This window comes from Antechinus flavipes, chromosome 5 (assembly GCF_016432865.1).
Source record: "Antechinus flavipes isolate AdamAnt ecotype Samford, QLD, Australia chromosome 5, AdamAnt_v2, whole genome shotgun sequence".
Taxonomy (NCBI): domain Eukaryota; kingdom Metazoa; phylum Chordata; class Mammalia; order Dasyuromorphia; family Dasyuridae; genus Antechinus; species Antechinus flavipes.
This window is the reverse complement of record NC_067402.1, coordinates 292,161,706-292,232,735: the sequence shown is the minus strand read 5'-3', so window position 1 is coordinate 292,232,735 and position 71,030 is coordinate 292,161,706. Positions and strand designations below refer to the sequence as shown.

General features: G+C 43.7%; 2 protein-coding genes and 1 long non-coding RNA gene across 3 annotated transcripts; 2 read left to right on the top strand and 1 right to left on the bottom strand.

The window, feature by feature from the left end:
- The first annotated feature begins 17,833 nt into the window (after window positions 1-17,833).
- On the top strand, window positions 17,834-34,841 carry MAPK8IP2 (mitogen-activated protein kinase 8 interacting protein 2). The gene is made up of 12 exons (XM_051962547.1): window positions 17,834-18,000; window positions 22,125-22,230; window positions 23,572-23,817; window positions 24,051-24,144; window positions 24,729-26,549; window positions 26,973-27,048; window positions 27,319-27,491; window positions 27,576-27,685; window positions 28,424-28,531; window positions 28,825-28,895; window positions 33,358-33,456; window positions 33,668-34,841. Exons 1-12 carry the CDS (start codon window positions 17,936-17,938, stop codon window positions 33,738-33,740), a joined length of 3,042 nt encoding a protein of 1,013 aa, XP_051818507.1. The 5' UTR covers window positions 17,834-17,935; the 3' UTR covers window positions 33,741-34,841.
- A 12,653-nt stretch (window positions 34,842-47,494) lies between these two features.
- On the top strand, window positions 47,495-53,783 carry LOC127537990 (uncharacterized). Its single transcript, XR_007947658.1, has 4 exons — window positions 47,495-47,557; window positions 47,691-47,728; window positions 51,979-52,149; window positions 53,312-53,783. It is a non-coding gene; the product is annotated as an uncharacterized LOC127537990 (long non-coding RNA).
- Window positions 53,784-56,245: 2,462 nt separating this feature from the next.
- On the bottom strand, window positions 56,246-60,992 carry ARSA (arylsulfatase A). The gene is made up of 9 exons (XM_051962546.1): window positions 60,895-60,992; window positions 60,112-60,367; window positions 59,534-59,774; window positions 59,094-59,312; window positions 58,740-58,909; window positions 58,505-58,629; window positions 57,647-57,774; window positions 57,456-57,558; window positions 56,246-57,165 (listed from the first exon to the last, which is right to left on the bottom strand). The coding sequence occupies exons 2-9, from the start codon at window positions 60,327-60,329 to the stop codon at window positions 56,846-56,848; spliced, it is 1,524 nt and encodes a 507-aa protein (XP_051818506.1). The 5' UTR covers window positions 60,330-60,367; window positions 60,895-60,992; the 3' UTR covers window positions 56,246-56,845.
- Window positions 60,993-71,030: the final 10,038 nt, after the last annotated feature.

The window sequence follows — 71,030 nt, the reverse complement described above, 5'->3', positions numbered from 1 at the left end:
TGTGATCAGTAATGGTCTCTAGTTCATCTTTGGTCACAAATTTCTTTCTCCTCCACAAGTCTGAGAGATAAACTATTCTATGTTCCTCTAATTTTTTTATAATCTCGTTCTTTATGCCTAGGTCATGGACCCATTTTGATCTTATCTTGGTATATGGTGTTAAGTGTGGGTCCATGCCTAATTTCAGACTCATTTCTTAACTCTTTCTCAGACTCGGAATTGGAGCGTATTGGATTTCTTTTTGGCTAGGCTTTGGTCAGGATAACCTGACCTGATATGTCAAGATAAAAAAGTAGAATAGTTTTAAGGAACTGGAGAATCCTTTCAATAACTGCCGGGTTCTCCCTCACACTAACACTTAAAATTTTTTTTTTTTTTTTTGAGAGGTGCTGTGTTATTATGGATGGAGAATAAGCCTTGGAGCTAGGAAAAATTGGGTTTATCTCTGGCTCTGTGCCCTGGTCAAGTGTTTAGGACCCAAAGTTTATGGAGCATGTGTTGAATGTGTTTTATTGGGAGAAGCAGTTGACTCAGCTGAGATATCAAGGAAATCCAGTTCCTATTCCCATCTTATTCTTATGGTTACTTACATGCAACACATACCAAAAAAAAAAAAAAAAAAAGAATAAAAAAGAGGAAAACAGTATAGAAAGTCAAGCCAATATTTGACATCACATGCAATATATTTTTAAAAACACTTTTTTTCCCCCTGAGGCAATAGTTTTTAAGTGACTTGCCCAGGGTCACCCAGCTAGGATGTGTTAAGTGTCTGAGGTCATATTTGAATTCAGTTCCTCCTAACTCAGGGCTGGAGTTCTATCCACTGCACCATCTAGCTGCCCCAAATGTGATCTCTTTTTTACACCAGTACCGTCTCCATGCCGCCATGCGAATTTGAACCATGGATCCCCAAAGTTTTCCAAACTTTTCCAATGGCCTTAAGGACATTAGAGAGAGACATGGTGGCTTGAGCTAGGGTTAGCCTTTTTCCGGCTCTCAGTAAGTGGTATGGAAGATGTCAACCAGGCTGTATTCAAGCAGAGAAGGAGGTGAGTGCAGCCTATGATGCATCATGGGACTAGAGTGAGGGTAGCTGCTGGATGGCCCATGCTGCCCATCCTGGTGCCCTAATGGAGTGGGGAGAGGGGGCTGTGGAGAGGCTTTCGATGCCTCCATGAAATCCCTAAAGAGGTGGGGCCACAGGCAAACACCAATCATGAGTTGTCTTGGAACCATTGGTAGGAGGATCCAGCCCAGGTAGAGCACAGAGCCACAAGTTTTTCCCCTTGCAGTCACTCTGCATTTCCAAAATAGGTTGCAAAGGATCCCAATGCTTTCACAGTTACTGAAGTGACCACATAACCTGGTCACGGAGCAGGGCAGGGACCTGAGAGAGGAGAAAACTGGGGCTCAGAGAGGTGGAGGGCACCCAGAAAGCCCAGCTTTGACCAGGTTCTTTATTGTAAGCTGGATGAAAAGTGGCTAAATAGAGAGTTGGAATCAAGAAATTCCTAGGTTCCAATTCTACTTCAGCTGAGTGATCCTATGCGAGTCACTTAATTTCATGTAACGAGATCATAACATTTGTACCTTCTCCCCTAGTGTGATGATCAAGTGAGTTAACATTTTACAAAATTTCAAATGCTAAAGAAATTCAGTAGACATTATTATCCCAATTCCTACTTGTGTGACCACAGGCAAATCTCTTTGTTTCTCTGAGCCTCAATGTTCTTATCTGTCAAATGGAATGGCAATACTGGGAGGGATGACTTTGTAGGCTGGTGGAAGGTCACGTGTATGTGGGAGGTATTGGTGGATCTTGCCCAAGGTCACACAAGTAATAAGTGTAGGAAGTGGCAATTGACTGCACATCCCTAGCTTTTCCCACTGAACCACACAGATAAATTTCTCCAAATAAATAACACTAACTAATGTTCGGGGAACACTTCAAGGCTTGCAAAGTAGTTGATACATACTATCTCATTTGATCTTCCCAACAAGCCTAGAAGGGAGCTGAGGGAAACGAGGTTGAGAGAACCAAAGATCATACAATTAGTGTTTGAAGCAGAATTTGAACTCAGTACTTATGATTCCAAGTACAGAACTGGGTTCATGATACCACCTACCTGCCTGATCTTCCTCCCTCCCTCCCTCCCTCCCTTCCTTCCTTCTTTCCTTCCTTCCTCCTTCCTTCCTTCCTTCCTTCCTTCTTTTCTTCCTTTCTTCCTTCCTTCTTTCCTTCCTTCCTTCTTTCCTTCCTTCCTTCTTTCCTTCCTTCCTTCTTTTCTTCCTTTCTTCCCTATTTTTCAGCCAGTTCTGATCCATCTGGTCCTTCACTATCCTGGTGGAATGCTTGTGTGGTCTCCTGCCTTCTGAATGTCCTTTATAACAGCTCTGGAATATCTCTACTTTTCTCCTTTGACTCTGCCATCTCCTGATGAAGACCCTCATCATCTCACACCCAGACTGTTACAGTAGCTGTGGGTGCTTCTGCCTTCCTCAAGATAAATCTGGTCCATCCTCCATCCACCCAGGAAAGGGATTTTCCTACACTGCAGGTCTAATCATGTCCCCCTCCCCCTCATTCCTACTCAACAAATTCTGGTGGCTCTCTGTCATCTCCAGGATTCAACATACATACTCCATTTGGCATTCAGGGCCCTTCCTAACCTATTCCTTATCTACCTTTTTGTTTTGCTTACTGCTTACTTTCCAAACATGTATTTACTCTCCAACAATCCTCTACGCATTTTTACAAGTCATTCTCCCATGCTGCCATGAGATCTCTCCACCCTCTGGCTTTCTTAAAGCCCCAGAATTTTCCCTTTTTCCTTCCTTCCTTCCTTCTTCCTTCCTTCTTCCTTCTTCCTTCCTTCCTTCCTTCCTTCCTTCCTTCCTTCCTTCCTTCCTTCCTTCCTTCCTTCCTTCCTTCCTTCCTTCCTCCCTCCCTCCTTCCCTCCCTTCCTTCCTTCCTTCTTTTCTTCCTTTCTTCCTCATTTTTCAGCCAGTTCTGATCCATCTGGTCCTTCACTATCCTGGTGGAATGCTTGTGTGGTCTCCTGCCTTCTGAATGTCCTTTATAACAGCTCTGGAATATCTCTACTTTTCTCCTTTGACTCTGCCATCTCCTGAAGAAGACCCTCATCATCTCACACCCAGACTGTTACAGTAGCTGTGGGTGCTTCTGCCTTCCTCAAGATAAATCTGGTCCATCCTCCATCCACCCAGGAAAGGGATTTTCCTACACTGCAGGTCTAATCATGTCCCCCTCCCCCTCATTCCTACTCAACAAATTCTGGTGGCTCTCTGTCATCTCCAGGATTCAACATACATACTCCATTTGGCATTCAGGGCCCTTCCTAACCTCCTAACCTATTCCTTATCTACTTTTTTGTTTTGCTTACTGCTTACTTTCCAAACATGTATTTACTCTCCAACAATCCTCTACGCATTTTTACAAGTCATTCTCCCATGCTGCCATGAGATCTCTCCACCCTCTGGCTTTCTTAAAGCCCCAGAATTTTCCCTTTTTCCTTCCTTCCTTCCTTCCTTCCTTCCTTCCTTCCTTCCTTCCTTCCTTCCTTCCTTCCTTCCTTCCTTCCTTCCTTCCTTCCTTCCTTCCTTCCTTCCTTCCTTCCTTCCTCCCTCCCTCCTTCCCTCCCTTCCTTCCTTCTTTCTTTCTTTCTTCCTTTCTTCCTCATTTTTCAGCCAATTCTGATCCATCTGGTCCTTCACTATCCTGGTGGAATGCTTGTGTGGTCTCCTGCCTTCTGAATGTCCTTTATAACAGCTCTGGAATATCTCTACTTTTCTCCTTTGACTCTGCCATCTCCTGATGAAGACCCTCATCATCTCACACCCGGACTGTTACAGTAGCTGTGGGTGCTTCTGCCTTCCTCAAGATAAATCTGGTCTATCCTCCATCCACCCAGGAAAGGGATTTTCCTACACTGCAGGTCTAATCATGTCCCCCTCCCCCTCAGTCCTACTCAACAAATTCTGGTGGCTCTCTGTCATCTCCAGGATTCAACATACACACTCCATTTGGCATTCAGGGCCCTTCCTAACCTCCTAACCTATTCCTTATCTACTTTTTTGTTTTGCTTACTGCTTACTTTCCAAACATGTATTTACTCTCCAACAATCCTCTACGCATTTTTACAAGTCATTCTCCCATGCTGCCATGAGATCTCTCCACCCTCTGGCTTTCTTAAAGCCCCAGAATTTTCCCTTTTTCTTCCTTCCTTCCTTCCTTCCTTCTTCCTTCCTTCCTTCCTTCCTTCCTTCCTTCCTTCTTCCTTCCTTCCTTCCTTCCTTCCTTCCTTCCTTCCTTCCTTCCTTCCTTCCTTCCTTCCTTCTTTCTTTCTTTCTTTCTTTCTTTCTTTCTTTCTTTCTTTCTTTCTTTTTTCTTTCTTTCTTCTTTCTTTCTTTCTTTCTTTCTTTTTTTCTTTCTTTCTTCCCTGAGGCAATTGGGGTTAAGTGATTTGCCCAGGATCATCACACAGCTAGGAGAGACCAATTTAAACTCAGGTTTTCTTGACTTCAGGGCTGGTGCTCTATCCACTGTATCACCTAGCTGCCCCTCCTTTTTCTTTCTAATGATAAGTTCAATTTTGGACATTATGTGTTTGAGGCACTGTGGAACATTATACCAAGAAGTCCTGTAGACTGGTGTCAATATTAGAAGGGAAGTAATAGGGGCAGCTAGTTTTTTTTATTTTAAGAAATAGCCACAGCACTCCAACCATCCACAACCACCATTCTGCTCAGTCAGCAACCATCAACATTGAGGCAAGACTCTTCACTAGCATTTTAAAGAAATAAAGCATTTTATTTTCAAAATATATGCATAGATTTCAACATTCACCCTTGCAAACCTTGTTCCATTTTTTTCTCCCTCCTTCCCTCCCTTAGACAGCAAATAATGCAATATATGTTAAACATATGCAATTCTTTTATAGATATTTGCACAATTTTTATCCACAAGAAAAATCAGATCAAAAAGGAAAAAAGGAGAAAGAAAACAAAAAGCAAGCAAACAGCAACAAAAAAGGTCAAAGCACTATGTTGTGATCCACATTTAGTCCCTATAGTTCTCTCTCTGGATGCAAATGGCTCTCTCTATCCCAAGACCATTGGAATTGGTCTGAATCATCTCATTGTTGAAAAGAACCACATCCATCAAAATTGATCGTCATATAATCTTGTTGTTGTCATGTACAATGATCTCCTGGTTCTGCTCACTTCACTTAGAATCAGTCTCTCCAGGCCTCTCTGAAATTATCCTGCTGATCATTTCTTAGAGAACAATAATATCCCATCACATTCATATACCATAGCTTGTTCGGCCATTCCCAACTGATGGGCATCCACTCAGTTTTCAGTTCCTTACCACTACAAAAAGGGCTGCCACAAACTAATAAAATCTTTTAAAAATTAAGGTATATACATTGTTCTTTGGACAAATAACTATGGCATATTTAATAGACTATAGCATAGTGTAAGCATAACATATATGTGTGTGTGTGTGTGTGTGTGTGTGTGTATTACCATTCCTGTCAGTCTCCATCACCCACCTATTCAATCCCTTGTCAAAGTGTACTGATTCTACCTCTACAAAACTTTTCAGATCCAACCTCTTCCCTCCATTCTGCTGGCCATCACTGATGATCACCAGCCTACTTCAGGCCTTCATCATTTCTAATCTAGACTAATTCAGTAGCCATCTAATTGGTCTCTCCCTTCAGTTGCCAAAGTGAATTTCCTGAAGTGAAGTTTAGACTGTGTCACTCCCCTTCTTTCCTTATCCCTTTGTGATGGCTCCTTCTTACCTCCAGGATGAAATATGAAGTTCTCCCATGGCATTTAAGGCTCTTTGTGACCTGGTTCTTCCTATTTTTTCAATTTTTTTCACCCTTTACTTCCTCTCACATAGTCAGAGATCCAGCAATATTGGCTTCCTTTCTGTTCCTATGCCTCTACCTCCCCTTTTGGTACCCTTGCACTAGCTCTCCTCCATGTTTGGGATGTTTCCCTTCTTCCCTCTACCTCAGGACATCCCTGGTTTCCTTTAAGACTCAGCTAGACTGCCATTTTCCATCCCTTTCCCAGTCCCTCGACCTACTTGAGCCTCCCTCTTCCTCCTATGTATGTTATACCTATCTATGTAACTAGTTACTTATATGTTGCCTCTTTCCATATAAGCTCCTTGAAGCCAAGAACTGTCTGTGGTTTCTTTGTATCCCCAGGCTGGAACATGGTAAACACTTAATAAATATTTGTTAATTGATTGATCGTGACATTTCCTTGGTCTTCACACTCCCACCCCTCTAAACCATTCTTCTCTGTCTCTCTCTCTGTCTCTCTGTCTCTCTCTTTGTTCTCTCTCTCTCTCTCTCTCTCTTTCTCCCCCCTCTCCTGTTATGGATGTTGTCTTTCCCATTTACACTATACACATTTGTAATAGATATTCTCCCTTACCTGTATTTGTGTCCCTGACACTTAGCACAACTTGGCATATAGTAAGTGCTTAATAATTGGTTATTAATCGATTAGTTGATTCAGGAGGAATGAATAAGACAGTTAGAAGCTTCCAACTAGCAGAGGCAGAGGAGGATTGTGGTAGGAGTGGTCACCCACAAAGTAGCCCTGATAGCTGAAGTAGCAGTTGTTGCTCTAGGCTCCCATCTGTTGCTATGGTTGAGTTGAAGAATTGAGCCAAGAGAAGATGCTATACTACCTTGGCTGGATGGTTGAAGGTGGAGTTTCAAGGTGGTTTGAATTTTCCTTTCTCTGCTTTTCAAGGAAATTTATTCATTTTGCTAGCCCATTATCAGCCCTGAATTCCTGGGGTGGGGAAGGGATTATTACTTGGAGATTATTTGCCATTGTTGCTTTTTCTTCTGTGAGTTTTTTGTCCCTATCATTGGCTCTTGAAAAGAACATCATCTTAAGACTATTCTTCAATACTTTGGAACATGAATGAGATAATCCCCATGGGGATATTGACATGGGGATTCTCCTCACTGATGCAGGTAGCCACCCATCCATGTGTAAATTCTATCCAAGTGCTCCTGTAACTCCTAATCTGGAGGTTTCCCCAAATGGGCTGCAATGGGGACCAATCTCTAGGTCCTTTCATCTTGTGTAGATACTCCTGAAACCCACTGGCTTCCTTTTTTATATTTATCTTTCTCACTAACATGCTTTACTTCTAGGTCCTGATTAGTTACTTCTCGTACTTACAATTATATAAAATATGGTTATTAGTTCTAGCCTAGTGGAAATATTAAGAGTGAATCTGAACAATTTGATTACTTCATGGGATTCATTATTCACATCAAGAAGGACCTAGCTAGAAACCCTTTCCTGTGGGTTAGGTGGTACAGCTGAATCCTTCCTTGCTTTGAAGACTTAACAGAGGAGTTTGCTGCAAATTCCAATTATTCTTCCCCACTCTTCCTTTGTTACTTTTTATATTATTTTGTTATGTTGTCTTTTGCTGGACAGAAATGAACAAATGTACATATTAAATTATCTTCTATTTTTCTCACCAGTCATTTCTCCAATTCATTTCACAGCAGACAATATCCTTCTTGATCCTTTATGCCTCGGATACCTACATTATTCCTTTTGCTTCTTGCTGCTTTATGTTCTAAAAATCTTTCATTCACAGATCAAATGATAACTTAATGGTGTAAAGTTTAGAACCATTTCACCCCTCCTGCTTTTCGATATTTCCAAGAAGCCCTTCCCTTAGGATTCAAAATCCTTAGATTTGGCAAACACTAATATTTGTATAATCTGTTTCTGGAATCTCTAGTCTGTTTTGTTGACACTCCTTTTTATTTTTTGCTGATACAGTTAGGGTCACACAGCTAAGAAGTGTTAAATGTCTGAGATCAGATTTGAACTCAGGTCCTTCTGACTTCAGGTCTGGTGCTCTATTCACTGCTCCACTTAGCTGCCCCAATACTCCTTTTTCCTCCTAGAAGACCTCATACTCTGAAGTCTCCAGTTAGCAGTTTGCCCAGATTGATTGGGGCAGGGGCCAGTACCTCAGACCACAGCAGGCCTTTCCCTGACAAGCTGAGCTAGGGATTCCTTGATAAACCCCAAGAGGTTGGAGCCAACAGAATAAGAAGCAACAGATTCTCCCATCAATCCTCAGGAGAATCGAGCAGTCTTTTAGAGACCAGAATCCTCATACTATTTCTTCACTGAAGAAGCTGCCAACAAATTTCTGGCAAATAGGGAGCCCCTGGGGGAAAACAGCCCCCCTCATTTCTAATCCCCCAAATCACAGGAAAACAGAGAAGGATATGTGTGTGTGTGTGTATGGAATGGGGTGAAATGTAGGATGGAGAAAGAAGGTCATAGCTAGAGCTTGAGAGGACCAAAGAGTTCACTCTCTTTTGCCTCCTTTTGTATCCCTAGCACTTTAGTATGGTACCTGGCACACAGTAAGTGCTTAATAAATGTTGATTGATGGATCTAATCTAACCTCCTCATATTCACATATGGAACCTAAGGCCACTCCAAGGTGTATTTCCCACAGTGACACACTACCTTTAGAACGTAATGACGGGTGAAAGAGGCAGGAGGTGTGTTTGCTTTTGTCCAATGTACCACAAGTCGGTTCCCAAGCAATTATTGAGCCGTTCTTTAACAATGGAGCCAAGCTCTGGGCTGAATGCTGAGAACACAGAGGGAAAGCTTTGGAAACATTTGTAAAACAGTCTCTGCTCTCAAGGAGGCGGGGAGACATTTCAATGGGGGAGACAACAAGTACATAATAAGATACATGCAAGACACATTCTGAGTACGTGAAAGGCAAACGGAGATAGACAGCTTCTAGCAGTGGAGAGGGCCAGGAGAGGCTTCTCGCAGAAGGTGGAAGGAGACTTGAAGGAAGTCAGGGAGGCCAGACAGTGGAAGTGAGAAGGAAGGGTATCCCCTGGTAGGAGGTACAGCCACTGCAAAGGCCTGGAAGCAGGAAAGTGTGCCAAGAGCAGAAAATAGACCAAGGAAGAATAAGTCTAAGTAACTGAGTCATATAGAGAGGTGGGGAACAAAGTGCAAGTGTGGAAAAGTAGGAAGGAGGGTAGGGAGGGGCTCTAAATGCTCCACTAGGTACTAAGGTAGACCAAAGGTTGGGAGGCCAGTTGGGTGAGTCACAGGTGAATCAGAAACAGCCAAATATGAAAGGTCCAGGAAGGCAGAAGGTCTCAATTTACTCTGATTCAAAAGGAACTTATTAAAAACACTCTGCCACTGAGTCCTGTGCCCTAGAACAGGGGGGATCCTTGGATGAGTCAGACCGTACCCTCAAGGAGCTCATGAATGAAGCTCATGATAACCATTAGAAGTTATCTTCTAATAACAGAAGATAACCATTAGGCTACACAGTATTCCGTGATATATGCATTAGAAAGGGGCAGTCTGGGTACTTCCTGACCTCTAGCGAGGAAGAAGGGATTGACCTGCCAATCAGCAATCAGAAAAGGCTCTAGAGGAACAAGAATTGGAATTAGGCTTTAAGGAATTAATAGGAATTAAACAGAGGCTCTGGGAAGCACTACGGCTCATGGGTCCCCAACGAGGATGGGGACTCACACTGTTTCTTGAAGTGTGCTGCACAGGAAAACCTCTTGATTCCAACATCTATCCTTCTTTGCATCGCTGCCAGAAGCATCTTTCACAGGCTTGCCTCTGTCTTGCAGTAAATGCTCAGTAAATAAAATAAAGGCTTCTTGAGTTGAATGTAATGGAATCGAATGTCTTTTCTTCAGTTATGTGTAATAACATTGATGTTTCTGGGTAAACATTATCTGGGTAACTTATTATTGTTTACCCAGAAACATTCAAACACCTTGGTTTGGCAATCAAGACCCTCCACAAACTGGTATCACTTCCTTTTCAAGTCTTTTCTTCTATTATTCCCTTCCATGCAGTCTTATTTGCCAGGCAAACTGGATGGCTCTCCGTGCTCCCACCCTGGATTCTACCATGCTACAAATGTTCTGTGACAGACACAGTATCTCCCCAGTGTTTAGAACAATCTTCTGCATGTTGTAGGCACTTAATAATGTTTGTTGAATGAATTATGCTAGAGAAATAGACTGAGGATCAGATCATGGAAGACCTTGAGTGCCAGGTTAAAGGAAGTAAATTGTTGCTTACTCGATATAATAGATCTGCTGGGACTAATGATCTGAGATCACGATATTAGAGGTCAGGTAAAGAAACATGCTATTCATATATCATAACTTATTCAGCCATTCCCCAATTGATGGGCAGGTGATCATGTTTTCCCAAAATCTCTGGATCAAAGGGAATACACACTCTGGTCATTTTCTTCCCATAATTTCAATTTGCTTTCCTGAATGTTTGGACTCATTCACGTTCTTCCAGGATTGTACCGCTGTGCCTATCTTTCCCAGTCCTTCCAACATTGACTATTTCCATCTATTGTCACCTTTGATAATTTTTTCTTCTGTTCTCCATTTCACTTATTAGTGACTTGTATCAACTTTTCTTTTAGTTGTTCATGATTTACAATTCTTTTGAGAGCTGTTCATATTCTATGACTTTTGAGAATTGCATATTCTACGACCATTTACATACTGAATGAGCCTCAAGTTTTTATATCATTAACATTTTTACAAGTTAAAAAAAATCTTTGGCATTAAAAGCCTTTCATATCTAGCTCCCTCTTACCTTTCTAGGGTTTTTATACTTTACTCCATTTATTCTTTGATCCAGGATGCTGGTCTCTGGTTATTATTGGAAGTAGATATTCTATTTCTGGACTCTGGGAATTTTCTCTTCTTGTCTCTCAGCTCTATCTGCTGGCTTTCCTGGCTTCATTTAATTCTCAGCTAAATTCCCATCTTTAATATGGAGTTTTCCCAATTCCCTTAATTTTAGTACCTTCCTCTATTAATTATTTCCTTTTTTATCTTGTACGTAGCTTGTTTGTAGTTGTCGCCATTAAATAGTGAGCTTTTTCAGAGCAGGAATTATCTTTTTATCCCTAGGACTTAACTCATGTCTGAAACACAGTAGGTACTTAATAAATGTTTATTGATTAACTGAGAAGGTGGAGGCATAGTTGACATGTTTATGATATAACACTCAAATGAAATGGATGCTCTATTGAGCATGGATTGGATGGACATGTTGCATGAGATAATTGGGATCTAAAAAAAGACCTTTTTTTACAGATAGGAAAATTGGACAAAATTTCATAAGATCAAATTCTGCAGAGATAAATGTAAAATCCTGAACTTGATTAAAAATAATCAACTTTATAAATGCCAAATGGAAGAGAATATGAGTAGATAGTAATTCAGAGGAAATCGATCTGAAAGGTTCAGTATAGGGCAGCTCAGTAAAGGGCTGGAGTCTACAGCATGAAGTAGCAACCAAAAAAGATATTTTGATTTTTAGATAAAGGAATAGACATGTAACCTGGACCAATACAACCTAATCATCTCTGCCTTTGGAATCTCCCACTGTTTCAGGAGATTTGAAAGGTGTGCAGGGTGAAACTTCTAAGATCTTTCTACTATTAAGGGACTGCCCTGAAATCCTTCTAATTCTCTCAATGACAGATAATATTATAAAGGGGAGGAAAGCTCTAATTTAGAGTTTTCTAGACTCTAGACTTCTAAAGTTTTCAAAGAGTCAAGATATCACTGTCATGGCTGGAGGAAATTCAAGATAGTCTGAGGGTGAATCTGGTACAAGGGTTCAGCCGCAGTCAGAGCTTTTCAGGATGGCAATCTGCTATGAATCCTACTTGAGTATAAGATGATTACAGAGTTTTCCATCATGGCAATCTGCTATGAATCCTACTTGGGTATAAAATGATTACTTCCTTTTTTACTAAAGATTGCTAAGAGAAACCTCTCCTTTTCTATTATGCTCTACAAGTCATGGGAATGTGTGGAGATATTCCCAGCATGCAAGAGTGAATGGGAGGAGAAAAAAAAAAAACCCAAGAGACAATAATGCCTGTCTTGGCGGAGAAGTAAGAGATTATATCTTTGCTTTAATTCATTACATCTTAAAATTGCAGTGATTTATGTGTTGCATGTCTGAATCTATTTCCTATATACATAGGAAAGTAATTAAAAAGATAAACAGTTCCAAGAGGGTAGGGAAAGAACCAACATAATTGCATCAATTGTTATATTTTAAATAAATTTATATTTATTTATAAATGATTTAATCTAAGGGAACATCTATAAGTATAAATTTATTCCCTTAGATTAGAACCCTGGAAATAGAAACATGTTCAGAGGATAAACGATGTTTGTCCGCGGAATGGGAAGGGTCAAAGCAACTGGTGTCCATTGTTGGGAAGTGGTTAGGCTTTGATCACCACTCAGTGGTTGACTCAGGTATTGCTCTCCAAATTATTCCAAACCTTTTACATCTCCCCCACTTTTTAAAAACTGGATTTTGATCTGTATGACAGCTGTTGCCTTATGTGTTTAAAGGAAAAAAACGAAGAAAATAAGAATTTATATAGTTCCTACTCTGTTTCAGGAACTATGCTAAATGTTTTTATTTTAAAACAAATAGAATCTCAATTGTCCTTTACGACAACCATATAAGGTGAATATGATTTCCATCTCCATTTTACTATTGAGGAAACTGAAGCAAAGAGAGGTTAAGTCTTGTCCAGGGTCAAACAGCTAATGTCTGGGGTCAGATTAAGGTCGTGGATTCAGATCTTTGGATACCAGGTCCAGAGCTCTATTTGCTATGCTACCAACTGCTTCTATCTATAGATATTGGCCAACTGGGGTACATATGACCCAACTGGGTCATACAAGTCATTCATAATTTCATAACTTATGGATCAGAGTTCCAAATTGCTTTCTGGAATGGCTGGACCCATCCATAGCACTGTATAAGTGTACCTCTTCTACTACAAACACTCCAACATTTGCCATTTTCTTTCTTTCTTTCTTTCTTTCTTTCTTTCTTTCTTTCTTTCTTTCTTTCTTTCTTTCTTTCTTTCTTTCTTTCTTTCTTTCTTTCTTTCTTTCTTTCTTTTTTTCTTTCTTTCTTTTTTCCTTCCTTCCTTCCTTCCTTCCTTCCTTCCTTCCTTCCTTCCTTCCTTCCTTCCTTCCTTCCTTCCTTTCTTTCTTTCTTTCTTTCTTTCTTTCTTTCTTTCTTTCTTCTTTCTTTCTTTCTTTCTTTCTTTCTTTCTTTCTTTCTTTCTTTCTTTCCACCTTTAACAACCTGATAGATGGGAGGCAGAATCTCGGGGTTGATTTCATTTACATTTCTTCACTTATTGGTGATTTGGGACATTTTAATATGACTGTTAATAGCTTGAATTTCTTCCTTTGAGAACTCACGATCTTTGACCAATTATCAATTGAGGAATGGTTGTTAGTCTCATAAAGTGGAATCAGTTCCTTTTGCATTTCAGAAATGAGATCAGGGCATCTAGATGGTGCAGTGGATAGAGCACCAGCCCTGACGTCAGGAGGACCTGAGGTCAAATCTGACCTCAGACAGTTAATACATCCTAGCCGTGTGACCCTGGACAAGCACTTAACCCAAATTGTCTCAGCAAAAAAGACAAAAGAAAAAAAAGAGAAAGGAAATAAGACAAATGTTATCTTATGAAAGAAAGAGGAAACTTGTTTTGGTAGCCTCAGAAAGTAAAATTAGATTAGAAAATGTTGAGAGGAAAGTTTAGATTCAGTATAAGGAAAACATCATCAGCAATGAAATACCCCAAATGGAATAGACTCCTTGCGGTTTTGAGTTCTCTGCCATTCGCTGAATTCAAGTGGAATTCTGATAATCAGTTATTGAGGATATTGTGACTTCCTTTTCTTGGTCTAAATGTCTGCTGAGGTCAAGTCTAGCTCTAAGATTCTGTGATTTGATGGCTTATCAAGCCTGGGGCCTCATTGGTCATGTTGGGGACGAATTTTATTGTAAGGAGAAAACTTGCTAGGGAATGCCCAATTAATGGGGGAAAACTACAGATCTCTAGACTCTCTGTGTCCTCTAGGGGAGTTCTGGACTCTATGCCCCACAGAGGCACCTTCATATCATTCACTTCCAAATGTGGCATTACAATTACCTTCTTTTCTTTGCTTCTTTAACTAAGCAGGAGAGAGTATCATTAAAGGAGCCAGTTCCCAAGGGAAAAAAGGGAGAGGAGAAACAGGAGAGGGAGGGAGAAGAAGAGGGAGGGAGAGGGAGGGGGGTCATAAATAACGGGAGAAGAATTGGATGAAGAAAGAAAGGATAGACTTTAGGGAATAGTGATGGGAAGATTGAGTGGGTGGAGCGTGCTATAATGAGATGGAAACTGTCATTGTCTAGGGAAAGGAGATAAATAGGGATGCAGCCTGTGTGCACCCCATCTCATATACACTGTGTGAATGGGTGTATGGGGAGGTTGTTTTGCACTGTTTTCCATAAATTGGAACCAGAATCCTTCTTGGGACTCAGGGATATGGGATAAAGCCTGGGAAAGATTTCCCTCCCCTATTCATGAGAATGATGACTTTACTCCTTGGAGACCTCACAAGTCTCACAGATCTGAAACTCCACTCAGCTGAGCCATGGCAACAGTTAAGAACCCAGTGCTGTTGTCCCCCTGGGTAAAGGAGAGGCCAAGGAGGAGAGAACAGCTGTTTCATCTGTGCCTTGAGGTAGGGAGTGGGGGAGGAAAAGAAAAGAACTCAGATGTCGGTTCAGGTCCTGGACCAGAAGTTTGTTTAGGGAATTTGGGGGGATATTCTGGAGGGAGTGTGTCAGAAATCATTCTCCAGACTTTACTGCTTCCAGGCCAAAAAGACTCTGGTTTCCTGTATTTTCTGCCATCCCCAAATTCCCCTGCCCAGCATAAAAGGTCCTCCACAATCTGATGTTACCCCCATTTCCCCCTTATCTCATGCCCATCCCATTCACTCAGCCCAAACTGTTCTCTTCTCTATCCCACAGATGCATGGTGCACTTTCCCATCTCTGTACCTTATTTTAGGCTGTTCTTCATTCCTGAAATGTCCTCCCTCCTCCTTCTCCTGTTGAATTCCTTCCCATGCTTTGTAACCCATCTCCGGTGACATTTTATACTTATCCCAATCCTAATTTCATCAGTCAAACAGCATGATTTGGGAAGTATCTGTCATGTGCCAGGCAATGTGTCATTATGAAACACTTCCTAATCTTTAGTCAGCAATGACCATCCTTCTCAAAACTTATTCGTTTGTCTCTCTAATGCTCAAATATTCTTATTATGTTTTATTGTGTCCTGTATTATCTGCATTGATTTTTTATCTGTTTTCTAGACTACAAGTTCCATGAAGGAAAGAACCACATCTTATCTAAGCTTTATATTTTCCCCAGAACCCATAATAGTGCTCTGCAAACAAGACAAATATATAATAAATGTTTTCTGAATGAATGAATATGTACAAAGGATCAACAGGTCTGTTTCAGCTCCATTAATGCTTTTTAGGATAAATATATAAAGACAATCCCACCACCTTCTGGATGATGATGATGATGATGATGATGATGATATTATCACTTTCATGATCATTATTAATAGCTAGCATTTATATAGCCCTCCAAGGTTTGCATAACACTTTACATTGATTCAGTCCCACTAGTACATTTTGTATAGTTCACATTGGCCCAGTCTGAGCGTTTGCTTTGGAGAGATAACACTGATTTAGTCATGCTGATAAGCTTTGGAGAGGAAGTCTTATTCCTGAGTCATCAGCATCACTGATCCAACTCCATTACTGCTTTCAGAATGGAAGACTCCATTAAAGATCCATCATATGACCATATATTGGGAATTGGAAGGGACGTTGGACGCCAGCCAGGGCAACCCCCTCATATTGCAGATGAGAAAAGTACAAAGACATTAAGTGACTTGACCAAGGTTACACCAGTAGCAGAATCAGGATCTGAACCCAGATTCTCTGATGTCAAGCCGAGCATTCTTTCTAACACATCACACCAGAGCAGCTCCTGGATGGATAACTTTACCTCTCATCCGTCATTGTTTTTAGGATGGGCTATTCAGGCTCAAAAGGATTAAACAATGATCAGAAACATGCATTCTGAATGGGGGAGAAGAGACTATCACTTTTTCAGAAGCCAGTCCCCCCAAATACTTTAAAGAACAATGAGGGAATAAAAACAGGCAAGCAAAGGCAAAGTCTTGGTCATATTTTTTATTGTAGGAACATTCTAGGGACAGAATGGGTAAGAGGATGGAGAAACATCATTTTAATAAGTGAACTATTCCCAAGAAAACAAATAAAACAAATATGGGATTTGGGATGAAAGGCTGTGAAATTTAAGGAACAATTGTAATATAGGTCTAAAAAGGAGACATGGAGGTAGAAATAGTATAGAAATAAAATAAAGTCGATAGGGGATTGGGCTGGGAGCAAGGAGATGCAAGAGAAGGGTTTAAGGAAAAAAAAAGTGGGAGGTAGAGTTAGGGATAGTTATCAGTAAAACAAATTTCAAACAGGAAGAACTGCTAGGGTGATTGCAGAAAGGAGGGAGCTAGACAGAGAAGGAAGAGGGAGAGAGAGAGACAGAGACAGAGAGAGACAGAGACAGAGACAGAGAGACAGACACACACACAGACAGAGAGACAGAGACAGACAGACTGAGATGAAGAAAGCGACAGAGAGGGCGGGAGGGAGGGAACTGGATTGGGGATAACACTGCTTCACTTCTAGCTAAGTTGTGCTTCTATCACCTCCCTTCTATTTCTTTTCCCTTTTAAAGTGTGAGGCTAGGATGAAATGCAGGTTAAAAAAACAAACACACAACTAACAATAATTGTATGTGCAGGGATGAACTTGCCCATCAAAGGCAGAATAAAATGAGGAAGCAAAATCCAGCAATTTGTTGTTTACAAACACACTTAAAACATAAAGATTCATACAGAGAAGGGGCTGCTTAATCTCATCCCCGATTCCAGGTCCGTTTCAGCCCGGGCAGTAACCAAAGGATGGCCACCTACGTTCCAACCCGTCGGTACCTTCTTCGTGGACAGCTCCATTTCAACCACATCAAATTATGTCTCAGGCCCCCGGAGTCTTCACGGATCTTCGGTTCTGTCCCAGCCCTGTCAACACTCTCTTCGGGGTCACGGACAGCTCCTTTCCGACCCCACCGAGACCTCGGGATGGACAGCTTCGTGTCCGTCCCGCGACGTCCGCTTCAGGGCCAGCTCCCGTTATTTCCCTGAGGAGCCACAGCTAGGTCTCGGCTGCATCAGAACCTTCTCCATGGACAGCTCCATCTCGGCTTAGTCTCGGACAGCTCCACCGCCCCTGCAGCCTCGTGCTCTCTGCCGACCTCCCGACATCCTCAAGTCTGACAGATCGGTCAGTCTGTCCTACCGCTGCCTCCCTCATCCCCCTGGTCCCTCGAGACCTTGGACCCCGGCCCTGTCTGCTCCCCTGCAGCTGCGCGCCTCTACCCAGCAGCCCCTCTTCCTCTGCCTTACGACATCATCCGTTCCCAACCGGATGGATCTTCAGCATCCTTTGCCTCCGCGGTCCTCGCCCCCACACCGCTGCCCTGCCTGATTCCCCTACACCCGATCCCCTCATCTGCACCGGATCCCCTTGGTCTCGCATCCACCAACCAGCTTCCCGGTCAGGCTCCCCTCCCCCCTCATCTCACCTCCTCCCCCTTTCCATCCTGCCCCTCCCTCCCCCTCCCCCTGCGGCACTGCTGCCTGTGCAGCCGCGGTATCTGCTCCGGGTGTCTCGGACGGCGGCGGCGGTCGCGGGGTGCGTGGGGCTCACTGGACAGTGGGGGGACGAACGGCAAGCGAGGGAGCCGGGGCGGGGGCTGGCGGCGCCGTCCACCCCTCCCCCCATCTCCGCAGTCGGGCAGCCTTTCCCCGGGAGAAGATGGCGGATCGGGCGGAGATGTTTTCTCTCTCTACCTTCCACTCCCTGTCACCGCCGGGAGGCAGGTAGGTACCTGGGACACTCAGACCTCGGCTACTTCCCGCACCCTCTCCGAGTCCTCTCCCATCCTCCCTCCTTTAGGGCCCTCTCCAGGTCAGCACCCTCTCCCCTCCTCGATTACTCATCTACCCCCTCCCCTGGCCCCTCTCCCACCCCCATCTCCTGGTCCCCTTTCCTTTGGCTTCCAATTCTTCCTTCCCCATCCCCCGGCTCCCTCGCAGCCTCGTTTCCTGGTGCCCCTTCCCTGCGTCCTCATCCCCTGCTTTCTCCACCCCCTGCCACCCCATCTTTCATCCTCTGTCCCCATCCCTTTTCTAACTGTTCAGGCGCCCTCCGGCTCCAGGCCTCCTGCCCCTCCCCCAATCCCTCCGTCTCTAGGTCTCCCCCTTCCTTCTCAGACCTGCGCTCTCCTTTTCGGGCCTGGACCTTCCATCCCCGAAGTCCGGCCCGCAATGAAAGGCCATAGCTGGCCACAGTCCTGGGCCCGGGGCCATTGTCCCTCCGTCCAGGACCTGCGACATCCTTCCACTACTGCAGGCCTGGCCTGTATCTGGGCCTGGACAGCAAAGGGTAACGGAGCCTGAGTAAAAGGCTGGGGTTCAGGGTCTGAGGAAAGAGGATGGAGTCTGTGGAAGAGTTTGGGGGAGGGGGATAAGGAGGATGGGGGATGGGACCTGGTCCAGAGCTGAAGTTAGGGGGTGGAGCCAGGAGAGTGGACTAGGGAAGGGAAATGGAGTCCTTGGGGAGGGGTAGGATACCTGGGGGAGGGGGACAAACAGGGCCTTGCTCCTTCCCTTATGCTCCACCCCTTCTCTCCTCCCCATCAGCTGCTGCAGCACCAGTCCCAACACCCCCCCCCTCCAGCTCAGCAAAGCTCCCCTGGGGAAGGGCGGGGTTGTGGGTTAGGACTGAAGATGAGGAACAGGAAGAGAGGGACCCCTGAACTAACCCAGACCTTTAGGCAGGTGCCAAACCTATGGGAGCTGGCCTAGTCCTATCCTGCTCTGTCCTTCCCTGTGGGAGCCAAAGTTCTGGTGCTGCTGTGAGATGGGTCTGATAGGTAAAGGGGGAACTGAAGGAAGTTGGGGGCTATAGGAAGTGGGGTGGGGGACCTCTGAGAGAGCCTTTGTTGTAAGGAGTGGAAAGGGAACCCTTGGAGAGCCAGGGCTTGATGCAAAGTAGTCAAGGACACAGTAGGTCCCAACCATCCCTTGTGTCGATTAAGCCCTTATTTGTGCCAGTTGCAGCAGTGATAGGCCCTGGCAGAGAGACAAAGACCAATGAACCTTGGGCTTTGCCCTTGTGGAGGATGGAAGGGGTTCATAAGCAAAGAGAAAAACATGAACAAATGTAGTAAAGCCCGTAAGGAAGAAGGGCATCGGAATGCTCCAAAATTGCTCGGGGAAGCTTGTTACCAACTGGGCCTTAAGGCAGGGGATCAGAGAAGGCCACCTGGAGGAGGCGGCTTTTGAGCTGAGTTTTTAAGAATGGGTAGGATTTCCCCAAATGCAGATGGTGAAGGGGGATAGCATTTCAGGCAATGGGAATATAAAGACACGGAGATGGGAAAGTATGAGATGTGTGGCAGGCCATGGACATCCCTCCAGTTGGTTGAGGGTAAAACTAGAAAAGAAAAGATCGCAGAAGACTTTAAACCAAGAAAAAAGGCATCTCGTGGGCATTTGGGAGTCTTCGAGTGATTTGTGAATGGTGTACATAAGAAAAAGTAACCTGATAACATGATCAGGTCAGGTTGAAGAGAGAAAGGGGGGCTAGAAACAGACAGATCAGTTAGGAGGTTATTGTAATAATCCAGGTGAAAGGTGATGGGGGTCTGAATTAGGGTGCTGCTTCTGTGGAAATGGATGGATACAGAGATGTGGAGGTAGAAACAATAAGGTTTGACAACTGGTTAGAGATGGAATTGAGAGAAACAATGAGGTTTCAAGTCTAGGTGCCTAAGATGTAAATGACAGATCTGGGAGGAGGACTAGAGCTGGGGGGAAAAGGTTGGTTTGGGATATGTCTGGTTCACTTGTGGGAGTTCCAGACCCAAACCCAGAAAGTAAAGTAGGGAAAAGCATTATGGGAGACAGGAAAGTGTGGGTTCGAGTCTTATTCTGGTTATGTGACAAATCACTTAACTACAGTGCCCCTAGGTAATACTCTAAGATGAGACTCAATTATCTTTATATTGTCGTATTATAAAACTATAAGAACAAGTCATATTATAAAACCATAAGAATTGTGGTTTGAAAGTTTGGAGAGAGAGAAAGAAAGAGGGGGGAGGGAAGGAGGGGAGAGGAGAGGAGAGGTGGGAATTCAAGAATGAATGGTTGGGAACTACTGTGTCCTGGGCCCTATATATCAATCCCTAGCTGTCCAGGGGCTCCCCTTATATGCTAACAAAGGCCTTCTCAGAGGTCCCCCAACCCCACCTCTTGGAGCCCCCAACTTCATTCAGTTCCCATTCCACCTATCTCCCATTAGCACCAGTTTGGGATATCCCAGGTGGAGATGTCCAGTGGGCAGAGGACCAGTGGAAGCTCAGGAGACCATGCAGGGCTGAAGATACAGATTTGGTGGTCTTCTCTATAGAGATCTGGCTGGAGAGTGGGTGAGATCACAAAGCAGGATGGACAAGAGAATAGGGAGAGAAGGGACTCAGGACAGACTTCTTGGACACATCAATATTAGGGGAATATTAGGGGAAGAAGAGATTGTAAATGTCCGTATCTGGATTTGAATTCAGCTCTTTCTGAATCCAGGTTCAGGGCTCTATTTACTAGGTTCCTCTCTGTAATAGGTTCCAGGCAGTTCTCAGTGGATGACCTCAAACTTTTCAAAACATAAGGACTTCTGTCAGCTGAGGAAGAGGGGGCAGAAACTGCACTGGGTGCTTCAGGAGGAGAAGAATGGGCAGAGAGTGGAATAGGGGACAATACAAAATGAATAAAAAAGGATTCCCAGGCAGGAGTAAAGGAATAAAGCAAATACAAATCTACAATGGATGAATCTGGCCTTGAAAATGTCATTTGTCACAAAATATATTTGGCTAATTTGGGGAGAACAGAGAAAGGAAGGTGGGCTCTCTATAGAGGCCTCATGGGGATGCTAAAAGGAGCCTGGAGAGCAGATATTCAGATGCTCCTCTGGGGGTATTGAAGTCAGGTATGGTGGTGGTGAAATGACCTATCATTATTATTGAGAACTTTCAGGGGATTGTCTGAAACAAGGTTTCAGCTGGACACTTCTCTGAGGATCCAAGAACCATTCTGAAATCAGTGGATTATGGGTGGAATTGACATTGGGCTAGGGGGAAAAGGATATGTGAACTGTGGATGTCTGAGGGCTATTTAATGGGAAGTGTGCAAGGAATTTTGGAGCCTGGAGGCCTAGTTGGGCCCAGAGAAGATGCCTAAGCTCTCTGGGCTTGTTTATTGAGTCCTCTCCCCCTTCTCTTTTTCTTCCTCTCCTCTTCTCCTCGCTCCTCTGCTCCCCTCTCCTCTCCTCCTTTCTCCTCTTCTTCCTTGGATCCCATTCTCTCTCCTTTCCTCTACCTTCTCCACCTCTCTCCTCTACTCTCTTCCCCTCTCTTCTTCTCCTCCTCTTTTCTTCTTTTCTCTCCTCTCCTCCCTTTCCTCTTCTTTCTTGTCTCCTCCCTTCCACCTCTCTTTTTGTCTCTCCAAACCTTCAAACAACTCTTATAGTTTTATAATAAGACTTATTATGTAACTCAGTATAATCTTAGAGTGTTACCTGGGAGCACTATAGGGGTTAAATGACTTGCCCGAGATCACACAGCCAGAAGCAAGACTTGAATCCACACCTTCCTATCTCCCATAATGCTCCTTTACTTTAGTATCTGGAAAAATCTTCTTCTCAGGGAATCTGAAAGATAAAGAACTGCAACAGTTCCCCAGGGGACCCATTTTCCCTGCCCCACTCCCATTCGGTAGCTCTGGAGGGAGGGAGGGGTTGGTAGCTGAGCCAAGTCCCAAATCCACTCTAGTATTGCTTGCTTTGAAGCAGTGCCCCCTGCTTCAGCAGGCTTTTCCCAGGGATCAACGGATGGGGCTAGGGTGGGAAGATGGCTTTTACAGGATCCCTCATCCCTCTGCCCCCTCAGGCCTCCCCAGGACATCAGCCTGGAAGAATTTGATGACGAAGATCTGTCTGAGATCACCGATGACTGTGGCATTGGTCTCAACTATGATTCGGACCCTTGTGAGAAGGTGGGGAGGAGGTGGGGCTGGAGGGGTAGGGGTGTTGGCGCAGGAGCCCATGCAGGACAGATGGGGTGTAGCAGGGAGGGGCTGGGCTTCTGCTATTCTGTTCTCCTGTGGTGTCTGTGAGATGGGGAAGCTTTGGGTCCCTATCAGTCCCTTAATATGGAAATCCTCTCAGGGTCTAACCTTCCCTCTTGTTGCTAGATACCTGCCTTTTGGGACTTATCCCTAAGGGTGCTGGTTTATGCTGTGGCTCATTAAGTCTCTAGCTATTCTAACCCAGGCCCAAACCAATCACCTAATCTGGAGGTGGAAGAGTTCCCAGAGGGCCCCGGGGTCCATCCCTTTTCTAAACAAAGAGTTCCTCTACAACAAACCAGACAAATGATCAAACAGCAAATAGCCTGGAGCTCTCCAGGGAGAAGGAACCTACTACTTTTCTAGGCAACTCTTCCTACTCTGGGCCAACTCCCACTGTTGGGCTGTTAGTCTAAGTTTGCTCCCTTACAAATCCTTCCCATTGCTCCTGGTTCAGTCCTCTGGTAACCAGTGGGAACAGAGATAGCAATTGGATCTTCCATGTCATTGGTATAAGGAGCTTCTGAGTGGACACGTGGGCAACTCAGAAGCTTCCTCTGCCACTCAGCCTTAGGGAGCTGCCTAGAACTTGAGAAAAATCAGGTGACTGTTTCAGGGACACACACACACACACACACACACAGAGCCACTGATTGTTAGAGTCATTGTTGAAGAATAAATCTCCCAGGCTCTCCAAGCTCCAAAGCCACATTTCTAGTTTTCTATTCCACTTAATCCCTTTTACAAATGAAAGCTCGTCAAAAACCTGAACAGAGCATACCTCCTGTCCCCCAGAGCCCTCCCTTCTCCACACAAAATATCCCCAGTCACTTCAAAGGAATCTTGACTGGCAAGAACTGAATGGCCCTCATTGTCCTGGTCAGTCCTGTATACACCCCCCCCCCCCCAAGCTGTCCCTAAAATGTGGCATCTGGAGTTGGCAGGATAGTACAATGCTCAGCGCTCTGAGTCTCTGATCTCTTCACTGGGCCAAACTACTCTTGTGGCCTTACTCAATTGAGACCCATTGTTCTGGTCTGTTGGTTTTTAATTCCTGTTTCAGCCTTAACACTTAACAGCCCTTGTCTTTATTATCTCTGGGTCTCTGGCTTCTCATATTTGGGTGTTTTAGCTTCCTCTTTGCCAGGTCTTCACTTCCCATTTCTCGGTCTCTCTCCCTACCTCTCCGTCTTTGTCTCTGTCCACCCCTGGATCTCCGTCTCTGTCCATGTCTGGGTTTTCCCACTCTGGCTTTCTGTCTCCCTCCAGGACAGCCTCTCTCTGGGACGCTCAGAGCACCCGCATCCTATCTGCTCCTTCCAAGATGATTTTCAGGAGTTTGAGATGATTGATGAGAATGAGGAAGAGGAAGAGGAGGAGGATGGGGATGGGGTAGAAGATGGGGGCCACAGGCATGAAATACCCCCATCACCACCCCTCATCCCATCTCCCTCTGCCCAAGAGCCCCAGAAACCTCGTCCCACCACCCTGAACCTTACCTCACTTGGGACCCAGGTGAGATGAGACCCTGAGAGCAGGGCCAGCTCCCCCTGTGCTCCACAGTGTGGCCTGTAGCCCTTCCCCATTTTTCTGCATGCTTGGCAGATACTGCTCTATGTGGAAAAGAAGGGGGATTTAGAAGTGGGTCTCTGGGTCAGGAGCCTGAAGTGCAGCTCAGGGATGAGTGAATTCATCTCTTATAAAGCTCATATCTAATACATCTGCTCCCCCTTGACCCTTCCCCTCAGGACTCTTTGAACAACAACGGGGGCTTCTCTCCCCCTCCTCCGGCCACTTGGCAGGACACCCTGCTGCCCTCACCCACGGAGGAGCCCCACAATGGTGAGAGAGTAGAAAGAAGGACTATACATGAGGCACAGAGAAAGAGAGAGGGGCTCAGAAAATGAAGGGAGGTGTGGAGTTCGGGAGGGGAGCCCCAAGCCTGGGGATCCATTTAGGGGGATGGTAGGTGAACTAAGGCCAAGGGAGCTGTGGGTAAAGTGGGAACTGTGAATGAAGGAGGCTGGGAGAGCTATAAATAAAGGGGGTTGAGGGAATTGTGAATGAAGGGGGCTGGGGGAGTTGTGAATGAAGCAGGATTGGGGAGCTGTGAATGAAAGGGGCTGGAGGAATTATAAATAGAGGGGGTTAGGGGAGCTGTGATGGAAGGGGGATTGGGGAACTATCAACGAAGGGGGCTGAGGGAACTAGGACTAAAGGGGGTTGGGTTGTGAATGAAGGGGCACTGGGGAGCTGTGAATGAAAGAGGTTTGGGGAGTTTTAAATAAAGAGGGCTTGGGAGGCTGGGGTCGGGGCTGGATTGAGCAGTGGGTAGAGATCTATTAAACGGGTGGAAAGGGCTGGGGGGTTGTGGGGGAGGGGAGGAGAGGTTGGGAGCCCTTACTGCCCCGCCTTTCTCCTTGCAGCACATCGCGGGTCTCATGTTTGCACCGCAGATGGGCACCGGGAGGAACAGTGTGGGCCCCCCAGTGGCTACGATTGTGAAGGGAACCGGCCCAGAGAGGGGTCCGAGGCTTCCACAGGGCACCCGGCTGCTCCCGGCGGCTCCTCGCCCTCCTCGGACCCGGGCATCGAGGCCGACTTGCGCAGCCACTCCAGCGGGAGCCGGAGCCGGAGCCGGGGCCGGGGCAGAGGCCGGGGCCTCCGGAGCAGTCAGGAGCTGTCCTCCCCGGGCTCGGGCTCGGGCTCGGGCTCGGACTCCGAGGACGCCGAAGGGGAGCTGGCGGCCGCGGGGCCCGGGTCCGGGGGCCGAAGCCTGGGCCACATGATCTCCTCCATCTCCGAGACGGAGCTCGACCTGAGCAGCGACGGCGGCAGCAGCAGCGGCCGCTCCTCCCACCTCACCAACTCTATAGAAGAGGCGTCGTCTCCCGCCTCGGAGCCGGAGGCCGAGCCGGAGCACGAGGCCGGCCCGGCGTTGGAGTCCGGGCTCCCGGGGGCCGGCCTAGAGCCTTCCCCGCGGCTTCCCGAGCCGTCAGCATTGGCGGCGCCCGTCGAGCCCCCCGGCAGCCTGCGGCGGCCCGCCTATCTGCCCGTGGGGCCGGGAGGGGCCGGGGCCGGGCCTCCTGCCGGGCCTCCGGCCGCACCTCCTGCCGGACCTCCTGCGGGACCCGACGAGGCCAACAGCGAGTACGAATCGGGGTCTGAGTCGGAGCCCGACGTGAGCGAAGACGCGGACTCTCCGTGGCTGCTCAGCAACCTGGTGAGCCGCCTCATCTCCGAGGGCTCGTCGCCCATCAGCTGCCCGGCGCAGTGCCTGTCCCCCGGGCCGGGACACCCGCCCGCAGCGCCGGCCTCCGCCCCCGCCGCCGCGCCGCCAGCACCGCCCTCCCCCAGTGACACCATCTCCCCCACGTCCGCTTCGGTGTCCGCCTCGGAGCTGGGCCGCGTTCCGGACGGTGGGGGCCGCGGGGGCCGCTCGGGCCCCGGGCTGGCCTTCGAGGATACCGAAGAAGAGGAAGAGGAAGAAGAGGAGGAAGAGGACGAGGACGAGGAGGAGCGGGAGCCTGAGCGTGCCCCGGGGGCCCCTGCTAGCATCGAGCTGGAGCTGGTGGACATGGAGACTCTGTGCGGAGGCGGGGGCGGGGGCGGCGGCGGCGGCGGTGCCCTGCAGCCCCCCGGCAGGCCCCCTGCCCCGGCGCGTCCGCCGCCGGCCCAGCCCGGGCCCTTCCTCTTCCTCAGCAATCCCACGCGGGACACCATCACTCCCGTGTGGGGCGCGCCAGGCCGGGCCGCCCGCGCCAGCCGCGCCTGCTCGGCTGCCTGCTCCGAGGAAGAGGAGGAGGACGAGGAAGATGAGGAGGAGGATGAAGAGGAAGAGGAGGACGAAGAAGAAGGAGACGAGGAGGAAGACGAGGAAGCCACGGGAGTGGTGGCCCCGCGCGGGCTGGGGCTGGGGCCCGGCCCAACAGCCCCCCGAGACGCGTCTCTGGTGTACGACGCCGTCAAATACACGCTCGTGGTGGACGAGCACACGCAGCTGGAGCTGGTGAGTCTCCGGCGCTGCGCCTCCGGGCTCAGCCAGGACAGCCAGGCCAGCGACAGCGGCAGCGACAGCGGCAGCGAGGACGCGGGCTCCCCGTCGGGGCCGGGAGCTCCGGGGACCCGAGACCTGCTTCTGGGCGGCCGCAGCGGCTCGGCCTCCCCGGACAGTCCGGACAGCCCCGACCTCACCTTCTCCAAGAAGTTCCTCAACGTCTTCGTCAACAGCACATCCCGCTCCTCCAGTAAGAGCCCCGAAGGGGGGAGTGGGGGAAGGAGGGGCGAAGCTGGCCTGGGGGAGGGGCACGGGGCTGGCCTGGGGCTGGGGACGCGGGGACACGCGTGCTTGTCTCCAAAAGGAGGCAGTCCGGGCCCAAAGTGCTCAGCACCGTATCTAGCACCAAGCTTAGGGCGTGGACGAGGATGAGGCAAAAACGGGGAGAAGAACTGGAGCCCAACAGGGTGTCGATAGCCAATTCGATAGCCAATGTGGGTACTCCGGTGCACCCGGGACAATGGCGCTGGGAGTGAGAAGGGAGGCCTGGGCTCAGGGTCTGGGGCCCATCCCCTAGTAGCTTTCTTTTTTCTTAGCTCCTCTCCCTCCACCTCCCTCTGCCTCTTTTACCATCTCCTTCCCTCCTTCCCTCCACCTCTCTTTCCTAACTCAGGTACAGAGTCCTTTGGGCTTTTCTCCTGCGTGATCAACGGGGAGGAAAGAGAGCAAACCCATCGAGCTGTTTTCAGGTAACAGGCTCCTCTCTCACCACCTTGGGTGACCGCTGACCTTTGTCCTGGCTACTCTTACCCCCAACCCTGGGGGACGTCTGCCTCCTCCAGCCCTGGGTAAACCTCTGTTCCTCTTATCCCTGGATGATTTCTCTGTCCCTTGCCCAAGATTCACTGACCCCTCCAGCCCTGGGTTATCTCTGTCCCTCCAGTCCTGGCTGACCTCTGCCCCTTTGCCCTGGATTGACTAACCCCTCTAGCCCAGGGTGACCTCTGCCCTGGCTTCAGGTTCATCCCAAGACATGCTGATGAGCTGGAACTTGACGTGGATGACCCTGTTCTGGTGGAGGCTGAGGAGGATGACTTCTGGTTTCGAGGCTTTAACATGAGGACAGGAGAGCGGGGCATCTTCCCAGCCTTCTATGCTCATGCTGTTCCTGGCCCCACCAAGGACCTTCTGGGTAGGTCTCAGACCAGGCTCTGACCCCAGTCTTCATTACTGACTCCATCTCTCCTCGATTCTCATTCTTCTTCTGATTCTACAGGGGGAAAGCGGAGCCCATGCTGGGTGGAACGGTTTAACGTGCAGTTTCTGGGCTCTGTGGAGGTTCCCTGTCACCAAGGCAATGGGATCCTTTGTGCAGCCATGCAGAAGGTGAGGGGGGGAGGGCTGGGCAGGTAAAGATTCTGCCAGTGACTCATTGTACCTCAGGAATGGTGGGGGCAGAGGCTGCGTCATGCCCAGTTGCACATCCCCAGCTCCACCACCTCTCCTAGTCCTGCCCTCTGTTCCCCATCTCCCCTGAGATCTGCTGAAGTTCCCCGACCCTTCCTACCTTTGGGAAGCCTCAGCCCTGGGCTTCATTCCAAGCTTTGGCTGAGATGGGATCAGTGATTCAAAGGAGAGTCTGAGTAACCCCTCAATCTTGAAAAGACACATTTTTGATGGGGTACAGATAGGAACAACAGGGGCAGAGCCTCCAGCGCTATTTCTGCAGAGGCAGATCTTAGCCCTATTCAGAGAGATCTTCCCCTTCTCCAGGACCTAGGATGAGCGGTAGTAGCATCCTTCCCAGGGACCGTTCCTGGACTCAGTGCTCTCCTTTGCTCACACACTTAAGTTCCTGTTTTCTTTCTGAGGAACACTTCCAGCGCTGCCCTTATTTGCTGAGATTGGAATCTAAAGGTCCCTTGCCCTTTGCCCTTTGTCCCATCTTGGATGCTTCCGGATGGTGTTTTCCATTACTCTCCAAGTCTAGATGTTGCTCAAAGCGCTCACTACAAGTCTGCAAAATTTGGAGCCGTGTAAACATCCTAAAAATGATCAAATTAAGGGAAGAAGCAAACTCTGTCGCACTTTGAGCCCCCGTGACTCCCAGCTGTTTCTCTGCAGATTGCCACAGCCCGGAAGCTGACGGTCCATCTGCGTCCACCAGCCTCCTGTGACCTCCAGATCTCCCTTCGAGGGGTCAAGCTGAGTCTAAGTGGGGGTGGGCCTGAGGTGAGGACCCAAGATGCTTGAAGTGGGAAGCCAGGACAGTAAATGGCATGATTCAGTGGAGAAACAATGGGATGGCTAGTCAAAGGAGTTGGGTTGGATAATACATTACTGCCTCTTGGACTTGGCTGAAGGAGGGGGATGGAGGTGGGCTGGATGATTTTTACATTCTGTCATAGCTACATGTTATGACCTTTGATTTTAAAGTGACCTTGAGGCTACTGGGTGGGGATGGCCCCAGGGCTTCTTTAGTTGGCGTCTACTGGACTTTTCTCCCCAATTCTCTGCTGTTCTAGTTTGAGCGCTGCAGTCACTTCTTCCAGATGAAGAACATTTCATTCTGTGGCTGCCATCCCCGAAACAGCTGGTGAGAGCCTCCTGCACTCTATTTCTCACGTGCTTCCCTATTACCCCTTCAAACCCAATTATGCTCTTCTGGGCTTCCATATATTCTTATGTTTGCCATATGGTCCCCTGTGCTCCACACACCCCTTGGTCATCACTCTGTTCCCTTGCTTGTGTTCTTGAGTCCTCTTTCTCTCTGTGGATTGTCCATCCTCTATCTCTTGTCTGTTGTGCTCCATGAACCTCCACATAACCTCATATAGATGTACCCTATAGGGTCTTAATGAGCCTCATATGTACTTGTGGCTCACTATGACCCTTGGTGCACATCCCCGCATGTCCCCTGGACTCCCACGTGCCCGATACCTTGGGTATATAGCAGGTAGGAACGTATGTGATGTGATGTGCTACAGGTGAGAAGTGGAGTGAATGCAGTTGTGTATGAGTGGGTATGTGTGTGTGTGTCCCAAGAGGAAGGGTTTACACTGTCAGAAAGATCAGCAAAATCTAGGCAGGTTCAAAGAAGTCATTGAGTTTGATGACCATTGAAAACCTGATGGGAGAGGGAAGAAATTGATGAAATGGTAAAGAACAGAAGTCTTTGGTGGGGGGGCAGATGAATCTGGGTAAGTAGTGGCAGGGAGGATGGGAGAGAAAGGCTAACAGATACAGTGACCACAGAGATCCTTGCCTGACTGAAGGGCTGCTTGGCCCTTCCTGCTTCCTCTACCCTCCAAGGATGAAGTATCAGTGCTCTTCTCCAAAACTGATGGCTCTCCCCTCTGTCAGCCTGCAGAGGATGCTCCTCCTCGTCCCCAATTCTTACCCTTTTCTGTCAAGACACAAAGTAATGGAGTAGCTGTCTGGCTTGGATCCTCATCCTTCCACAGAGATACTTGAGGGGGCCGCTAAGTGGAAATGTGAATAGAATGTTGGTGGGCTTGCAGTTAGGAAGCCCTGAATTCAAGTGTTGCTTCAGACACTTTACTAGTTGTGTAATTGTAAGTTTTTCAGCCTCAGTCTCCCCTATGTGCAAAATGGGAATAATAGCATCTACCTTCTGATACTGTGAAGATAGAATGACATCCACAGTGCTTTGCAAATGGCCAAGTGCTATATAGATGCTGTTATAATTGAGGTAACCACAAGGGGGCAGCAGGATCCAAGGAAGACTATAAAATTTTATTTTAATTTTAGTTTTGGGTTTAAATCTGAAATTGAAAGAAAGGAAGGAGCCAATGGAGAGGAGGATATTGCATGATAGAAGAAGGAGAATCCAAGAGTGGGTGGATAGAACTCCTATCACCCAGAGCAGTTCTGAAGAGTCTGAAGAGTTTGGACAGTTGTAATTTTTAGGAGGTTGACCCTTATATTGAACTAAAATCTATTTGTAAAAACCATTTCCTCTGAGTTCTGCCCTCTGGGGCTGCTATGATATGACCGTACTTCTCATACCTCAGTACAGCTATTATTCCTTCCCCCCATCGAGTCTTCTCTTCAAACTGTGTCATGTGACATAATTTCTGCTTTCCTCAGAATCCTGCTCATCCTTTTCTTGACATCGCTGTAGTTTGTCAGTGTCCTCCCTCAAAGGGGATGCTCTTGGCATAAGACAGGTTCCATATGTGATGTGAGCAGGGAAGAATACAACAGGATGATCATCTCCATGATCTCTCTGTATTTAATTAACGTTAACACTGTACTAGGATTTGGGGTTCCTTGTACATAACTGATGGCCCATATTGAATTTTTAGTCACTGAAGCTCTCAGGGTTTGGGGTTTTTTTGAGATGAACTCTTATTTAGCCACAATTCTCCCATATAATATTTGTACAATTGACTTTTTGAACCCAAGAGTAAGATGTGAAATTTATCCCATTTATTTTGTCCATTATTCCAATCTGTCAAGACCTTTTTGGAGCCTTATTGTCACCCAACATATCTGGCTATCCCTCTAAAGGCAAGCACACTGTCCATGACTTCACCATCACCAAGTCACTGGTTAAATATTTTAAACAGCATAGAGCTAAGGCTGTATCCCTGAGGATACTCCAATAGACGCTTCCCTCCATGGTCCCATAAGTCTCTACTAGTCCTTTGGTTGTGAATTTACTTGTTTGGAGTAGTATCTAGCTGAAGTCTTTCCCTTTTGAACATAAGAAAATCTCATCTGAGGTTAGAAGTTTAGAGTAGCTGGGAATAAAAGGAGTGTTTAGAGTGACTGGGAATGAAGAAGTCGTGGGTATTAAATGGGGGCCACATACTAGGGATGATATATTGAGAATTTCTATTCAGGAATGGATTAGATTAAGTAGGTTCTGAGGTCCTTCTAATCTAAAATTCTGGATTCTGGTAGGTAGAGCAAGGTAGTCTAGTGGTTTTCTAACTGTTTCAAGAATAAATAGTCTTAGGAGATAAGAAGTTCCCTGTTATGGGTGATATTCCAGCAAAGATTGAATGATCATTTGTCAGGGATGATGGAGAGGGGGAGCTCATTTGAATCAGATCACTTTAGATGACCTCTGAGATCATTATTAATTCTGAAATTCTGTGGTTCTGTGGATTTGAGAAGCAGGGGATGGATGTGAAAGCGATCAAAGTGGTTGGACTTGTGTTCTTTGTAGTGTGAAGGAGAGAAGAAAGAAAAGATAATTCTAAGATTTTAAACTGGAGAAAACAATGGCGTCCATAATTGACTTAGAGGAAGTGCGAGAAGATGGTGAATGTTTTTTTTTTTTGACTCTGAAGAGATATAGATGGCGATATCTAGTAGGCACCTGGAAATATAGGACTGTAGTTGTGGGGAGAGGCTCTAAGTGACTGTATAGATTGGGAAGTCATCTGTATAGAAATGATAATTACAGCCATCAGAGTGGATGAAAATGTCAAAGGAGAAATTATAAAGGGAGAAAAGAAGAGGCTCAAAAACTGAATTTTGGGAAAGGGCCACATTTAAAGAGAAAGAAGAATAAGAGATAGAGAAAACTGGCATTAAGGTAGGGGTGTCCCATCATGGAAGCTAAAGGAAGAGAAGAAATTAAGAAGGAGGAAGTGGTCAATGATTGCATTCCACAGACAGGGCAAGATTGAAACAGAACAAAGACTGTTTTTAGTTATAAAACAACAACAACAAAAACAAAAAGAAACTATTCATTTACTTATAGAGAGCTGTTTCAGTAGAATGGGGAGAGGACCACAGCCAGATTGACTTTGAGGAGTCATTTAATGTTGAATAAGTAAGTATAGAGGAGTACTTCTTCTAAGAGTTGGGCAGTGAAACAAGAGAAAGAAGAAAGTAGATATCTCATGCTCTCCTTGAGGATATAGTAGGCTCTCAAGGGAAGATTTTTGTTTCTTAAGAATGGCAAGACCAGAGAAAATTTCAGTCTCTGTCTCTGTCTCTGTTTCTATCTCTCTGTCTCTCTCTCTCCCTTCTCTTCCCCTCTTCTTTCTTTCTGGTGTGTGTGTGTGTGTGTGTGTGTGTCTGTCTGTCTGTCTGTCTGTTGGAGCAAAGTTATAGGAGAATTAGAACGAAGGGTACAAGTGAAGGTGATATCTTTGGTGAGGAGGACTGTATCTTCCTCTGAAAATGGAGGCTTTAAAGGAAGGACCCATGGAAAGACCTTGAGAGACTAAGAGGAAAAGACCAGTCCAAGTAGTTCACATGAGATGATTCTAATTTCTAAGAGAGATAAAATCTTCTCTGAAAGTAAAGGGAGAAAGCATGAAGTTAGGGACTTGGGGAGAGAGGAGAGTTTGCTGTAGCCTCCTGGGGGAAATTAGTCGTCATTCAGAGATGAGTAAAAGGTTTGACATATGGCAGTAAAGGCCCTGATGAAGTCAGATAGCACGGTTTCATGATTCTCACCCCCAATTTGCATAGCAGAAGTATAATGGAGAGAGATGGTAGGGAAGTTAGCCAGTGTTGATGATTGTTAGGACATGATGACAAGAGGGCAAGGGATTCAAATGTGGAAAAGAGGACATAATTGGAATCACGATCTTGAGGTCCAGCTACAGAGAGAGGGAAGTAAAACCAGGATAGGGTTAATAGGATGGAACAATATGGGAAAACGGAAGTCCTGAAAGCAAAGAATGATAAAGGGAGAGAAATGTATTTGAGGAGTGAGCAGTGAGGAGAATTGGAAGGACATGATGTGGTTAGAGAATGAGCAATTGTGAATGATAGTGAGGTCTTTAGTGTGATGTTTCCCCTCCTCCACCCTTGAGGTATCGACAAAGATCCCCGAGAGTGAATGACTGAGCCAATGGGGATAAAATATGAGCACAGTCATCAAGAGTGGACACTGAATAGCCAGAGGATGATAGCCTCCAATGGGTCATGAGAATGGAGATTGGGGCAGCCTGGTATAGACGTGAAGCGACAGTGACTGGCCTGGAAGGGAAGGGGAGAAGGGGCTTTTACAGAAGTGCTCCAAATAGCCCCTCCTTTCTCCCTTCCCCTCATTATCCCTTCCTCCACAGCTATTTTGGTTTCATTACCAAACACCCAGTTCTCAGCCGCTTTGCTTGCCATGTGTTCGTCTCCCAAGAGTCCATGCGGCCCGTTGCCCAGAGTGTGGGGTGAGTAGGGGGTGCATGGAGGAGGGCCTGGAGCGGCCAAAGAATGGAGTGAAGAGGTGGGAGAATTGAGGTGGGGGTAGAAAGTTGGGGGGAAGAGAGTTGGGTTGAGCTTGGGGAGTGACATGACCCAGGAGGCTATTTCTCCTTCTCACTGGATCCCCATCTCCCTTCTGACTCACCCTTCTTTTATCCTGTTCTGCTTTTCTCCCAGTCGAGCCTTTCTGGAATATTATCAAGAACACCTGGAATACGCGTGCCCCACAGAAGACATTTACCTGGAGTAGTTCTGCCTGGACTCCTCTCCTCCTCCAGGGAGACAGGAGGAGGGAGTGACCTTATGTGCTTAGAGATCTCTGAGGCTGCACTGGGAACTCTGGCCCTTATCCCTTTCCCCTCCCCATCCAGGGCACATTAAGGGGGAGACACTGGCCTTCTCCCTGAGGGAATGGGGGCCCTGAGCAGATCCAGGAATCACTTGAGACCTCCCCCTTCCATGTCCTTCCTTCCCTTTGGCTATCCTTTCTGTGTCTGTCTTTCTTCGTCTGTCTGTCTGTGCCTCTGAGTCTTTTCCCCTGTCCTGTGTCTCGTCTGTCTCTATGTGTGTCTTTCCCCCCTTGTCTATTCTCTCGGGATAGTTCTCTCTTTCTCTGTTTCTCTTTCTTTGTCTCTGTCTCTCCCCATGTCTGCCCCTGCCCCCCCACTAGCCCTTGGCCAGTACTGAGGGCTCCAGTAGGGAACTGCTGTATTGCTGTCTGAGATAACTCTGTCCCCCAAAGGAATTCCTCCTCGACTCCCTGCCCATTTCTTTCTAAAGGAGTTTTAATTTTTATAGAGAATCTAGAGGGATCAGCTAGCTGTCTTCCCCATCCTGCTCTGCCCAGCTTGGCCCAGGCTCAGGGCGTACCCCAAGGGAGTGGGTATCTCATCCCCTCCAAGACCAGGAACTACAGAAGGGGTTCTATGCTCCCACAGAGCCCAGGAGACATAAAGGGGGTTCTTGGTTCCCCTAGAACTCAGAAAATACAGAAAGGATGTTCCCTGTCCCACCCCTTGGGGAGTCTAGGAGGTAGGTAGAGGTATTCTTTGCCCCTCAATGAGCTCCAGAAACATGCTGGTGTTTTCTGCCCCCAACAGAGCCTGGGAGACACAGGGAGGGGCTTCCCTGCTCTTTCCTGAGCCCAGAGGACATGGAAGGGCCCCCTCTGCAGAGCCTAGGGGAGGGGGTCCCTCAGCATCTCCCTGGCCCTGCTGTGCCTGACCACACCGTTGCTTTGCCGCCACTGGCCCGCTCACAGCTGTCTAGTGCGAGTGTATTTGCCCTTTCCCCATGCTGTATATCCAGGCCTGGCCCAAGGGGCCCTCAATAAACTATCTGCTTGGTGTGATCCTGCCTGTTTCTGAGGCACTGCCCCAGGAAGGGGAGTGTAGGGCCGTGGACCGATAGTGCTCCGGGGGCTCTGTAGACTGCTGTGGCTCCCTATCACCCCTCTTAGCTCTATGTCTACCTCCCAAAGTGGAGATTCTTGACCTCCCCTCCTTATGGCAATGAGAAAACACAAATTAACCCTTCAAAAACTTCTCAGTAGAGAAAGAGAATCAGAATCAAGAAGGAGAAAGGGAGGGAGGGATGGAGAAGGGAGAGAGAGACAGAGAGACAGAAACAGAACCTATGAGGACTCCTGCCCCATAGAGCCTTAGTTTTATTGGACCCCTGTGGATGGGAGTGGGTTCCTTCTCAGAACTGGGCCAGAGATCTGGCCTACCTGGCTCCAGGTCATGTTTCCTGAGTCCTTCGTGATACTCTGGGGTCCAGAGATTTGCCACAGCCTTGTCTTCCTGCCCTTGTCCCCAAGTTTGGCTCCTTTTCCCTCTATGCTCTCGGGACCCCAAGAGCATGTCAGAGTTTTTTTTAAAAGGGACGAGATTGGATGCCGATCCAGAATGAATTGGGTGCAGTGGGGCTCAAGAACTACTTAGAACAAAGGGGAACATGCTTCACACAGAGGTGGGAAGTGAGAAGAAGAAGCCTTCTAGGGGAATGAGAACAAGTTTTGTTTTATACCCGGTGAGCCTGAGAAGACTGTGGGTCATCTCAATTATGCAAAAAGCAAGCTAAACCTCTGGCTGAGAGCGGGATTACCTCTGGAAATCAGCTGCAGAGAGGCTGTAATTGGGAATGAATGACATTGCCAAGGGAGAGAGTGCAGAGAAGAGAGGGAAGAAGAGAGAAGAGAAGCCTTGTGGGCATGTGGTGGGCATGGGGAGGGACTCCACCTGCACTAAAGTTTCTGGAAAAAGGGGAGAAGCCAGCAAAGATGAGCTGAGGCAGCCTGGAGATAGTTGAAAGACCCTGAACTTATAATCAGAAGGCCTGATGACCTTAGTTGGAGACCATGGACATGGGACTGCTTTCCCCTTCTGATCCTGAACTTCCTTTTCCATGAACTACACTTTCCTATCTGCTTCCCAGGGTTGTTTTTAAGGAGAGCATGTTATAAACCCCAAAGTGTGTGTGTGTGTGTTGTGTGTGTGTGTGTGTGTGTGTGTGTGTGTGTGAGAGAGAGAGAGAGAGAGAGAGAGAGAGAGAGAGAGAGAGAGAGAGAGAGAGAGAGAGAGAGAGAGAGAAGATTGGTTAGAAGGGTGGGAGTGTGAAGACCAGGGAAATGTCATGATCAATCAGTCAACAAGTATTTATTAAGTGTTTACCATGTTCCAGCCTGAGGATACAAAGAAACCACAGACAGTTCTTGACTTCAAGGAGCTTATACGGGAAGAGGCAACATATAAGTAACTAGTTACATAGATCAGTGTAACATATATAGGAAGGAGAGGGAGGCTCAAGTAGATCGAGGGACTGGGAAAGGGATGGAAGATGGCAGTCTAGCTGAGTCTTAAAGGAAACCAGGGATGTCCTGAGGTAGAGAGAAGAAGGGAAACATCCCAAACATAGAGGAGAGCTACCAACAGGGGAGATGGAGGCCTGGGAACAGAAAGGAAACCAATATTGCTGGGTCTCTGCATGTGAGAAGATAGGAAGGGCCAGGTCATGAAGAGCCTTAATGCTAATGAAAAGACTTACCTGGAGATGAGAGAACTATCAGAAAGGGGTAGGGAAAGGAAGGGAGTAACATCGCCTAAACTTCACTTCAGGAAAATCAGTTTGACAGCTAAATGAAAGATAGATTGAAGGAGACTTGTGGTAGAGAGACCAATTAGAAGGCTGTTGTCATAGTCTAGATGAGAGATGATGAGTGCCTGAAGTAGACTGATATCTATCAGAATGCTGGGAAGGATTTGGATCTGAGAGGTTTTGTGGAAGTAGAATGAACACATTTTGGCCAGGAATTGAATGGGTGGATGATTGAGACTGAAAGATCCAAAAATATGCTGAAGTTAGATCTTAGGTGGTTCCCTCCATGGTACAGACACATCTTGGATATATTATGGGCTGGGTAACATACCACTGCAATAAAACAAAAACTCTAATAAAATCACTCACACAAATTGTTTCCAATTGCATATAAATGTTATATTTACACTATATTGTAGCCTACTAAGTGTGCAATAGTGTTATGTCCAAAATAACAATGTATATAGCTTGTTTTTAAAAATCTTATTTCTAAAAATGCTAAGCATTGTCTGAGCCATCAGTGAGTCACAATCTCTTTGGCTTCTCTGGCTATCAGTGTTGATGGCTGTTAACTGATTAGGGTGGTTGCTGCCGAAGGCTGGGGTGGCAGTGGCAATTTCTTAAAATAAGACAACAATGGTGTTTGCCACATTAATTGATGCTTTCTTTCACTCAAACACTTAGAGGCCATTATAGGGTTGTTAATTGGCCTAATTTCAATATTGTTTTGTCTAAGACAATAAGGAGACTAGAGGAAAGGGAGAGAGAAAGGGAACAGTTGGTAAGTGGAGTTGTCAGAACACACACAACATTTATCAATTAAAGTTTAGATGGGCATGGTTTATGGAACACCAAAACAATTGCAATAGCAATATTCATAGTTCACTATACTAGATATAATAATCATAATAATGAAAAAGTTTGAAATATTGCAAGAATTACCAATATGATACAGAGAAATGATGTGGGCACATGGTGTTGGAAAAATGGTACTGATACATTTGTTGGATGCAAGGTTGCTACACACCTTTGGTTTGTAAAAAACATATTGTCTATGAAGTACAGTAAAGTACAGCACAAAAAATGACATATCTGTAATAGGAAAGATGATCAAGGGAGAAGAGCTGGGGTGGGGGGAGAAATGTTGGACATATTGTGTTTGAGATCCTTAGTCAGATATCCAAAGAACAAGGTAGCCAGAAGGAAGAAGTGATCAATCTTATTAAAATGATCCAGGAGGACTGAGCAACTTCAGCAGACTAATGTGGGTTGGAGGGACCTGAGGAGACAAGGGTTGGTAAGAACATAGAGGGAGGAAGTGTAGACAGCTTTTTTCAGAAGTTTCATAATAAATGAAAATGAATGTAACTAGATAAGGGAAAAGTGTCAATGGAAAGCTTTTATAGAATTGGAAGAAAATGTAGCATTTAACAAAAAGTGATTTCCTGATTTTTAAAAATTAAATCTAATTTTGTTTTTGCTACCCCTGCCATTTTAAAAAATTCATCAGAATCATAATAGATTCTCTCTCTCTCTCTCTCTCTCTCTCTCTCTCTCTCTCTCTCTCTCTGTTTTATTTCAAATGTGGCTCTTATAAACATTGTATGATTGGATTCTGGTTTTGAACCATTCTATGTTCACTTCCATTTTATTGGTGAATTTATCCCATTCATACTCATGGTTACAATTACTCTGTATTTCCCTTCCTCCTATTTTCTTCTGTTTATCATTCTTTCCCTTTTTATGTAACCCCTCCTCAAAAGTCTATTTTGCTCTTCACCACTGTTTCTCTTAATTTACTTTCTCTTTTATCGTTATTGCCCCATTCTCCTATCTCTTTCTTCTTCTAATTCCCTGTTGAGTAAGACAGATGTTTATGCCCAAATGGGTGTGTGTGTGTGTGTGTGTGTGTGTGTGTGTGTGTATTCTTCCATCTTTGAATCAATTCTGATGAGAGGAAGGTTCAGGTTTTGCATACTCCATCTCTCCTCCACTATAAAAGCTCTTCCTTAGATGCACCTTTTATGTGTGATAATTTTACCCATTCTTCCTCTTCTTTCCTTTTTCTTTCAATGTATCTCTCACTCACTCACTGATTTTCTATTCTTTTTAGATCATGTAAATATAATCTTTTGGAGAGAGCACTCAAACTCAGGGCTTCATCTATGTAGATTGCTTCTAACTGCTTCAATAACAAAAAGATTCTTAAGAGTTATGTGTATCTTTTTCCCATATAAGAATGTAAACATCCCTACTATAAATCTTATATAACATTTATAAACCTTGATAAAAACCTTATTGAGTCCCTTATGATTTCTCTTTCATGCTTACTTTTTTATGCTTGAGTTTTGCATTTGAATCTCAAATTTTGTATTTTTCATCAGGAATGCTTGAAAATCTTTTATTTCATCAAACATCCATTTCCCCCTTCAAACATTATGCTCAATTTTGTTAGATAGATTATTCTTATTGTAAATCCTAGCTCCTTTGCTTTCAGGAACATCATATTCCAACCTCATATTCCAATCTCATATCTCAAGCTCTTTTAATGTAGTAGTTGCTAAATTCTGTGTGATTGTGATTGTGGCTGTATGATATTTAAATGAGTTCTTTCTGGCTGCTTGCAATATTTTCTCCTTGATCTAGGAAGCTCTGGAATTTGATTATAATATTTTGAGAAATTTCATTTTGGAATTTTTTTCAGCGGTGATTAGTGGATTCTCTCAATTTCTATTTTACCCTCTGGATCTAAAATATCAGGACATTTTCCTTCAGAATTTCCTGGAAAATGATGTCTAGGTTCTTTTTTGGTCATAGCTTTCAGTTAGTTTAATAATTCTTAGATTATTTCTTCTTAATTTGTTTTCCAGGTCAATTGTTTTTCCAGTGAAATATTTCACATTTTCTTTTATTTTTTCATTCTTTTGCTTTTGTTTTACTGGTTCTTGATGTCTCATGGAATCATTATTTTTCACTTGCCCAATTCTAATTTTTAAAGAATTATTTTCTTCAGTTCAATTTTCTTTTATTCTCTGCTGTGCACTTTGTATTTTATTTCCCCTCTCCCCTTTCTTCCTCTTTATCTCCTTCAATCAGGCTACAGTTAAGCATGCACACACATACATATATTTAACATATGTATATATGATATATTATTATATAGGTATATCCACTTCCATATTCATATGCATACATATATGCATATATGTACACATACAGATAGATATACAGACATACACACATATATGCATTATCTTTTGTTCTTTTGTTTCCTATCCCTGCACCTCTTCTATTTTACTTCTACCTGCTAACTTGCCTTTTCCCATCCTAGTCTTTCCCTCTCTCTTTATCCCTTTCCCATTAATTTACATACTTCATCCCATCTCCATTAACCTACACACTCTCTTAAATGACATCTTATCCTCTCCCTCTTATTTATTTATAGGTTTTGGAGGGTGCTATAGTCCCTTGTTGGGGTGTGTGCATGTGTGTGTATGTATGTGTGTATATATACACTATATATATGTGTGTGTATATATATATGAACTATATATACATATATAATACATGTGTATGAATTCAATTTGAAGCAATATATGTATATATATATACATATATATGTTTTGTTTTGTTTTTTTTGGCTGAGGTAATTGGGGTTAAGTGACTTGCCCAGGATCATACAGCTAGGAAGTGTTAAGTGTCTGAGGCCAGATTTGAACTCAAGTCCTCCTGATTTCAGAGCTGGTGCTCTATCCACTGTGCCACCTAGCTGCCCCTTTGAAGCAATATTTTAAAGTTGTTTGAAGGGGGACATTGGGAGAGTTTGTCTGGGTTGCTGTCTCTACTTCACCAGCTTGGCTCCATTATCTATCACCTTTCTGTAGAATTTTGATGATGATCAATGAGCTTCCCATTGGCATGACCACTTTCTCCCCTCCAAAAGTACAAATCTCAACCCATCTATATCTTTCTATATTTATTTTATAATTTATCATTTATTTTTAAAAGAAATTTGAGTAAATTCTCTCCTTCCCACCCTTACCCCATCTATTGTGATATCAATTCATACATGTGAAATCATGTAAAACATTTCCATGTAACCATGTTGCCCCTGAAAAGCAAGAAAAAATTAAGTGAAAGAAAATTATGCATTCAGACTCCATCAGTTCTTTCTCTGAAGGTAGATAGGATTTTTCATCCTAAGTCCTTTGGAATTGTTTTAAATCATTATTTCAATCAGCATAGCTAAGTCATTTACAATGGATTATTGTAAAATATTGCTGTTACTGTGTATACTCTTTTCCTGGTTCTGCTCACTTCACTTTGCATCAGTTCATATGAATCAGGCAATCCATTTTCACTGACCCTCAGTTTCCCTTATGTGATACGACGGGGTTGAACTAGTTGACCCTGAAGGTTCCTTCTACCTCTAGAAACTCTAGGATCCTAAGAATTACTGATCCAGGAAGCCTTTCTTTGACCACTCGATTTCCCAAGTTCAGAATACCTATCCTTCTGCTCTTGAATTCTTGGCTACCTTTTAAATCCCAACTTGAACACCGTTTCCTCCAAGAAGGTCTACCTGATTTTTTTTCAATAATGAGCCTTATGTTTATATCTCACAAAGCACTTGGTTTTGCACCTCTTGGAAACATTCATTCTATAATATACATAATAATCATTTGTGAGTGATATCTCTTGATCTGCTTATGATCTTAATTAGAACTGGGATCAAGTCTTATTTAAAACTTGTATTCCCACTCCTCTAGTACAGGAGGTACTCAATAAGTATTGATTGAATAAATGAGTGAATTAATTTTTTCTGGATTAAAAAAAATATTAACAGTGTTAGAGATAATAACAATTACAAACCTGAGGGAAGAAGCAAGAGGGAAGCTTAAAAAAGGAAGAAACAAATGATACTTTTATAGCTGGAATATTTTATAGACCAGCTAGCCAAGAGGTGGAAATGGATGATAAGTTCCTGAGGTGGTCCTCGGAAATGGCATGGAGGGGAATCCCTATAGTAAAGGGAGATTTTATTTATTTTTTATTATAGCTTTTTATTTACAAGATATATGCATAGGTAATTTTTCAGCATTGATAATTGCCAAACCTTTTGTTCCAATTTTTCCCCTCCTCTCCACCCTCTTCCCCAGATGGCAGGTAGACCATACATGTTAAATATGTTAAAGTATATGTTAAATACAATGTATGTATACATCCATACAATTATTTTACTGCACAAGAAGAATCGGACTTTGAAATAGTGTACAATTAAAGTAAAGGGAGATTTTAACTAGCCAGATATGTGCTTAAAGTCTGTCTGTGCTCAAGGCAGAACATTTAAGACATTTTCAATTCTCCTAATGTTGATACGGTCTTTTTTCAACTTATAGAGGAAATAAGGAGAGAGAAGAAATGACTGGAACTGATTCTGAACAATGAGGAAGAGAAAGAATCAGTTTCCTGGACCAAAGTGACTTTAGGTAGGAGAGTGTTAATAAATGTGTAATAATTGGTTCTTGAAAGCAATTGGGAATAGAAGCTTAGTGTATTCTAAAATTTAATCTTCCTCCATCACTTTCTTAAGTGTAGACCATTAAAAAAAATCAACTCCGTGCTTTGTCCATTTTTGAGGTTTTATTGCTCACAATAAACAATTTAACAATCATCTGGAACGAGTATAGCCGATTTCAACATGTTATTAACCTTAAGGCTCTGGGCAGAGAAGGCAGGTGAGGTCATAGTCAGGCATCTACCTGAAACTTTAGAAAAACATATTTCTAAAAGTTCAGAGAAAAGACGAGCCTGAAGCTCCAAGGGGAAACTCTCAGGAGAGAATTCTGATGAAGCAGAAGCGAAGAAGGCGTTTGAAGAGACCTGCATTAGTGCATGGGGAGCTCACCAACGAGCTCAGATTTCAAAAGACACATTCAAATTGATTTAAAAGACAGAAGCCAGGGCATACACCTGAGGACAAAACTAAAAGTGGCACAGGCCTATAAGAATAGAATCAGAAAGGCTAAAGCCCAGCAGGAGCCAAAGCTTGGGAAAAAAATCTAAGGACAATTTTTTAAAAAGGGTGTGTGTTAAAACTATATCTGATAAAAAGAAAGAACAAGGGCTAAGACCCTCCTTGGGGTGCATGGGATGATGAGAATATAACAGAGAGGATGTGGAAATACCCAACTCCAACAAGCTTTGCTTTTCTCTAATAAGAGGAACAATCCTTAGAGTAGAAAAATGAAATGAAAGTGCTTAATATGGAATGGAAACCCAAGACAAATGAGAGGATTGGAGAGCAGGTCATATGAAGATTAGGGAAAGGAACTGGGAATCTCAAGTTTGGAGAAGGGAAACTGGGGACATGAGGGATGGTCACTGTCTTCAAGTATTTTAAGGGTCCTGCTTAGCCTAAATGGGCAGTTCTCAAAATAATAGGAAGAAGTTGCAGGTTTGGGCTCAGACAGCTGGGTGGCACTATGGTGCCCAGCTTGAAATCAGAGACTCATCTTCCCGAGTTCAAATTTAGTCTGAGACACTTAGTAGCCATGTGATCTTGGGCAAGTCACTTAACCCTATTTGCTTCAGTTTTCTCAACTGAAAAATGAGCTGGAGAAGGAAATAACAAAAAAAAAACTTCAGTACTGTACCCAAGAAAACCCCAAGTGGGGTCATGAAGAACTGAAACAACTACAGGTTTTGACTCAATGTTGGGAAAAACTTTCTATCAATGACATGATGTCACTGGTGTTCTTCCAAAGCAAGGATGAGCATCAACATCATATAGAGAGTGCAGAAATTTGGTTCCTAGGGCACCAATTCTTTCTATCAATTAGAGCTGTACTAAAGTGAAATGGCTTTCTTGGGGATGTAGTGAGCTCCCTGTCACAGTAGAGCTGAATGAGTATGAATCTGGGATGCTGTATGTACAGATTGGAATATTTATCTCTGATATCTTTTCGAATTACGAGATTCCATGAAAATAAGTGAGAGAATAGAAAGAGAACACTGAGCTGCCATTACCTTATGTAGACTTGGATGAGTGTTATACATCCCAGCATACATAATGAATTCATAGGTATAATTGCTGAACCCCTATCAGTGATTGGGGACCTGGAAATGGGCCGAGATTACTTTGGTTTTCAAAATTAGAAGGTGGACAGAGCAAACTAGAGGCTCGTGAATTTCTGTGATTCTTTTTTTTTTTGCTGAGGCAATTGGGGTTAAGTGACTTGCCTTAAGGGTCACACAGCTAGGAAGTGTTAAGTGTCTGAGACCAGATTTCAACTCAGGTCCTCCTGACTTGAAGACTGGTGCTCCATCCACTGCGCCACCTATTTCTGTGATTCTTGACAAAATTCTGTAATGCATTTTTAAAGATAAAGTTTGTGTATACTTGGAAAGAGAAGCAGTGATCTCTAAGAAAGGTCGGCATACATTCATATGTGGCCAATGAAGGTCACTTCCTTTTTGGAAAGGATTATTAGAACAGTAGATAAAGGTAATAGCATAGAGAAGGAAGACTGTGACTGGAAGTCTTACAGTATCCCTGTGGACCATATGGAAAGGAGTGGGTTGGATGAGAGCACAGTTAGCTGAATGTCGACCTAGTTGAGGGAGCAGATCAAAAGAGTTATCATTAATAGATGGTATTCTATGAGGATCTCTGGAGGAGTCCCATGGCCTTGTGCTATTCTATGATGTGGAAGACAGAGATAACAAAATCTGGAGATGGCACAAAGCTGAAAAGAACAGTTCGGGTTTGGGGCTTTCTTTTTTTAACACTGGACTTGTTATTTCACCGGTCTATGTGGCTCTGGGGAAGAAATTTTGTCACCGGTGCAATTGTCTTTTCAACTTCTGGTCTGAGAGTCAAATGGGGCACTGAGAAATGCAGTCACTTGTTCATGGTCGCTCAGCCAGGATAGGTCAGAGGTGAGACAACCTCTTCCTTCCGGCATGTTGCCTCTTAGTTCATTTATTGAATGATGGAATTGAGGTATATCCTGGACATGAGATTTCTAATTATAAACATGAGCTTTGCATTTATGAGTTGAATATCATATAGAGATATATAGATGGATCGAGATTCTCACCCCTGGAGGGGAGAAGGTGTTCACACCAGTGGGAAGCTCTTCTTGGAGATCTTTGAGCCGATGGTGAATGACCGCTCCCGAGTGTGATGTTGTGGAGATTTGTTTTTTCATTTGTGAATTGCATCAGATGGCCCTAGAGGTCTCTTTAAGTTTTCAGATTTTGTGATTCTGAGAGCATGATCAATTAAACATGAAGGCCATATCTTTGCACAATTCTGTCTTATTTAAATCCATTCATGGGCAAGTCAAGACATCATCGGTCCACTATTTTACCCCAAGATCCGGATGTCATTGGTCCTCTTTCAAACAAGAATGAACATCTCATAGAGAGGGCAGAAATTTGGTTCCTAGGGCAAGGAAAATTGGCCTGAGATCTTTAGGTCTGAAATGCAGGAATTGTGGGTAGTGAGATAGAATGGAGTAGGGTTATCTGTGGCACTTCAGGTTTGCTATGAACTAGGGGCAAGATGGGGCTCTTTCCTTTGGATTCACTTCTGGTAATTGAGAGGCTTTAGGATGCAGCAAGGGAGCCATTTTCCAATCCAGCAGCATGAAAGGAGTCAAAAATGAGTTTTTAGATCATAACTCAGAGCGTAGATTAAGAGTATTTGAGCCAAGATTACATGATGATCCATTCTGGTGGATGTGGTTCTTTTCAACAATGAGATGATTCAGGACAATTCCAATGATCTTATGATGAAGAGAGCCTTCTATATCCAGAGAGAGGACTGTGGGAACCGAGTGTGGATCACAACAGAGCATTTTCACTCTTTTTGTTGTAGTTTGCTTGCATTTTGTTTTCTTTTTTATTTTCTTTCCCTTTTTGATTTGATTTTTCTTGTGCAGCAAGATAATTGTATAAATCTATGCATATATTGGATTTAACACATATTTTTTACCATATTTAACATACATTGGATTGTTTGTCATCTAGGGGAAGGGGAGAAAATTGGAACACAAGGTTTTGCAAGGGTTAATGTTGAAAAATTGTCCAGCCATATGTTTGAAAATAAAAAGCTTTAATAAAATAAATAAAAACAATGATAAGAAAAGAGTGTTTGAGTTTCAGAAAGGGAAAAAGACATTTAAAAATACTGACATGCTTAAGGTTTTCTCTATGTAGCTGGCTGGGTTCTACATTATAAAAGAACTGAAATAGACCATGGGGTATGAGTTAAAAGAGTTTTCTGATATGACTTGTAGGAACAAGGAAGAAGCTGCCTAGCAGCTAAAGACCAGAAGAGAGCAGCTCAGCAGTGATGGCCAGCAGGGAGTAGCAGAAGGACCTGACTCAGGAGGAAGGGCGGCTTCTGATAATATGATCAGAAGACATCATTGGTTCTGGAAGGGATCAAGGGCCAGCACTGAAAGCAGAGGATCCCAATAACAATGACAGCTTTGAAGAATGAGATATCACACACATTTGCTACCTCTGTCCCTTCTCCCACCACTGGTATGATAACCTGTGGAAAAGTCTGCCCTTAAGTATATAGGGCCGGGAAGGAGGAAGAAATGTCTGTCTTTTATTTTACCATTTTGATTAATGGATTTTTTTCCCCTTTGAGCTAATATAATGACCGCTGACATTTATATAGTGCTTACTGTGCCTGGCAGTGGGCTAAGTACTTTAACTCATTCGATCCTCACAACAATCCTAGGAGGTAGGAGCCATTATCATCGTCATTTGATAGACAAGAAAACTGAGGCGAATAGATGAAGTGACTTGCCCATGGTTATAGAGCTAGTAAGTGTCTGAGGTAAAATTTGAACTTATGTCTTGGCAATACCAAACCAGGGGCTTGGTGCACTATGGTGCCACCCAACTACTCTCTCCTCACATTGACTTATAAAAAGGAACCCATCAATAAGTAACTATTTGGTAAGCTAAAGTAACATTTGGAGGTTCAAATGTGAGGGGACCCCAGGCAGTTCACTTATTGTAGTTTTTTCAATTCCTTTCAGTCCACTAACTCTCAGGGGTTTCCTTTACCCACCTTGTCTTTATGTGTCTGAGGTTTTTTTTTTTTTTTTTTTTTTTTGGTGGTGGTTGTTGTTTTGCTGAGGCAATTGGGGTTAAGTGACTTGCCCAGGTCACACAGCTGGGAAGTATTAAGTGTCTGAGGCTAGATTTGAATTCAGATCCTCCTGACCTCAGGGCTGGTGCTCTACCCACTGTACCACCTAGCTGCCCCGTGTGTTTGAGTTTTAAAAATCCAATGTTGAATTTAATATTAACTATAATTACATTAAAAAATTATTGATGTCTTCTGTTTCTTATATCATCACAATGATTCCAAATATCTTTTCCCTTCTTCTTCTCAGAGAGCCATCTCATATAAGAGTATTTTTAAGAGAGGAAAAAATAAGCACAACTGATGGAATCATTTTAAAAATCTAGAAATATGCACAATGTGTAGCACTTGTGTACCTCTCACCTCTGCAAGGGTCAGTTTGGGGTTCATTATCTAATATTCAAATATTTAATATTGTAATCTATAATATCTAATAATATAGTATATATGATATATACTATAATATGTAATATATAATACAATATCTTATGTATAATTATACATGATATAATATATTAATATTGAGGTGTGAATGTTAAAATATAATTACATGAATATTAAATATATTTCTATAATATATGTTGAGGGGCAGGTCAATTCTCCGAGAGCCTCCACAGCTGTGGATCATAACATCTGAGGAAGTTGCGGGCAGCCTTTGCTGACACAGGTGTTGCTTGTGGGCTGGGAATGAAATAAATAGGAGGCAGAGGAGTGACGTCAGACAACGCGATGGCCTCTCAGTCAGAGAGGATGTCCATTCTGCAGCTCTGGGTTGGATCTCCAGCAGCCACTGTCAGGTGACTCTCGTGTATTCCAACAAATATATGACAATAATCTATAATTATCTAATAATAAGTATAATTTTGTCACATTTCTCCTTTTAAAATTATTATTTATTCATTTTAAACATTCTTTTCTTTTTAAATCTAGAGTTCCTCTCTCCCATCCTTCTCCCACTCACTGAGAAGGTAAGTGACAATATCACTTATATATGTGAAATCATGTAAAACATATTTCTATATTAGCTATATTTTTTAAAAGAAAGAAAAATAAAGTGAGAAAATTATATTTCAACTTGCGCTCAGAGTTCATCACCTCTCTCTAAAGATACATAGCCTTTTTTTGTGATGAGTATTTTAGAATTGATTTGGATCATTGCAACCAAGTCTTCTACAGTTGATCATCATTTAATATTACTGTTATTGTATACAATAATCTTTTGGCTCTTCTCATTTTACTTCAAATTAGTAGACATATATCTTGCCATGTTTTTTTGATACTATCTCCCTTATCATTTCTTATAGTTCAATGGTATTTACTCCATCACAATCATATGCCACAACTTGTTCAGTCACTTCCCAACTAATGAGCATCACCTCAATTTCCAGTTCTTTGCCACCACAAAAACAGTTGCCATAAATATATTTATACAATTGTGCCTTTTCTTTGTCCTTTGATCTTTTTGGGATACATAGTCTGGTTGTGGTGTTGATGGATCAAAGGTTTATAGTTTTATAGCCCTTTGGGCATAGTTCCAAATTGTTTTCCAGAATAGTTGGACCAGTTCACAATTCCACCAATGATGTATAAGTGTACCTAATTTTCTCCTCATTCCTTCCAATGTTTATCATTTCTGTTAGATGTGTGGTAGTACCTCAAAATTGTATCAATTTGCATTTCTCTAATCAATAGTGAGCTAGAATATTTTTACATGCTCATAGATAGCTTTGATTTCTTCCTCTGAGAACTACTGTTTATGTTCCTTCGCCATAGATCCATTGGGGAATGACTCATTTTAAAAAAATAAATTTGACTCGGTTCTATATACAGCATATAGTCGAAAAATGAGGTCTTTATCAGAAAAATTTGTTACATTTTTATATTATTTTATTGATTACAGTATCTTTTTAGCAAAATGTAGTTTCTTAGATCTTTTCTTTTAATCGGGTCCATTTTTGCTTTTGCTTTGTCTAAGATCACAATTGCTAACTCTGCCTTTTTTTTTTTTTTTAAACTTTCATTTGAAGCATATTAGATTCTGCCTCAGCCCTTTATTTTAATTCTGTGTGTGTCTTTCTGTTTCAAGTGTGTCTTTTGTAAACAACATATTGTTGGATTCTGGTTTCTAATCTAGTCTGCTGTCTTCTGTTTTATGGATGAGCTCATTCCATTCATATTCACTGTTGTGATTACTAACTATATTTCCCTCCATCCAATTATTTTCTGTTTTTTCCTCTTTCTCTTTTTAATGCTGTTCCCCCTCAAAAGTTTATTTGCATTTACTTTGGGGGGGGTGTCACTGTTAGTTATTGTATATACTGTTTGCTTGATTCAATTAGATTTATATATGCTTTTATACACTCATTACATACAACACACACATTACATGCAAATTTTTTACAGGTTTCTCCAATAGCCACTTTATTTCTCAAATCTATACCACACAGAACTAATTTATAAATTTATAAAAATAAAATTTTTAAAAATTTATAAAATTTATGAAATCAAATTCATGAAACTTATACATTTATAAAAATAAGAGTCTTCTTTTAATGGACAAATGGTCAAGGGATAGAAACAGGCAGTTTTCAGAGGAAGAAATCAAAGTTGTTTTAGTTATTTATAAAAATGCTCTAAATCACTATGGATTAGAAAAATGAAAATTAAAATAAAAATGTCTTAGAGGACAGTACTATCCCACAATTTATTTAGTCATTCCTCAATTGATGGGCATGTACTTTATTTCCAATTTTTGGCTATCACAAAAAGTGCTACTATTTTAGTATATGTGGTGATTTGTTTCTTATCAATGGCTTCCTTGGAGTATATTCCTAATAATGGGGTCTTTGGTTCAAACAGTATGAACATCTTAATCATTTTATTTGCAAAAATTCAAATTGCTTTATAAAATGGAGCATTTCACAGCTCCACTAACAAGTGCCTGCCATTCCATAATGCTCCAACATTGAGTATTGCTTTTTTATTTTATTTTTTGGCATTTTCTTCCCAATTTTCAAGATGTGAAGTGAAATCTCAGGGGTATTTTGATTTGCATTTTTCTTATTGATGATTTGAAGCATTCTTTCAATTGGTTGTGAGTACTTTGCAATTCTTTTGATTATTATTTGTTCATATACTCTGACTTCTCTTTTATTGGGAAATATTACATAGATTTACAAATTGATGATATATCTTGGATACCAAAACCTTATCAGAGAAATTTATTACAAAGAATTTTGTAAAATTTCTGGGAAAATGAGAACATAGCATGATAGAAACTAGGCAATGACCACCACTTAACACCTTATACCAAGATAAGGTCGAAATGGGTTCATGACTTGGACATAGCGATATGTTTAAAAACAAATTAGAAGGACAAAAGGTAGTTTACTGTTCGGATCTATGGAGAAGGAAAGAATTTGTGGCCAAAGAAGGACTAGAGTACGTTATGAAATGCAAAATGGATAATTTTGATTATATTAGGTTAAAGTTTTTGACAAAAATTCAATGAAAACAATATTAGAAGGGAAGCAGGAAACTGAGAAGTTTTTTTACACCCAAGGGTTCTGATAAAGGCCTCATTTCTAAAATATTTAGAGAATTGACTCAAATTTATGAATACAAGCCATTCTCCAATTGATAAATGGTCAAAGGAGATGAACAGACAATTTTCAGATGAAGAAATTAAATGAAATTTATGCTATAATGAAAAATGCTATAAATCACTATTGATCAAAGAAATACAAATTAAAACAACTCTGAGGTACTACTTCACACCTCTCAGATGGGCTAAGATGACAGTAAAAGATAATAAGTATTGGCTGGGATGTGGGAGAACTGGGACACACACACATATATAATATGTGTGTGTGTGTGTGTGTGTGTATAATTGCACATGTTTCACACACATTGGATTATTTGCTGTCTGGGAGAGGAGGTGGGGGTGAAGGGAGAGAAAAAAATTTGAAACACAAGGTTTTTACCAAGGGTGAATGTTGAAAATTATCTTTGCATATATTTTGAAAATAAAAAGGCTATTCTTTAAAAAAAATACAATTAAGGGGGGGGAGAATTTTGTGTTTGACCCTTTCCTCATCTTATCCCAGATGCACTGATGTTGTCTATGCAAAAGGTTTTTTATTTCAAATAATCAAGATTATTTCTTTTATCTTTCTGGGTTTTTTGTTTGGTTAAGAATGTCTTCTATTCATAGCTGTGAGAGGTATATGATCTATTCCTCTTTTACTGTTTATCATATGATCTTTAATATTAAGCTCCTGTATTCATTTAGTATCTAATATATTAAAATGTGGAATATATTGGAAGGTATTTGTGTAAACTTACTTTCTAGATGCTTTCATTTTCCTAGTAGTTTTTTTAAAATGATTTTTTTCCCAGGTAATTTGTTTTCCACTTTATCAAAAACTGGGTTATTGAGTTATACTGTTTCTGAATATTCCCTGTTCCATTGATCTACCTCTGCATTTTTAAACCAATATCAGATGGTACTGATGACTACTTGTTTTATAATACACTTTTAGGTTTGGAGGGGCTATTTCCCCTTTTCCCCTATCTCTTTTCATACCTTCCTTTGATAGTCTATATTTTTTCATATGAATTTATTTATGCTCAAGCTCTAGGAAGAATATTCTTAGTTATTTGATTGGTTTAGCATTAAAAGTGTGAAGTAAATTTGGTAGAATTGTCATTTTTATTATAGTGGCACAGCCTAGCTATATTCAATTCCTCCAATTATTTAAATTATTCTTCATTTCTCTAAGAATCACTTTGTAATTGACTATAGAAATCATCTGTAAGCTTTGATGGGTTAATTCCAAGATATTTTATGAATTTTGTAGTTATTTGGAATAGAATTTATCTTTCTATTTTTACTTCTTGGATTTTATTATTATTTTATAGAAATTAGTTGGTTTGAGGGTCTACTTTTTACTTTTACTACTTTGAAATGATTGTTATTTTTGCTGATTCCTTAGATTCTCTAAGTATACCATAACATCACCAACAAACAGAAATAATTTTACTTCTTCTTTTTTCATCTTAACTATGTCGTGTTCTCCATTTTGTCCTCAAGGAAATTGAGATACATTTGCTTCCTCTACTTGCTTACTAGCTTAGTTCTTAACTCTTTACAATATGGCTTCCATGTCAACCACATGCCTCAAATAAAGCACTCTCTTACTTCACTATCTCTTAACAGCTCTATCCAGTGGTTTCCCCATTCAACCCCTGTTAAGGGACAGGTCAATTCTCCGAGAGCCTCCACAGTTGTGAATCTTAACATCTGAAGGAGTTTCAGGGCAGCCTTTGCTGACACGGGTGTTGCGGACTGGGAACAAGATAAACTGGAGACAGAGGGAAGAGGAGAGAGGTCAGTCAACGCAAAGGCCTCTCAGTCAGAGAGGACAGAGAATAGCAATTGCTTCTGTCTCCTTGTATCATCTTTTCACAAGAGAAGATCCATTCTGGGTTGGACCTTCAGTAGCCACTGTCAGGTGGCTCCTGTGTATTCCAACAGTTAATATTGTGTATATATTATATTCTTCCCAGTACCATGGAAACTCAGGGAAAGCAGTGACTGTTTTTTCCCTTTTTTTGAGGGGTTTGGGATGTCTTTGTATCTCAGGCCTCCAGCTTAGTGCCTAGAACATAGTAGGTGCCAATAAATACTCCCTAGACTGTATCAGTTACTATCTATGTGTCAAAACAAAATATTTAAACTTACAAAAAATGCACTATGGGTTGATCAGTAGGAGATAGCAGTGTAACAACAGGAACATAGAAGTGAGTTCTTCATCAGTAGAAGCTGAATGGCCACTTCTAAGGGGAGCTTGTGGAGGAAACTGCTCTCTAGAGCTAGGTTAGCATAGATGACCCCAGGTTTTTTTTTTTGTTTGTTTGTTTTTTTGTTTTTTAGTTCTGAGGGTCTGTGCTATGCTTTTACCACCATATTCTAGCTATTTAAAGTCCCTGATAATGATAAATATGCATTTACATTCCCCGTGTTCAGATTTCTGGTTCACTTTGTTTATTGTTTATACTTTATGCTTTCATAGATATCTAGGACTCTGATTCTTATCACAGTTGCTTTGCCTGTATATTGTCTCCTGTGACTTTCTGGTCCCTTCCAGTGCTATTCTTTGAACTGAGCAGTATTTGCTACTGAGCATTGTATCTGGTCTAATGGTTATTGAATGGTCCATTTGTCCTTTTCCCTTCCATTTGCCCTTTTAGGATCCCTTGATTAGAAAAATCTCCAGAAAAAATGTATTCTCCTTGACTCTGATAAGCTCCTTTATGCTGTGACTAAGAATTTGTCATTTCTGTATCTTTAAGACTTGGTCAAAAAAAGAAAATATTGTCATCCATCTCTTCACCAGATGTTCACTGCATACATCCTTCTCTATTTAACTTTCCTTCATCATTAACTTGAACTGTCACCTGTTTTCCTTTTGACTTTCATTTTTTGCTTAGCATGTGGATATCCCTGGTTCCTGGGTTATTTCAGATGATGTCATTTGTCTCACAAATAGGTAATGGTCTCGGGCTTGACAAGGAAGGAAACAGATCTACTCACCATTCGCTTAGAAACCCACCTCTGGACTGTGGGAACAGAGTGCGGATCAAAACATTCTCACTCTTTTTGCTGTTGTTCATTTTGTATTTTGTTTTCTTAATTAGTTTTCTTTTTTTTTTTTTGATCTGATCTTATGCAGCAAGATAATTGTACAAATATGTTTAAATATATTGGATTTAACATATATTTTAACATGTTTAACATATATTGGATTGATCGTCACCTGGGGAAGGAGGGAAAAATTTGGAAGACAAGGTTTTGTAGGGGTCAATGTTGAAAAATTATCTATGCATATGTGTTGAAAATAAAGATATTTAATAAAAAAGAGAGAGAGAGAAATCCACCTCTGTACTCATCAGCAGGAAGTTACCAACCACTGTGACTGATCTCTTCTTCCTTTGAGTCCTTGGTACTAGTGGTGCCTCTAGATCCTCAATATTAGCTTTCAGAGCACAGGGAATTGCCTCCGTCCCTTTATTAGGTTTTGGGTCTCAAAATCACCACTAGTTATTTATTCTCTAAGTATAATGTCCTACAGGCAGCATTAATCAAAAGTCACACAAAAATAAAATCAGTCTTTTTTTCTTAAGAGAAAGAGAATAGAATAACCCTAAATTCATTAGCTTTTAAAAATTAAAAATAGAGCTTTATTAAATGAACTTTATTAAGTGAATTAAACAAATAGAAATAAACTCAACATGTCCATGATGGGGAAGAAAAAGAGAGAAACTGAAAATGGAGAATGGATTGAATAGTCACCATCTTCCACTCACCATGGCTAGGGTAAAACAGCCATTTCTCCTTTTATAGGCAATATTTATATTACTAGCTAGCATTTATATAGGTAGAGTTAACACACAGTAACTAACTCCCCTAGGAAGTAGGTACTCTTATTATAACCACTTTTCTAATGAAAAAACTGAGGCAAACAGAAATTAAATATGTTGCCCAGCATCACTCAGATAGTATCTGAACTTGTCTTCCTGATTCCAAGTTAGGTGCTCTACTCACTGACTCACTCGGCATCCTATCACCCTCTCCCTTCTCTCCTTTTACTCAAAGGTCCTTGAAATTTTTCTGCTTACTCCCACCTTCCCTCATTCTTCTTTTTGGTAGTGCTAGTTGTGAGTTATGTTGTGCTAGTTGTGAATTATACAATTTGGAACAATTATATAATTGTATATGTATGTATACATATACAATTATATAATGTATACATAATTGTATACATTATATATTACACAAATAATGTATACAATAAAATTGTATAATATATATAATTGGAACGGAAGTCCAAAGGAACTATTCAGTTCAGTCCACTGATAACCTGGGAGTCTTCTCCTTCTACTACGTTCCTGCAAGAAATTACCATATACAAGTGTTCACATTTGCTTGATTTTTGTCCAACATGTTAAAAAGGCACAGAAGCAAAAAAGGGCACATCCTTTTCTAAAAAGTCTTGGTGCAAGTGAGACTAGTCACTTGGTAAATGACCTTATGAAAATACATGCAAAGAATGCTAATTCATCCATATTTGCAGCAGCTTGCTAAGTAGGAGTTTTTCCTCAGCTAGGGCAATGGGGACGAGGACCCAAGGGATACGACAGCCTATGTCTTAGGCTATGTTTTCAAATGTCCATAAAGGAAAAAAATATGGAGAATATGGTGTGACAAAGTTGCCCAAATTATTCATTGACTAGGTACAGCCAAGAATGAACAATGCAGAAGCTGAACTGTGGTGTATTCACTCAGAGTGAGTCACCCGCAGAAGCTGATGGATATGTGTGTGTCACAATCTAGCAGCTGACTGTTATACTATTCTCCTAGTTGAGCCTATTTGAGAGAGATAAAAGAGGAGACATTCTTCTTGGTCATGTGTGTGGGGGAGGCTGGGTAGATGGAAAGAAGGCAGAAAATAAGCATTTTGAAAGTGTCTACTATGTTCCAGACAACATGCTAAATACTTTATAAATATCTCATTTGATCCTCACAAGAACCCTGAGAGGTAGGTGTTGTTATTATCCTAATTTTACAGTTGAGGAAACTGAGGTAAATAGATGTTAAGCAATGGGGGCAGCTAGGTGGTGCAGTGGATAGAGCACTAGCAAGTCAGGAGGACCTGAGTTCAAATCTTGTCTCAGACACTTAACACTTCCTAGCTGTGTGACCCTGGGCAAGTCGCTTAACCCCAATTGCCTTGGCAAAAAATCTAGATAAATGTTAAGCAATTTGATTCTGATCACATTGGTAGTGGCTATCTAAGGTTAGGTGTGACTGCAGGCCCAGTACTCTATCCATTTTGATACCTAACAGCTTTTTGCAGAAGACAGGGAGCTCATGTAAGGAGGATGCTTTTTACTAGTGTGTCTTTATTAGCATAATCATTCCCCTGAGTTTTCAGAGAACCATCATTCCTCAGTCAGATAAGATAAAGAGAAGGAACACATTTCTCGGGCCAGCAAATCCTCCAGGTCCCCAGTCATAAAACAAGATAAGGGAGGAATTCTGCTTATTACAAACTGGTCCCACAGCTGGAACAAATCACAGCGCAAAAGGACAAAGGCAGAACAAAATGGAGTCGCCACTCTTAGCATCTAAAAAAAAGTTGTCTCAATAAGAGTGGATTTTCCCAGTCTATCGACGGGGAAGAATGAAACTTCTTTGCTGAGGTGGAGGCAATAGATTTGAGGATTTTGTACATGGCAGACAATTAAGGAATAACATCCTATTCTCCCCGAAACTACTGAGGGAGAGCGGTAGTCGGTGCAGGCATAAAAAGAAGCTGTGGACGGTGTCCAGAACATAAGTTTAAGCTTTTCCTGTCATCAGGTAGGGCAATATTCAACAGGAATTTTGAAAGAGGTGAAAAGAAAAGGAAAAGGCACCAAACTGTGCTTTGATATTGGTATTTATTTAAATCTTGTTCCAAATGATATTTCCCTTAAATTTTATTGGAAAATTCATAATTATCGCTTAGTTTAATACTTGTATTAATTATCTTAGTAAAGAGTTTTTTTTTTTTAATAGAAAACACTGAGGACCTTTTATCCAATCTCCCATGAATATTCATGAATGACAATGAACTCAATAATCTGACCTGTATTCAATAACCCAAAGCATCACCATTCAGACAGAGGTAAATATTGGAATCGATACATCAAGATTTCAGAAGTAATAACTCATCCTTTGGGATCGCAAGATAGTGTAAAAATTGTTACCTCAACTGGTTGCATGGAGGAAGTTCTGGCTGGGGTGTCTGAGCCACTGGTCGGTGACCCCCCCCCACTTCTTCCCCAATTCTGGGATATGCTCAGTATCCAGTGAAGTGACCTGAGTTGAGATTTGTGTAGAGTTCCCGTGATAGATGTGTGCCCCGACTCAGGAATCAGAGAGTAGTCCTTAAAAATCAGTTTTAAGGATTAGTAGTCAATGGGGCCACAAGGGCCTCAAGATCACTCTGAGTCCATGCAGTCACGTGTGGGGGAGTGTGTTAATGAGGGCCAGGACAATTACAGCAAGACGGTCGGGGGGAACAGGTCGGTCGGCAGCAAGGTTCCAGGTCCGGGTCTAGACCTTTGGCAATCTGACTCGTTTCAAAAGTCATGGCAACGTCAAATTTAGTCTTGAGTAACCTAATCTCCTTCAGGACCTTGAGGTATTTTTCCATCTCCTCCTTGGAACTGTACTTCAGGAGTTCAAAGTTCTCCCCGGGGTCTATCTCCATGTCAAACAACAGTGGCGGCTCGTGGTGAATCCGTGGGCTGGTGGGTTGGCAGGCTGGATCAGGAACCATAGCACTGTGTGTAGAACCTAGACGGTGATGAGGGTAGGGAACAAAAAGGAGGAAATCCTGAAGTGGTATGAGGGTAGAATCACACAGGGTACAAGGGGCAACCAAAGGGAGGGATTAAGGGGACTTGCTCAGCTGGGCCAGGGAGGGGAACAGCCTTTGGGAACCGAGGGCCTCTGGGAAGGACAGGAAAGATGAGACAGTGAGAGACCCTTCTCAGTGACCATGTCCTTGAATGAAAGGAACACTTGGGTTTTGAGTTGGGCTGGTGGTGAATGTGTTTCAAGGAGTTTTGAGTAGCTAGAATTACCCTGGGTAAAGAAATGCGCCTTGTACTTTCCATGTCGGATGGCAAAGACTCCTTGGGACTCCTGAGGATCTGGAGGGTAGAAGTAGAGGGTCTTCCGTGGGATCTGGAGACAGAGGGACAGAGAAGTCAAGGGATGCGGGGCTTGGAGACAACCGAGAAAGACCCCCTCCCCAGGGTCCCAGCACTCTTACCTTGCCCGTGCCCAGCAGAATGGGGCTCAGATCCACTCCGTCTAGAGTAACATTGGGCAGCTGGGCTTGAGCCAGAGCAGCCAGGGTAGGTAGCAGATCCAGGGTGCTGGCTAGCTCATGGGAGACCCCTGTGTGGAGGAGCCAATCAGCAAGGGAGACCCCTCACAGGGCTTGCCAGGTGAGGACGGTAAAGAAATGTCTTTTCTCTCTTCTGTGCTGAGTCTCTTTCCCTTTATGGGGGGACAGGGTGGGATTGGGGGAGGTTGATTTCTGGAAGCCATGAACAATGTTTTTAGAAGAGGCAGCATGAGCCTTAGAGTCAGAGAATCTGGGTTCAAATGCTGGTTTCAGCCCTTAATTAGCTGCGTGAACACTGTGGTCTATAAAATGGGGATGTGGCATTTATGCTGCTTCCTTCCTTAGCATTGAGGTAAGCCTTGCTCAGTACTCCATGTACATTCTAGAAGGAGCTTAGATGTGGGATCTTCTTCCTTCTTTCCCTTCTCCCCAAACTAAGCAACACATAGGATAGGTCTTGACATGAGCGGTTGAGAGGGAGAGGGACAGATTAAGGAGCCTGTGGAAGGGTTCATTTCAGGAGGTAATGAGCTCTCTGTCCCTGGAATGTCTTCCAGTAAAGGCTGGAGGTTATAGAAGGGTTCTGGGTCAGATTATAAGAGATGACCTCCAAAGGGGCCCCCTGAGCTGGAGGGGATCAGCGATGGGCAAACCGGAAGGGGCAACCCCTCAGAAGAAGTCAGAGGAGTCTCCCAGAGAAGGTGCAGGGCTCGGTGTTGTGTGTATTCCCACCCCTCCCTGAATTGTTTCTGCCCAAGGGTCAGCTGGTCAAAGACTGACCTGGTAGAATGTGGCCTGGCCAGAAAGCCAGAGCAGGTTGTCGGACACCACCCTCATAAGTCGTCCCCTTTCCACACCGGAGAATTCCAGAGGAGCCACCCCTGAACAGACGCATGGTCTCGGGGCTACAGCAACAGGGACAAACATGGAGATGGGGGGGAGGTGTGTGAGAGCAAGACAGACACGATCGTGACGATGACAAATATCTGTCTGACCACCTTCCCGGCCCCTGTACCCGTTATCCGCTGCGAAAAAGACCAGAGTTTCTTCGGTTAATCCAAGGCTCTCCACAGTATTCAGCAGGGCCCCCACAGCCGAGTCCAACTCCATTAAGGCATCCCCAAATTGTCCCCGGCCAGAGTTCTCCACAAAGCTTTTCCCACTGAACAGGGGGTAGTGGGTATGCTGGGGGCAGAAACAGGTCACAGCCAGGTGAGCATGTGAAAGAAACAGCTGCTTTGTCCCTGGGACAAGGATTTGGGGGACCTCCTTCCTCCCTCCTCCAGCTCAGCAAAGGTTGGGGGTCAGGAAAGATCAGCTCAGTATCAGAGGGCAGGGGCAGGGGCTGGGATGACATGAGATCACTCACGTGGGAGGCATAGTACAGAAAAAAAGGCCGGTCTTGGCGGGCAGCATCCACCATGAAGTTCTGGGCAAAGGCCACATACTGTTTCTCCAGCCCAGGCAGCCAGGGAGGCTGTTCCTTCACGGTAAGGTTAGCCATCAGCACGATGGGGACGTCGCCTTGGTCACAGCCCCCAAAGCAGAGGGTGTCTGGTGGGAAGCAGATCAGGTTCTGGCAAGGACCCTGGGGTGGCACAGAGCAGTGGATGGGGGGAGAGTGGGTAGGATCGTGGACTCTGCCACACTGCTTCCAGCTCCAGCCCACTTCTAACCCTGATCTACTCCTCCCCCCAATTCCCAATCCCTACCCTAGATCCTTTGTCCCCTGCACTCTTTTGGTTGCCTCCCTTCACTTTTTCCTTCACTTATCAATCTGCCCATTGGTCCCAGTCCCTGATCCCACACCTGATCATGGGAGTAGGGGATTCCTAGGTAGTGGTGGAATCCCTGATGTGGGGGCAAGAAGGTGCCGTTGAGCCCCACTCCCAAATGCCACTTGCCGGCCATCCCGGTGAGGTAGCCCCTCTCGGCGAGGACTTCAGCTATGGTCACCTCATCCAGGGGTAGTCCACCCCGGGAGGCAGGGTAGAGGACACCTGGGTAGAGGCCTGAACGAACAGGGTACCGTCCAGTCAACAGTGCTGCCCTAGAAGGGATGAATCGGGAATAAGGATTCCTTGGAGGCTTTCTGGAGAGATCTCCATAGGGGGAAAAAAAGGGGGACCAGAGAAAGTTGTGTGTGTATGAAGGAGGGTGGGTGGAAAGAGGGAGAAATAAGTGGGAATTGGGAATTCTAGAGTAAGGAGGGCATGCTGGGAGGGAACCCCGCAGAAGTTAGAGGGAACTCCCCCAAGGGAGGAAGGGAACCTTCACTCAGTCCCCACTCAGCCTGGGAGGGGGTTGGGAAGGCACAATTAGTAAGTCAAGTGAGGGTTGGGGAGATAAGATTCAAAAAGCAAAGTCCAGGGGTGCACCAGCCTTACCTAGATGGGGTACACAATGAGACAGGCACATAGAAGTCAGTGAAACGGAGGCCATAGGCTGCCATTCGGTCGAGGTTGGGTGTGGATGAGCTGGGGTGGCCATAGCTGCCCAGGTCCCCATAGCCCAGGTCATCGGCAAAGATCAGAATGATGTTGGGGGGGCGGGCAACGGCGAGGCTGACGGCTGAGGCCAGGATCAAGGGCCACAAAGAGGCCATTCTGTGCCTTCTGTCCACTGACCAGCTGTCTCAAAGATCTGTCAGGAACCAGGTCCAGGCATCGAACCTTCTCGATCCCCATTTGGAATCCCCCTCCAAACTCAGACCTGACCCTATTCCCGCTCCAAAGTTCCAAGGATCTTGAATCTGATTATTGCTAGAATTGTAGGGTTCAGAGCTGGAAAGGTTCTTGGGGATTGTCTCGTTATAACTGGGAAAGCGGAGGCCCAGACTTTAAAGTTTGCCCAATGTTAGCCAGATAACCAAAGTAGCATTGTGGGACAAAAACCCAGCTTCCCCGGTCCAGGCTGCTGGAGCAAGAGCGTTCCCACTTGATCTGCTCGACCCCAGTGGGCAAAACTGGAGTAGATGGTGGGACCTTGAGAGAAAAGAGCTGTCCAGCAGCGGGGTAAGCTGAGTCAGGGACTCCAGACCGAAGTGGGAAGTGGGACGGCCCCCTGGCTGGGAATCTTGAAGGAGGGATTTCCGGGACACTTCTAGGTTCCCCGCCACCCCGACCCCGGCCTGCACCCTGCCCACGCCTTGCACCGGGGCCCCCACTGACCGAACAGTCCCGTGCCTGCAGTGACCAGTACGAGCCCCAGCGGCTGCGAGGCGCTGTCCGCTGTCCTGCTGCCGGTCTGGCTCCGGACCGGAGGGAGCTGGGAGAAGGGGCGGGTACGGACAGCGTGGGGGAGGACTGGGGGAGGGCACCCCAGTCACAGCTGGGCAGGAATGCGCCCCAGCTTCCTCCACCTCCCCGGGGATACTTCCGCCTCACTCAGTCCCCACCCGCATTCCCCTCCCCACCTTCCGCGTGAGATACCCGTGACTGGGCCGGGAGCGAAGCATCTTGGGAAGAGGAGGGGCAGCCTGTTGGGGGTGGGGGTGGGGTCCCCCCACTGAAGGGGGACCACCTGAGCTCCAGCCTGCGAGGGGGTCCGGCGGGGACCCGAGGGAGGAGCCGGGCACGGCGGAGGCGTGGTCATTTCTGCTTCGTGAAAGAGGGGCGGGACACGCAGCTTGTCACGACTCGCGGGACTCGGCCCCACTGTGGCCCACCCCCAGTTAGTGCCGCCTCTGCGTGCTCCCGGCCTAATTTGCCCCGCCTCTGATCCCGATCCCCACTCCCATCCTTCACTGGGCTGCCGCGGAAAATGCCAGGAAGTAGCCGCAGCTGGAGAGGCCGGAGCAGAGGCCCGGGGGCGGGGGGCCACTGGGCGTCCCGCAGAGATCCCCTTCCCGGTCAGCCGGCGGCCTCCTCTAGGAAATTCCCAAGAACTAGAGCTCTTAACTTTCGGAGGTAACCCTTTCAGGAGAGAGCGCTCATTTTTAGCACGTTTCCCCTGACGTAGGGCCTCAACGTCTCTTTACCACGCACTTCACTGTTTCTGGTTTGGCCCAATTGGGCCGAATCCGGCTCATCCCTCTTCCAGATGACTCCCATCTCCTGTTTCCCTGAGCCTTCTCCAGGCTAGACGTTCCCGTGTCCTTGCCCCATCTGCTCCGTCTCCTGGATACCCTCTACCAGCCAGCTTGCAATTTTTCAGCGTCCTTCCTAAAATGTGCCCGGAGCAGGACAGCAACGCCGAGAGCTTTCGAATGGCAGATGGGAAAAGGCGGGAGATGATCTCCTCCATTCCCCTGCCACAAGCAGAATTCTCCCGACATCCTCCCCACCATCGAAGGTTATTTTGCCTATCTCCTTGCGGAAGACTGGCATCCAGATATCTTGGTCTTATCTTACTCCAGACCTCGGGGGGAGGGTCTCCCAAAATGTCCTCCCCACCTGTGCCCAACACCTTGGGCTTCACGTACCAACCCTTCACTGCCGTTCCTATCATTCGATTCCTAGGGTCCATGTTGGGGGTTTCAGCACAATCTAGTTCCCCCTGCCTGACCTAGCGGGGGACACTCACTGGGCTGGGCTGTGGCTGACAGTGCCCTTTCACATCCCCGAATCTGCTGGACCCCCATACTTTTAGTGTAAATTGGACCTAACACAATTCTCACTGGTCAATATCATATGACGATCAATTCCGATGGACGTGACTCTTTCCAACAATGAGACGACTGAGGCCAGTTCCAGTGATATTGTGATGAAGAGAGCCATCGACACCCAGAGAGAGGACTGTGGGATGTGAATCCCAGCATAACATTCTCATTTTTTTGTTGTTGTTCACTTGCATTTTGTATTCTTGCTCATTTTCTTTCCTTTTTGATCGAATTTTCCTTCTGCAGTAAGAGAATCGTATAAATGTTTACACATAAAAACAAAACAAAACAATTCTCACTGTTTTCCCCAGAATGTATCAGTCCCCAGCTAGGCTTAACTGCCAAATTCGTTCTCTCCCCACTTGGCTCAGATCCAGAGTTGATAAGGACCAGAGAAATAACTATTATTCTTATTGTTTTTGACATACAGATTTTCTGCTTGGACTTCAGGCCTTGCCTCCTTCCTCTCTTAACTTTCTCTGGTATTCTAAGTCTTGGGCTACAATTGCCTTTCTCAGAGATACTTTCCTAACCACAGGTTCTCCAAGAGTGATATTCACTTGACAGAAGTGTTTGTAGTGTTGTATCAGCCTTAAGCAACTCTCGAAAGGAGAGCTGTTGGAACAATAATTATTGTAGGTCTCAGAAAATCCTTGGGACTTTCTCCTCTGTAGCGAGTATAGGTCTTCCCTAGATCTGCTCTTCTGGTTGTAAAAGCAAAATCTCCAGCACAATTCAACAAAAACTTAAGTATTTACTGTGTGCACAGCACTCGGTCCCATTTTCACAGTCAGCTCTGTTTGGTCAATTCTGAACAGTCTGGATTTGTCCTCTGGCCTGTTGCTGTGATCAAGTCTGTCTTGGTTGGTTAATGGACCAGAAGAGGTCAGTCTTCTTTCTAGTAACCATGTAACTCCTATACCTTGTTGATTTAGGGTTCCAGCTAAGATGCTCCCATTATTCAGACTCTGGGTGATTTTCCCCACACACTCTCCTGTCTGCCTCAAGAAGACAGAGCCTTCTTTTTCTTCTAAAGCTAACAGCTCTCCTTGAGCCTCGTCTTGATTACTCTTTTCCTGTCAGCTGACATTGTCTGTTCATCTTCCCAGTCCCAGCAGCTGCTCCACCTTTCCCCTGGTTTGTTCTCAAGGGGAAGTTCTTCTCAGAAACCATCTGGAGAAGTGGCTGTTCCTGTTAGGCCCTACCCACCAGCCCTTATCCTTCCCCAGGTTCTAAGTGTCCTGAAGAACCACGGCCTTTAGGAGTCTTGTTATCACCCAGGATTTCGTATCACCCGTTGAATCATAAATGCAGGAGGAGGAGTGCAGAAGCGAAGAAAGAGGGGGTCTGTTCTCGCACTCTCCACTTTGACAAGTTTTTGAGATTCCATCTAGAGAGGGTCTCAGTGAACTTCCAGCATGAACTACGTGCCTCGAAGGGCAATTTGTCAGAGCTGACCACTGCTCTCTTGTTCCCTAGCTGATCATTGAAAGTCAGAGGCACTTCCCTATGGGATCCAGTGAACTCGGGGTGATCCAGGATCCTTTATCAATATCTAACTAATCAGGACTAGGTAAGAGGCAGAACTGAGTTCCCATCCCTGTATTCTGATCACGGGTGGCTTGACTTAACTTATACATGCGTATTTCTGAATGCGATTCTGCACTAGGGCTCCCAAATTCGGAAACAGTATTTTCTTTGGTCCCCTCTTCCTTTACCTCTCACATACCACCAGCTACCAAATCCTGTTAATACAACTTGACAACATTTCTTACCTCCTGTCTTTCTCCCTTGGTTGCTTTCATTATCACTCACCTGGACTATTGCAATGAACTCCTTCCTAGTAGGTCTTTCTCTGACAAATCCAAGCTTGTCTACTGAATCTTTCTTATGTATAGAAAGGCATTACCATCTAGTAGCTGATCTCAGAGTGCCTTTGACACATTTAGCTGGATGATCCTTTGCTTGGGAGTCTCCTAATTTCTCAATCCCCTCCAGACAAATCTGAGTATAAATCTCAGAACAGCTGGAGCTCTTATTTGTAGAATTCTTCCTTTTTTTGTAGAACATCCTATGATACCATAGGTTCGAGATTAAAGACTGAAGGAAATGGGGGCAGCTAGGTGGTGTAGTGGCTAGAGCACCAGCCCTGAAGTCAGGAGAACTCGAGTTCAAATCTGACCTCAGACACGTAACACTTCCAGGTTGTGTGACCCTGGCAAGTCACTTCATGACAATTGCCTCAGCAGAAAAATAAAAAAGACGGAAGGAAAGGTTCCATATATTTCACAGTGTTTACAGCTATGGCCTTTCCCACTAATCTGCCATCTCTCTTTATGCACTCATTCCTTCTGCCCTGCTCACAAACATGCCTAAGATTTCTCCATCCTTAAAAAAAAAAAAAAAAAAAAAAACAAACTTTGTTTCTTATCAGCCCTCAAGCTATTGTCCTATTTTTCTTTTTCCAGCCAAATCTGAAAAAAAAAAATGGTTTTACCCTTTGGTTTACTTCTCACTCACTCCTCAGTTCTTGGCAATAGCTTCAAACATCACCACAGAATGAAAGCTGCTCTCTCCATAATCACCAGTGATCTCTCAGTTGCTTAAATTGAACAACCTTTAATCCCCCTCCCCCATTATCTTTCTGTAGCATCTAACCCCATCAATCAACTTCCCCTCCTTCTGGATATTCTGTCCCCTTGGGGTTTTTAGAGACCGGTGAAGTGGAAGGAGTGTTGGGCCTGGAATCAAGAAAACCCAAGGTCAAATCTAGTCTCAGAAGATTACCAGTTGCGAAACCCTGGGCAAGTAATTTAAGCCTCTGGGTGCCTCAGTTTCCTCAACTATAAAATGAGAATAACAATACATTTGTCAGGGTAGTTGGGAGGATTAAATAAAAAAATAATATTTATAAAATATCTTTAGCACAATGCCTGGCACAGCACTTAATAAATGCTTATCCCTCTTTCTTCCTTCTTTTCTGGATATTTCTTCTCCACATGTGACCTGTCCTCAGTTTCTTTTTCTGGATCCTTGTCCAGGTCATGTTTGCTAACTGTAACCAAAACTCAAGGTTCTGAGGACAGACGGTCCAGGAGGACCTTCCTTTTTTCTCTCTCTTCATTCTCTCAGTGGCCACATCAGCTCCCATGAGTTTAATTCTCATCTCCATTCAGGTTTATATCCATAGATATCCAGATAACACAGTCCTAGCAAACTCTCTCCAGAATCAACTGCTGTTTATTGGGTACTTTGAATCATGTAATCCTAGAGATCCTAAGACTCCACCTATCATAGTCTTAGCCCCTCTTCTTCCCAATCCCTCCCAATTACTTGTTTTCTGAACTCCCCTATTCCCTTTGTTGCTACTAACATCCTCCCAATCACCCAGATTCACCACCTCGATGTCACCCCCAACTCTTCACTTTCCCACCGCCCTCCAAGATCCACTCAATTGTTAAATCTTGCTATTCTGTCTTTACAGCAGTTTTCTAGGGAGGGAGCAGTTTTCTTGAGAGCTGCTTCTGGATAAGTTTAAACTCAAGAATCCCTTGGATAGGACCTGGTTTGTCTGAGTCTCAAGTCCTCTTGGTGGGGGTAGAGCTAGACCATGGTTGAGTCAATGAAAAAGTTGAGAGAATAACCTGACTCTCAGTAGCAGAGAGCAATAAGGAGGTGCAAGTACAGACAAGGAAAGACTATTGCAAGATGAAAGTAGGGGGCGGCTAGGTGGCAGCTAGGTGGCGCAATGGATACAACACTAGTCCTGAAGTCAGGAAGACCTGAGTTCAAATATCCCCTCAAACACTATTTCTTAGCTGTGTGACTTAACCCCAATTGCCTCAGGGGGAAAAAAGATGAATGTGGAATAATTTATATGGTACTTACTGTATGTTAGGAAGTGTCTTCAGTGCTTTCTAATGACCTTCGATGTAGGGGCTATTATTATTCCCATTTTTCAGATGAGGCAAATAGAGGTAAAGAAACTTGACCAAGGATTTGAACTCAGATCTTCCTGACTCCAGCTTTATTGCTCTAACTACTGGACTACCTAGATGTTTTAGGAGCCATTCAGTTGTATTCTCTTCTTTGCAACAAGTATTTATAAAGTGCCTTCTGTGTGTCAGGCACTATGCTAGGCAGTAGAGATACAAAGAGAAAAATAAAAGTCCCTGCCCTCTATTTGAGGAAGAGGGATGGGCAATATAGCATGGATAGAGAGGAATATAACATGAGGTAATATAAGGAGGGTCATAGTATCAGCAACTGGAGAAGGGGAAATGTGAGCGAGCTGAAGGCCAGACACAAACCTTATCCATTGAGATATGTTCTTGCAGTGACAGTCAACGAACATTTGATTAATTAATCAATACAATTACTAGCTGTGGACTTCACCTCAATTTGTTTCCTCAATTGTAAAATAGGGCTAACCTCTACCTTACAGAGTTGTCCTGAGGATCAAATGAGCTCATATTGGTAAAAGTACTTAGCACAGGCTATAGAAACACTTATTCTTTTCCTTCTCCTTCTTTTCCTCTATTAAGAACCTACTACAGGAAACAAAGAATATATTCACTCTTCTTCCTGGTCTTCTAAATCAAGAAAAGGTGGAATGGCCAGTAGTGGAGAAGGCTGAAAGATATATTATTATTATTATTATTATTTTGCTGAAACAATTGGGGTTAAGTGACTTGCCCAGGGCCACACACACCTAGGAAGTATTAAATGTCTGAGGTCAAATTTGAACTCGGGTCCTCCTGATTTCAGGACTGGTGCTCTATCCACTGCACCAACTAGCTGCCCTCATATGTATCATCTTTAGAGAGAACCACATTTTGTTAAAATGAGAAGGAAGAGATTAGGTGGGTGCCTTCAGTGAGTTAAATAACTAGACACATGGATGAAATGAACTCCAAGCCTTTGACAGAACCATCAGCTGTTATACTTGAGCCACTGTTGGTATTCTTTGAAATAACATGGCGAATGGGAGAAGTACCACAGACATGAGGGAGAGATGAAATGTCCTTATTTAAAAAAAAAAAGTAAACAGAATTTGCAAATATAGGATAATTAATTTGATCTCGAACATTGACAATATTCTAGAGAGTATTATTAAAGGGAAGGTTGTCAGCATTGCTAAAGGGAAGCAGTCATTAATAATAGTTATCATGGCTCCACCACGGCTGGACCATTTGTTGACAGGGTTCTTACACCAGTAGATCAGGGAAATAATTCTCTAGCCCAGAAAATCTGGAAATAAGAGACCCAAACTTGGACGGGAAAAAATAATTACATCTTTATTTCAATATAATTGGTTTCTTTTTGTGGCAAATAGAATTGCAATAAAGGCAGGTGGAAACAATTTTCTCTAAAACAAGATAACATTTTATTAACTACAATGCATAAGCTGTTTATAAAATGCAGATTATCTCAGCCAAAAAGTTGGGGACCTGAACTTGATCAGTTTATTACTTAGGTTACCGATAACCCATAGATTGGGTCAATGGCTTCTCTCAATGACCAAAGAATGTGTCCTCCTTCTGATTGGCCTGAAATGACACCATTTGGACCTCCCCTGGCAAAAGTAAGACAATCCTGATTGGTAGATATTTTAATGAGGAGATGGGCTAATTTAACTCTTCCCTATTTCCTGTTAGAAGGTTGTAGGAATCCTCAGATAACAGGATTAATCAGCACCTGGGGCAAATGGACTGACCTTCATGTATGACCTCTTTCTGACATTTTGTTGTTGTTCAGTCATTTCAGCCACGACTGATTCTTTGTGATTCCATTTTGGTTGGCAGAGATACTGGAGTTGATCATTTCTTTCTCCAGCTCATTTTCAGATGAGGAAACTGAGGCAGACAGGGTTAAAGCGACTTGCCTAAAATTCTACAACTAGAAGATGTCTGAAATCAGACTCTGATACTTAAAAAAGCTACTTGCTTTAATGAGATTCTGCTGGCTTTGACAATCTTGGCTAGAAAAGCAAAAACTGTCTTAAGGAAGAGTCTCCTTACTCTTTTGGCCTCCTCTTTGGAGACCAAGTTATCCCTAACTTTGCTGAGGAAAAGCAAAGATAGGAGAATGTTTTCCACGAGAGGGCCTAAACCAAGCTGGTTCTCTATAAACAAGTTGGTAGCAGGGAGGAAGGAGAGTGTCCCACTTTAACAGCAGATACTTGAGGGATGGGTGTGGGTTAGGAGTGATCCTATTCTTTCACCATGCCTTAATTTGTACTGGAAGAGGTCTCCCTTTGAGCTAGGTTAAGAAGGGGGTTTTAACAAAATGAGGAAAATGATATTTTTATTTCTCTTTAGAAGCATCCACATTTTATTTTATCCTTTTAAAAACATGATTCTGGGAAGGGATCTGTGGATTTCACCACACTGACTACCAAAGGAGCCTCCAACATCCCTGCTATAGACCCACTTTCTAGACCCAGACCTAGATTTCTTCAAAGCTTTTTGACCAGGTCTTTCATCCTATTCTTGTGGAAAAACCGGCGAGATATGGGATACGCAATAATACAGTTTCCCTGGCTTTGGAGCTAGTGGGGTGTCAGCTCTCAAGGATATGCTTTACTGCTGAAATGGCAGCTTGGAGAAAACTTTCTAGTGAATGGATTCCCTCATCTTTGGCTAGTTGCTGTTTGACATTTATAAAAAATAAGATTTGTTATGAATTTAACTTTATTGTTATTGAGTGGACTTCATTTGTTTTCATATTTATTACGAACTCCACTTTAGTCATCGATAAAGCAAAGTGAACATGCTTTATAATGATTTATATCTGAATAAATGAATTTCAACTCATGAAATGTCCTTACCAGCTTATTATTCACTCTCTCTGAGTATCTATCAGGCTTCGTCTTTTTTCTATTTATTCCTCTTCGTTTTTTATTCTTTTAGTTTCGATTGGGAGTTGCCTCAGCCTCCCAATAGATCTAGATGGGGACTCAGCCAAGCTTTCCCACTCACCTGCTGTTTCCTCACCTGCAGCCTTGTATAAAGCCCACTCACTGATTTTCCTTTTCTTGAACCATATCAAAATCAAACTCGCTATTGTTCCTGGGAAGGGTATGTCAGTCTATTCTCTTCTGATTTGACTCACTGTCCTTTTAATTTTTCCAATCAAGATACTTCTCCCTGGCTATCACTCCCAGGTTCTATGGTCTCCCATTCAAAGGGAAATTCCTTGAAGACCACAACCATCTTCACTTTTGCATGAGTCTTGGTGTAGGAAAAGGCTATATTGGTATTTCTATTTCCTACACTTAGAGATGTATTTGGGGTACAGCACCAAAAGATGAGATTGATGTAGGCCCCAAATATTGGGGTTCAGTCATGTGAAGAATTTACGATGGCTATTCTCGTTGGTAAAAGGGATGTTTATTTAGGAGAAAAGGTTATAGACAAAATAAAGGGATACATAAATAGACATGGAATAGTAAATATAAAATAAGAGTTGGAAGAGCACCATAGCAAGAAAAGGGATTTTAATGATTAACGAACTCACAATTAACTAGGACAAAGAGAATACTCCATGACGTGGGAGTATACCATTCCCTGGCAGGCTAAATCTGTTGAAGGACTGAGCATCCTAAAAGAGTTAGGTCTAAGGAGAAAGATGCCATGACACATGATGGGGGAATGAGAGGAAAGATAATATCAGGGGCAAAGAAACACAAAACAGAAAGCAGAGAGAGACCCAGACTTCAGCTTTCCTGGCTAAGTCTCTTTGCTGTAGCTGCTATATAGGAGCAGTTGACACGAAGCCAGGATTGGGAAGGGCCACCCTTCCTGATCGTTCATGGGAAATCCTGGCGATATATGATACCAGAGTAACATTCATTTGGCTTAAAGAACCCAGGGAACTCATCATCTTCCAAGAGCTCAAGTGCTGAGGTAGCACACAGTCCATCAGCCACAAGTAGGCAGGGCAGTTCTGTGTATGCCCCATTACAATAATATTCCATGACATAATGTGCCAGAAATTAATCATTCCCCAATTGTTGGACTTTTAGGTTGTTTCCAGTTTTTTTTTTTTTTTTTTAAATAATCACATGCAATGCTGCTATAAATATCTTTGGACAGAGTATTCCATATGTATTATCAACAATGGAATCATTAGGTCAAAGGGTAGAATTTATTTTTATAACATTTGCAGAGAATTGCTAGATTACTTTCTAAAAAGGATCCAAGGGTAACCTATGAGTGCACCTGCTTTTCCACAACCCTGCTAATATTGTTTCATTTCTCTCAATTATTTTTGCCAATTTTATGGGTGTAAAGTGCTACTTCAAAGAAATTTTAGTTAATATAACTAGAATGAAAGCATTGATAAACTCTTCATTGCCATGTTAACTGCAACAGAATGTGGTGAGTGGTGTATTTATAATTATATCTGTGCCTACAGCAATATCTCTGCTTAATTTTTTTTTTTGGGGGGGTGTTTCTAATAAAATCTTTTGTGATTTAAATTTTTTTTCTCTTTTAAAAATTGTTTTTTTTTCTGGTTATACCTGTATATTGACTTTTTAAAAAATATACATTTCTTTATAAATCATGTTGGGAGAAAAGTCTTTCCCTTTTTCCAAAAGGGAAAAACTATGGGGGATGGGGTGGGAAGAAAAAAGAAGTGAACATAGCATGTATTGTGTGTGGTTTAACTATTAATCTGCTTGTGAATCTGTAGGGACATCCA

Coding starts and splice junctions, on each gene's coding strand:
- MAPK8IP2 (XM_051962547.1), top strand. CDS start 17,936: ATGGCGGATCGGGCGGAGATGTTTTCTCTCTCTACCTTCCACTCCCTG. Junction 23,818..24,050: donor TTACCTCACTTGGGACCCAG/GTGAGATGAGAC, acceptor CCTTCCCCTCAG/GACTCTTTGAACAACAACGG. Junction 27,686..28,423: donor TTTGTGCAGCCATGCAGAAG/GTGAGGGGGGGA, acceptor GTTTCTCTGCAG/ATTGCCACAGCCCGGAAGCT.
- ARSA (XM_051962546.1), bottom strand. CDS start 60,329: ATGGCCTCTTTGTGGCCCTTGATCCTGGCCTCAGCCGTCAGCCTCGCC. Junction 58,910..59,093: donor TTCTGTACTATGCCTCCCAC/GTGAGTGATCTC, acceptor TTCTGCCCCCAG/CATACCCACTACCCCCTGTT. Junction 57,559..57,646: donor TTCTGCTGGGCACGGGCAAG/GTAAGAGTGCTG, acceptor CTCTGTCTCCAG/ATCCCACGGAAGACCCTCTA.